Source organism: Malus sylvestris, chromosome 10, assembly GCF_916048215.2.
Source record: "Malus sylvestris chromosome 10, drMalSylv7.2, whole genome shotgun sequence".
In the NCBI taxonomy this organism is placed as follows: domain Eukaryota; kingdom Viridiplantae; phylum Streptophyta; class Magnoliopsida; order Rosales; family Rosaceae; genus Malus; species Malus sylvestris.
The window spans coordinates 525,526-578,895 of NC_062269.1; the positions used below are offsets into that span (position 1 = coordinate 525,526).

Below are 53,370 nucleotides of genomic sequence, written 5' to 3' on the forward strand. Positions count from 1 at the left end.
GTACATACATTTCGATACAAACATTTAGGTACATTAATTCAATATAATACATTTTGGTGCATACATTTCGGTACACACATTTATGTATATTAATTCAATATAATACACTTTGGTGCATACATTTTGGTATATACATTTCAGTACTAATATTTCGGTACATTAATTCAATATAATACATTTCGGAACTAACATTTAGGTATATTAATTTAGTATTTCAAGTTTGAAGAATGTTAAATAAAATTAATAAATTAATAAAATTGTGATTAAAAAATAAATTGACATGTATTAGTAAATTTAAATATTATAATGGGAGACATTAAATAAAACACACATTAATTAATTTGAATTAAGGACACATCAAGATACTATAATCAATATGTAATCTAACACCAGATTTTTATTAAATTTCTATCTTCTTCAAGAATTAAAGTTAGAAAACCTTTTTTTTAGGAATGTGCTATCAATACACCTTTTTCTTTTTTTTTATACAACTTTTAAATACCCTTTCCACTTTTCCAAGATGTAAATTTGCATGAATAGTTGAGCGAAGTAGGTATTCTTGTTAGGCATCAGATACCGTAAAGAAGGCAATAGGCATCAAAGGCATGCACACTCCACTTACTAGCGTCGATGAGGCTTTTTTTGTTTTTGTTTTTTTTTGAAATTTTTTTTTTTTTAAATGAGATAACTGGTGGCAAATCACGACTATCCACTTTTTTAAAGGCCGAAAAAACTCACAAAAACATTTTAGTTTCTCTCTACCTACTTGCTAGTGTCGAGCCTAGCTAGGCTCAAAATCGCCACCCTCTTGCTGAAAAATGATTCAATTAATTTTAATTGTAGGCAAAAGAAGAAATAAATCTATTGGTAAATTAAATTTTTTAGGTCCACATGTAATATTATTTTGTTATATCTTAGACGCCTGTAAAAAAGTTGAATTAACTGTAGCAGTTAGATAGTTTAACTTTCACAAAAGACTAGATTAATAGTAAACCTCCCAACATAAATTGTATATTATTTTATTATATGCCCCACATATAAACTTTATTCTCTAATGTCTATCACCTTGACTATCTTAAGAGAGCGCAAGAGAAAGAAAAAGAAAAAGAATGTGTATATATAAGGCCGATTGAAGGAAAGAAACAAAAGAAAATTAGAGGTTACTGAAAGAGTTGTATAGCATATGAAGATAGGAATTAGAAAAATTACATGAAAAGGATAAAGAGATGATGGAAGTGGAAAAATATGTGCATGAAACGATGAGCATAAAGGCCATATGGGATTATGGGGCTCAAAACCGATGGAAAGGAAAAACCCCTTTAGAACTTGGAATTTTTGGATATTACAAAGAATATACGATGTCCTTTCGACCCTATCATATTTCTTGCCATTCAATTCTTCCCTTGTTTTGTCTTTTGTTATCTTCCTTCCCATCCCATGACAACATCTAACCAACTTGCACTTATTGACATTACAGCTGCTTAATAATTAGGCTTCAGTTCTATGATTTGTGTGGATTATGTTCGGTGATATCTCGCCTTCTTTTTCTTTCTTTTTTTGTTAGTGGAGAAGAAAGAGATTTGATTTTAGAAACTTCGGTTGAGATCATTGTGACCGCTACTATCCAAGATTAGAGATTGCATAAGTATTTTGCTTAGCTATCAGCTCTGTTTAATTTAATCGGAGCAACAACTAGCAAAGAGAAAACAACATAATTAACTCAACTGGCATACCTCTCAATATCTCCCTAGTAACAACTTTTAAGCAACCAAGTTTAAGAAACTAAAGTTGAACAAAAGGGGACTTGCGCCATAACCATCCAGCAGTAAAGGTAAGTCTTTCATATAACTAAACTAATCTAAACTAAGGGGCTGGCCAAGATAACTTCTGCAATTCTTAACCTGCCTCTCATTGGCTGGTGTCCACCACGGAAATCGACCTGACATACTCCAATCAAACATATAAGACTTCATATCACTACATGATTGGGGTTTGGGCTTGGGGGTGCTTGGAGGGCTTGGGTGCGGGGCAATTAACCTGGAGATGGACACTTAGGGTGCGTTTATTGCATCGGATTATTTCAGACTATTAGTTTTAAAGACTAAACGGGATTAGCTTGGAATGGACTAAGGGCTGGTTTGGTATTGTTGTGCTTTGAAAAAAAACTGCTTCTGCTGTGCTGTGAGAATAAGCGGCTGTGAAATAAAACTGTAAAGTGTTTGGTAAACTTTTTTGTAAAAATGCTTTTGAAAAAAAAAAAAAGTAGTATTATAGTGTTTGGTAAACTTTTATGTAAAACAGATGTGAAAAAAAGCCAGTTTTTCAAAGCTGGGTTTTGCAGCTTCTTGTTTTTGGTTTTTTTCACCCAAAACTGTGAAAAAAAAGCTGAAGCTGAATGTTTACCAAACACAAAAAAGCTGAGCTTTTTTCAGAATCACCTCATTACCAAACCAAGCCTAAGTAGTATAAGAATAATGAAGCGTTTGATCCAGTGTCGGATTAAATTTCAAATTAAATTATTTCTAAAATTTAGATTTTTTTTTTCGTTTTTTTAGCTCTCTCCTATCTCTACCGTTCTCTCTCGTCGCACCAGAAAAAAATTCTCAAATTTTCTCGAATTCTCAGAAACTAGACTAAACCAATTGTTCATCTATCTTCGCACCAGACAAAACTTCTCAATTTTTCTCCAATTCTCAGAAACCAGACTAAACCATGCCCAACGAAAAAAATCAAGGGAATGAGTATTGCAAAGAAAAGAAGAATCGCAAGAGGGAATTGAGATTTCCTGTGGGCGCCGGTATTCGACAGCGACAGAGGATAAGTATTCGACAGAGGCACGATTTCTTCCCACTGGATGATCCGTTGCTGCTTGACTTTCTCTCTTATCTATCTTCCCACTCTGAATTTTGAGACTTAGGTGGTGGGGGCTGCGTATGGCCGTACAGGCATGAGTGGGGATCGGAGTTGCAAACAGCACGGTGTGGGGATCGAAGATGTAGATGGCGCGCAGTCGTGCATGACAAAGACGAGGACGTGGCGGAAAGACCGTATTAGCTACTCCCAAGGTATTTGGGGGGTCTCGCTAGGGCCGGCTAAGTAAGGTTTTAGTCAGAACGAGTGAATGTTAGTTTTACTAAAGTTAGCTCCTTGCAGGTAACAAATATGAGACTGGGCTAAACTTTAGTATGTTGGAGAATAATTCAAAAATAAACAAAAATAAAAGAAATTTTAATATTTTATTAACCAAAATATACTTGCTATACAAAACGAAAATTACACTATAAATATAGAAATTAATGTTACTAACTTGATTACATAAGGTAGAGGCTAGCGTAAAAGCTATGTCATTCGAACAATATTTTCATCCCACTCATGTGCTTGTGGTTCTATAACGTCTGCTCGACCAGGATTTAACTACCTAATTCTACAATCCGTATTGGATTCTAGAACTCTAGCGAATTTGCTTTTTGTGTGTTTACTCTCTAGAAAATTCGTACAGAAGGAAAGAGCAAGAAAAGATGATCCATTTGGAAACTGTGATTGCAGATATATAGGCCACCCTTTCAAATACACTGAAGGTACACAACTCTTTCTAAGAGCTGTGTCTTTGAATCAAAACATTTTTAATTAATAAATTAATTAAAAACTTAATCCGAAAATTAAAATTAATGAATCAGATTAATTAATATTAATTGTATTTAGGCTATATTAATTAAGCCTGATCCACACAACCATAAGGCCTAAGCCTTCAATCCATTTCCAAACGGCCCATGTTGTAATTACTAGACTAAAGCATTAAATCTATATAAAGGCTCTTGGGAATCTTGTTTTCCCCAATGTGGGACAAGAGTCTCAAAACTTCCAACATAGTCTAGTTTAGTCCAGTGATAGTTAGTGAGAAAAACAAATATTCTCTAAGGCCATCTCCAACCGAAGGGTTCAGAGGGCCAAATGACCGAAAATAGCCCGAAAACCTTCTCCAACCGAGGGCTTGGCCAGAGGGCTTTGGAATCTGAGAGGGCCCCACGGAATTAGAGAGGGCTAAAGGGCTTGAGGGCTGGCTGGCTGGCTATTATTTTTTTTAATGTTTTGTTATTTCTGTCGATTATAACCGACAGGATTTCTTAAGAAAAAATTCAAATGCAACGGCTAGTAGCCGTTGCATTTGTTTTTTTTTTTTACAGTTTTATTATTATTTTTTATTTACAAAATTTTTCATATAACTTCTATTTCACAAAATTTATTTCATTATTTTTTTAAATTCCATTTTTTTTCCTATAACTTCTATTTCACAAAATTTGTTTCATATTTTTTTTAAATTCCATTTTTTTCCTATAACTTCTATTTCACAAAATTTGTTTCATATTTTTTTTAAATTCTATTTGTTTTCCTATAAATTCCTAAGCCATTATACAACATTAAATTAAATTATGTTTGGCTCTTTGGCCCTCGGTTGGAGACGGTTTTTTGTGAAATGGCTAAAACGAACCATCTGGCCCTCTGGCCATCGGTTGGAGAATGAGGCAAATATGGCCCTGTATTGTTCATTAAAATATTAATATCTTGAAGAATCTTGGAGGGCCAGAGGGCTAAAACGAGCCATCTGGCCAGCCATCGGTTGGAGATGGCTTAAGATCCCAGCACCAGCAGGTCTTTATCTGGATCTTTGGATCTTAGGTTGTCAAAGACGAATTTGAATCACATTAAAAGAAACATAAAAGAAAATCCTAATTAACTAGAGAAATGGAAACATAATCCTTATGGGACAAGAAAATATAAAATTAGTCAATACTTATAAACCCGAATATTCCGATGGTTGTAGCGATGGGATTTGGATCCTCTCCGGAGCTAATGGAGAGGATCCTCCTAACCAATCATCGTGGGCCGTTGGATTTTTATCCAACAGCTATAATTATTATAACTTTAAAAGGATCCCCTATTTGTAACCGTTGGATTTTTATCCAACGGCCCACGATGATTGATCAAGAGATCCTCTCCATTAGCTCAGGAGAGGATCCAAATCCGTAGCGATGGTTGAACATGAATTTTCTTTCTTGCGTGGTCTCTTGCCAGCCGTCCATCGTTGTATTTTATGTAATTTTAGCCACTTTAATCGACCCCTATTTTGTCCTACATTAGCCTCTCCCAACAATAACAACAACAACAACAAAGCCTTTTCCCACTAAGTGGGGTCGGCTATATGAATCCTAGAACGCCATTGCGCTCGGTTTTGTGTCATGTCCTCCGTTAGATCCAAGTACTCTAAGTCTTTTCTTAGGGTCTCTTCCAAAGTTTTCCTAGGTCTTCCTCTACCTCTTTGGCCCCGAACCTCTGTCCCGTAGTCACATCTTCGAACCGGAGCGTCAGTAGGCCTTCTTTGCGCATGTCCAAACCACCGTAACCGATTTTCTCTCATTTTTCCTTCAACTTCGGCTACTCCTACTTTACCTCGAATATCCTCATTCCCAATCTTATCCTTTCTCGTGTGCCCACACATCCCACGAAGCATCCTTATCTCCGCTACACCCATTTTGTGTACGTGTTGATGCTTCACCACCCAACATTCTGTGCCATACAACATCGCTGGCCTTATTGCCGTCCTATAAAATTTTCTCTTGAGCTTCAGTGGCCTACGACGGTCACATAACACGCCGGATGCACTCTTACACTTCATCCATCCAGCTTGTATTCTATGGTTGAGATCTCCATCTAATTCTCCGTTCTCTTGCAAGATAGATCCTAGGTAGCGAAAACGATCGCTTTTTGTGATCTTCGCTAGATTGCTCCGGTCATTAGTGTGGATAAGTATATAAATGGATAGAGATAGGAAAGCAAACACCAGATGTACGTGGTTCACCCATATTGGCTACGTCCACGGAATAGAGGAGTTCTCATTAATTGTGAAGGGTTTACACAAGTACATAGGTTCAAGCTCCCCTTTAGTGAGTACAAGTGAATGATTTAGTACAAATGACATTAGGAAATATTGTGGGAGAATGATCTCATAATCACGAAACTTCTAAGTACCGGCGTGTGGTATCGTCTTGACTTGCCTTATCTGTCTCGTAGGTAGATGTGGCATCTTCTCTAGAAGTACTATTCCTCCATCCAGGGGTGGTATCTTTAACTAGTGGAGATGCACAAGGTAATGTATCAATTTCACTTGAAGCTTACTTGTAGTTTCAGGCTTTGTCAAGCGCGATACAAACCATGTAGTAGGAGTCCCCCAAGTCGTCGAGCTAGGGGATCTGCTGAAAGATGTGACAGACAAGGTAAGCAATCAAAGCTCCAAGCAATCAGTCCCATATCAGAACTTTGATTTCGAGTTCCGGTTGATTGTTCACATTCTCCCTATCTTGCAGGCAGCATGAAGGATAAAGAGAAGAAAAATGAGAAGAGATGATATGGGATACTTTTGTTTTTGAAGAAGTAACTTTCCACAGGCTTATTCTTGAACTGGGCTAGAGGGTTTTCTGGTTTCCTCCAGAGTATTAGGCCGACTGAAGAATTTGAGGGTCAAAACAAGTCCATCAAATCTATAGTACGTTCGACCCTGCTGATATGGGATACTTTTGCTTTTGACAGAGTAGTGGATGTATCGGCACGTGTGCTGTTACGCTTGTCTCCACATGCTTCCTTGTATCCTTCTCACTTGCCTTATCTGTTCCTCAGGCAGATGCGGTATCTTCCCTGGAAGCATAAGATGTTGAAGATGAGTACTCGAGAGCAATGCCAGGTAAGTAATCAAGTAAGGGGTTCCAGGCAGTCAGTTCCTGACTGGAAGCTTGATTCCAAGTGCTGACTGATTGCTCTCTTTCTCCTTGTCTTGCAGGTAAGAACAAGGCCAAAGAAAAAGGCAGGGAAAAAGCATGATATGGGATACTCTTGCTTTTAACCCTGATGATATGAGATATTCTTGCTCTAGTATAGCTTGTTTGCAGAGGTATTATCAGGGGGAAAGAAAGCTCAATATTTCGAAAGGCTTCTTTGGGAGTGCCCTCTCAAATATGAGGAATGGTTAAGCATTTTTGCAGGTCTGCCTGTCCGTTAGGGATGGAGGTCGACATATATATGAGTCTCCCTAACAACAAGTAGTAATGTTATTCCTTTACCCTGCTTGGTCATAGCATGGTAGTGGGAGCTGCCAGCTTCACATGTTTTAACTCTGTCAGAGCACTTTGAAAAAGTGATCTGTGGTATCTGGAAAGCTGATGTTGCATGTGAAGATTACAGACAAGCTTTATCCAAGGAGATCCGGCTCTTGAAGTTGGGAAAGTGGTGCCTCTTCGGTTTTCGAACAAGCAATCCTATCGGAGATCTGGCTCTCGAGATTTGGAGAACGATGCCTTTTCGATTTTTGAGAAAGCAATCCTGCTAGGGGTCTGGCTCTCGAGATTCGGAGAGCGGTGTCTCTTCGATTTTTGAGAAAGTAATCATGTTGGGAGTCTGGCTCTCGAGATTCGGAGGGCGGTGCCTCTTCGATTTTGGAGCAAGCAATCTTGTTGGGAGTGTTTTCTCGAATGTGAGAAAATGTTGGGCATGTTTGCTAGTCTACCTTGCCACGAAGCACAGAGGTTGACATACAGGGACTTTCCAATTATCCAGCAGTGGTACTGTTCCTTTACCCTTGTGGGTAATAATATGGTAGCTAGACCTTCAAAATTTATGTGTCTAAACTTTGTTAGTGCTGTTTCTTTGCTATTCTTTTACCCTTCTTGGTCAGAGCGATGTAGTAGGAGCTGCAAGCTTCACGTGTCTCAACTTTGTCAGAGAACTTTGGCAAAGTTATCTGTGGTACCCATGAGCTAATGTTGCGTGTGAGAAGTGGGTGATTGACCAGTAAGATTCATGTGCTTTCTACTTCACCAGAAATCTTCGACATAATGCCCATAATTTCCGCAAAGCTGAGTGTGCGTGTGATAGGTGCTGACAAGGCTGGAAAAGTAGGTGCCTCTAGGATTTCTGAGATCGGCCCTCGTGGTCTCTGAGCAGCCCAGCTTTTGAGAAAGCAAGCGCCTCTTCGATTTCTGATATCTGCCTTCGTGGTCTTTGAGCAGCCCAACTTTTGAGAAAGCAAACATCTCGTGGTCTCTGAGCAGCCCAGCTTTTGAGAAAGCAAACGCCTCTTCGATTTCTGAAGCTCCGTCGAGTGCAGATTTTTATAGAGGCTGGCATTAAGTTCCAAAGCACACTTGAATCTCCACCAGTAGAAGCTCCATTCTTGCACTTCTAAGATCTTAATTTGTCCGACATCTTCTCTCTTCAACACCTTTGAAAATGTCTGGCCCCTCCGATCGTCGTTTTGACTTGAACCTTGTTGAAGAGGCAGCCACGCTTTCTCCAGACAACATATGGCGCCCATCCTTCGTCTCCCCTACTGGTCCTCTTACCGTTGGGGATTCCGTGATGAAGAATGATATGATCGCTGCGGTAGTGGCCAGGAACCTTCTCACTCCCAAAGATAACAAACTACTTTCCAAACGGTCTGATGAGTTGGCTGTTAAGGATTCTCTGGCTCTCAGTGTTCAGTGTGCAGGTTCTGTGTCTAACATGACCCAACGCCTATTTGCTCGAACCCGCCAAGTTGAATCATTGGCGGCTGAAGTGATGAGTCTCAAACAGGAGATTAAAGGGCTTAAACATGAGAATAAACAGTTGCACCGGCTCGCACATGACTATGCTACAAACATGAAGAGGAAGCTTGACCAGATGAAGGAATCTGATGGTCAGGTTTTACTTGATCATCAGAGGTTTGTGGGTTTGTTCCAAAAACATTTATTGCCTTCGTCTTCTGGGGCTGTACCGCGTAATGAATCTCCAAATGATCAACCTCTGCTGCCTCCTCCTTCTAGGGTTCTGTCCAGTACTGAGGCTCCAAATGATCCCCCTCCAGTGTCTGCTCTTTCTGGGGCTCTACCTACTGCTGAAACTTCTCCTAAGCAACCTTTGTGAAGACTCCCTCTTGTTTATTTATTTTGACTTATGTATATGTACATATTTGTGACTTATCGGGGATATCAATAAATAGTTTTCCTTCATTTCAACGTATTGTGTTAAATACACCAAAGCCTTATTCGCTAAGTTCTTTGAATTTTCTTTTGTTGAAGCTTGTATGTTGAAGCTTTGTGAGTGGAGCATGTAGGTTGAGGTAGTATTCCCTTAATTTCCTGAGTGAGGAAAACTTCTCGGTTGGAAACTTGGAAAATCCAAGTCACTGAGTGGGATCGGCTATATGAATCTTTGAACGCCATTGTGCTCGGTCCTGTGTCATGTCCTCTGTTAGATCCAAGTACTCTAAGTCTTTTCTTAGAGTCTCTTCCAAAGTTTTCCTAGGTCTTCCTCTACCCCTTCGGCCCTGAACCTCTGTCCCATAGTCGCATCTTCTAATCGGAGCGTCAGTAGGCCTTCTTTGCACATGTCCAAACCACCGTAACCGATTTTCTCTCATCTTTCCTTCAATTTCGGCTACTCCCACTTGTAAAAAAGTTGTCAAACAAGATTGAAAGCACGAAAACTTTAACATGATCCCTTTGAGCACTGGCATCTTGATACACACCAAGCCACACAATCTCTGGAAAGCACGAAAACTTTAACATCATCCCTTTGAGCACTGGCATCTTGATACTCACACTTCAAAGTCGGCATAATTTTCTTCTTGCATTACAAGCTCGCATGAATGGTTAACCTTGAAACACACCAAGCTACACAATCTCTGGAACCCACCACAGATTGAAATAAAACTTAAAAAGTTTAATTGATATAATCTGAAATCTCAAAGTTACAGCAGAGAAGTAGACTTTATATATTCTAATAGATCTAATAAAGTACAAAAAACAACTTTTATTCCTCCACAACAATCAAAAACGCCAACACTTCCAATCTGAATCCCTTCTCTTCAGAATAGTACCTGAAACAAAATTTTCATATTTCACATCCAACAAGATTTTGAGTACAATACACCTACCTTCTTTTGAGAAAATAAAACTACAACAGCAATTTTGATTGTTGAATTAAATGCTCAATGAATCTTGGACAATAAATCACATCCGTGGTTTCAATAACAGTTTTCAACTTAGTTTTTCTGAGACACAAGCTATTAATGATAAACTTCAGAAAAGTGTAAATATGCACCGCAGTGGCTCGGTGTTGAACTTATCTGAATACCAAAAAAATGAAAATTTCAATCAAACAACTTATATTGAAGACAAAGTACCAACTGCAGCAGATCTATCAATAGAAATATCGCGTAAAAAACTACCAGAAAAATTTATCAAAGATATTATAGGTATTGAAACAACTGAATGCATGGTTGTCAATATAAATGCTGAAAGAGAAAAAAATTTAAAGGAAACATCAGGAGCATAACATCATTTATTTTTATTTTTATATCAATCTACTAACAGGAGTCCAGGACTACCATTTCTCATCATGAAAGTAGAAGTAGTTATGAGTCTCTCACAAAGGCAGCATGCTATGGCAACTAGTCCTTACCAACTGTTTTTGGTGTGTGGAATAACAAGGGACAATGGATATCAAAATTTAATGTGTACAAACAAACAAACATAATCATAAAACAGAAACACAAAAGACCAAATCACACATCACATATACAAGAAATTACTTATTAATCATGGGGAAAATATGAGAAATATGAAAGCAGACACAAAGGTGAGGACAAAAGGAAGAAGAATACATAAAATTAAGTTTAAAATCTACTATTCCCTTTTATTTTTTTACGTTAAAACTTTACTTTTTTGTATTTTATTCTTCTTCTCTCCTCTTTCTATTACCATCTCCATCTTCCATTTCCTCTATCTGCTAATTAGAACAAAAGCACAAGCATAACTAACAAACAGGCTCCTAGAGACTGAATCCACTCAATCAAGGCATTAATAAGAATGCTTTGCCCTACATCTCTTTACTACCATCAAGAAGAGTCAAGTATACTAACCTCTCTCATCTCCTGGTTTTATCAAGAACCTCTATGTATCTCTTTGGGATTCCATATTGTTCAATCATATGCTTTGCCAGATCATCAATCACGCCACCTTGAACCAGAACCTCATGCCCTTTCTTACCTGAAAAGAGAAACATGTGTTCATAAGAAAACCAAGGAAGGAATCCTTGAAACATCACAACAAAATACTATTTCCAGACAACCAAAACTGGCAACAGGATTTATTACCGTTGGAGAAAGGTTATAAGAACTTTAAACAGTAAGCAGCAGTATTCATTCATTAAGACTAACGTTGCCAGGCTACTAGAAAATTTTGAGGGAAGAAGAGAAAAGAATACACATCACTAATATCAATTCAATTAACACAACAAAAAGCTGCACCTGGTAGTTCAGCCACCGTTGTGCTGCAAGCAAACTTCTTCTGTAGCTCTGATGCCAAAGCTTCAGGATCCACCAAAAAGGATTCCAGACCTGATAATTTGGTCACTTTCTTGTTACCTTGCCGCCTTTCTGTCATTATCTGTATTGTTTTCAGACCACCTTTACGAACAACCGACTCACTTCCCCTCGTCACAACGTGATGGGCTTGCATCCTGTTTACAAATGCTGCTCCTAAATCTCTCTTATGAATTTCTGTTGGGTACATTGCACCTTTTTTTATGGCTCCCTTGAATAGTGCATCACATAATATTGGATCCAACACCACAATGGATTTATCTAAGGGCTTAACCAGGTTTTCTTTTTCAACATATGTAAACACAATATCTGTGGCATCTGAAGCACTGTAAAGCTTTCCTGTGTCGGCCCCAACAGAAGCTAGTATGGGATTGACATGTACACTTGATTTATAGATCTCAGCCACTTCAAGCATTTTGAGTGACCGCCCTTCACTGACAGTAGCAACACCAGTTTGAACAGTTTTCTCCACTTCTCGTTTCTCAGGCTTAAAAGATGAGTAATCTGAATGCTTGCGGTTAACCGATAACAATACAGACTCCTTTTTGTATTTATCTTCTTTCACTGAAATCTGCATGTTTTGGAGCCAACATAGTGCAAACAAAGAGAATACAGATTAATCTCAGAAAACTGAACTGCTAAAAAGCACAGAGTACAGGAACACCAAAACTTAATCACTTGCTTGTTTTAAATTTCCTACAAAAAGGTTACATCTCTTTCCGAATGCACTAGAGTTTCTGTTTTTATTTTAGAAGCAAAACTTTTTTTATTTTTTTTCACACACCAAGGGGCATATCGCCCACGTACGCACTGTATATAGCAATTGAAATAGAAACAGAACAAGACTAAGCGCAATCACCATACAATGCTGAAACCCAATAAAGAAAGACTATATAACCGATTTACTGAAATTCAAGTTTTCCTTTTATGCTAATTGTGTATTGATTTTGCCGAGAGCTCATAGAAACCTAGGATAAAAATATAAGTCTCTCTTCCACTTGATAATGGAAATTCCGATTAACAGAGCTGAAACAAATAATGCCAATGCTCAAAATCATTTTAACACATGTGAATAGATCTGAAAACATTTAAACTTACTGCTTCATCTATACCCTGAATACAATAATGCAACATCATTTATGCATCCTATTCAATACGATCACTCGGTCCACTTCATGGATCATACAGCACCTCTTAGAAGTTTAAAACTCGGTGGTTTGCATAACAAGCTCCCAAAAGTGACAAGGTTAAAACACATAAGGGTTCTCTTTCAAAAAGAAGAAAATGAAAGAATTACGCACCAAGCCTGTAGAAGATTTAGCTTGTAACCACTTTGATAATTTCTTGTATGATGATTTCTTGATGTCGAGTGTGATGCCTGAAGGCCTACAAGGTAGAACGTGGTTTGACCTGCAGAAAGCAGAAAGCAAATGAGGAAATTTCTATAAATAGGGCATTTGCCCCAGAGAGAGCATGGAGACCAAATATCATGTAACATATTATACCACAGTGTGCTGCCAGGCATAGGAAGGTCTTTATCCTTAATAGTTGTATGCAATGCTTGCAAAAGGCATTTTTCCAGAAGCATATCCACATCCTCAGTGGAAAGAGGATGTTGATCCTCCCCATTAGACTGATCAGCAGAATGATTATCTGTTACCTTCAGATCACCTACATGTGCAGTTATTTCTCTAGCAATCTCGTCCCCAACCTCGATCTGTGCCTCTGAAGTGGAACTAGGTTCAGAGTGCACGTCCACATCAACAGGTTGTCCAATTTCTTTTTCATTACTTCCATTCTCTTGGTCATTTGAACCTTCAGTTGTGCTAGCATAAGATTCAGAAATTTGCGATGATGACAAGGTAGGATCCTCAAACACAACATCTTCATAAAAGCCTGCATTTGGAACATAAGGGCCCTCAACTGATTCCCTGGAAAGAAAGAAAAAAATCTAAAAACATTACTTATAGAAAACTTTAATTATTGACCAATCATTTAGTCAGTAACCCCCAATACTTGCCAAAGTAAGTCACGATAATAGTGAGTAATCTTTAAAGCCTTTCCTCGCAACCCGGCTGTTAACGCTTCAGTGCTGCTCATAGTGGTAGTCCCCACCTGTAGTGGTTTTCAAAATAAGAAAGTCCCTATCTTTATTTGAATAAATAAATGAAGTGAAGGTTTGTCCGACAATCTATGAGGAAGCTTACAGCGATGGGAGCTGGGTTTCCTGGAACTTTTACTGCCCAGGTTTCTCCAGCTGTAAAAGAAGGTAGACCTTCAGCAGGTATGCTGATACCAGGGAACATCAAATCCGCCCCTCCAATGATATATCGGGAAACCTCACCCCCTTTCAGCATGAAAGAAGGCAAGAGCTCGGGGACCTTCCAGAGTGCATAAACTGAAACGGGAAACCATCAACCAAAAAATTGTGAATATCTTGCATAAAACCTGAGCATAGCGTATTTTTCATGATTGACCATTGTCTACCACAGACTCCTCCAATTTTTTATTAGTCCAATTACGAAGTTAAAAATCAAGGTCAGGGGTTTAAACTTTTGAGGTTCCTATATTCTTTAGAAGTCATTGCTAAACATACGGCAAATTTCTTTACTCCTATTATTCCAAACTGAATTAGGGGGCAAACTTCTCAGCTATTTACTTTTATTTCCTTTATTAGTGTGCAGGTGTGGTGCATTCCGAAAAATCTTTGAGATACAAACCCACATAAGATTGATTCCCAATCAAGCATCAACACTTTGTTAAAAGTTAAAACTACGCAAAGATTCAATTATTGGAAACTTTACAATCATGGAAGACTTTTGAACGCTACAACTTAACATCCAACCTCAAAAACCATGAAAACAAGCCATCCTATTTCTAAAGAGAAACAAAATATAGTTCTTTGAATAACAAAAATTACACTTTCGAACTTCAATACAATAGTTTATTTAAGAATGTCAGAAATAGGTTTCACTAATGGAAATAGGGAACTCCAGTAGTAAATGCGACTGCACAAAAAGCAGTGACATCAAATTCATTTGCAACAAGTTTACCCAAATAAATCCTAAACTAAGCACGATGTAATGTCGGACAATTAAACTTTCAAAACTTACAACAAGAAAGAATATATGTTACATTAATTGATTTGTTTGATTACATCATGTATTGAGAATGATTACAAAATCAAATTAGTGTGTCTGCTACCCATGCTTGTCTCAAGAAGGAAATTATCAATTATACTGTAGATACTTCATTAGTGTCAAACTAACATCATATTCATTCGAGAGAGCGCTACGTAGTCAGGTGCGGTACATACTAGAAAGAAATATGAAAACCCAGAAACCAAACTGCAGTTTAAAGAAGGAATAATTGAAAAAGATGATACCTGTGGGAAAAATGTCTGTGCCGCGCCCATCAATATCAAAAAATATAGGAAAGCCCCCCTCCACCCCATATACATGAACACGATTTTGAAACTTTGAAACTGATATCTCCACCTAGAGAAATTTAATAAAAAATATTCAGTTGTCAGTAGCTAATAAGATTTTATCGTGAGTTGAAGCACTCGCTGCAAATGGCAATAACTAGTAGTAAGAAAGTCAGATTTCAATTGAGAATGACAATAACCAGTCCAATACGAATGACAATAAAAACAATCCGAAAAGAAGTCTAGAGTCTGCAAAACACATAGAAGAGCTAATCTCGGAATAATCTAAATCCGAATGAGAATGATTTCGTTATCAATTAATAGAAACCATTGAAAGTATTGAAATTGGATCGAAATTAATCAATTGTACAGTCTACAACTCAAGGCAGCCGTAGCACACAAACACTAAACGGGTCATTTGTAAAATATAAATACCCAATTAATCGACAAACAAAATACAAAACCACCAATTTAAAGGGACCTTGGGAGGGAGTAAAGAATCGATATCGGAGTCGGAAGCTCGGGGAAATTTGTCTTTGAGATTCCTCTTGAGCTTCTTCCTGTCAGCCCCTGAGAGTCTTTGGTGTGACCTTGCTTCAACTGCCTTCTTGAACATCTTCCTTTCCTTCTCTCTGAATTCTTCAAAGAGTGGGCGGTTATTGTTTCTGTGTTTTCACAATCGACTTTAGCAAACAGTAGCCAGTCCCCCAAAAAGTAAGTTTGTTTATTGGGGAGTGGAAGGTACTGGAAATTTAGGGCGGTACATGTGGCTTGCTATTACATTATTAATCACCGCCCCAGCCCAATTCAGGGAAACCTATTTAACCTGTTTACGATTCTGTCAAAATGGTACGTGTGACGGACGGCACGTAACGCAGTGTGAGGGTGCGTTTGGTACGGGACGGAACGGACGGGAAGGGACGGGACAGGACGGGATGGAACGGGACGGGACGGGACGGAACGGAACGAAGGTGTAATTTTTGAAAAAGACATGGGGTATATTTGTCTTAAAATGGTAAAACATTGTGTTCCACAGACGTGGAACAAACCCGTTCCAGGGGGAAGTGGGACGCAAAAACACCCAAAATCTGTCCCGTGGAACAGCCCGTTCCACCCATTTTTGACGCACCAAACGCGGGACGGAACGCCTCGTCCCGTTCCGTCCCGTCCCGTCCCACGTACCAAACGCACCCTTGATGCACCAAAAATAATTCAACAAAACGAATTTGGAATAAATTTCAATTTCATCTCCGACTCGTTTCACCCCGTGAAACACAATATAAAATTTTAAAACAAAAACACCCCTTATCTTTTACAATATTTACATCATCCAAATAATAAAACAAACCCTAAATCATCTTCTTTCCATCTCTGCCGCTGCCTTTTCCCGTAGCCGGAACCTCATCCACCCTCATCATCCTCATCCTTCCTCCTCATCCTCATCCTCTCCCGTAGCCTTGCTCCTCATCTTCTTTCCATCCCTCCCGTCTGCACCCATCCAGCAGGCAGCAGCACGGAGCCACTTCATTGTGTGCGACTACGATTGACCCAGGTATCTATCTTTTCTTAATTCTTTATTTTTCTTCTTTCTAAGGTCAGAATCAGGCTTTAATGCCTTAATTTGAAGATTTTGGTATTGTAATTAGATTCAATTTGGAAAATTAAATTAGAAATTGGGGGTTTTAGTGTTAAATCGAATTTTAGGGTTAGGAATTAGGAGCATATATTTCAGCGTGATTCCTCTGTAAATACGAGCAGTCTCATCTTCTACTCACAGAGGTCTATATGCTATATTTTCTCCTCTGTAGAATACTATCTTGTTTGTTGGCAGACCTTCCTTTATTTGTTTTTCCATTGCCTTCGTTTTTGTTTTTTTATTCTTCTAGCTATTTGCTGCATCATGGTGTATGATTACCAGTACTTTCTCAAAACTTGTAGAAGAAAAATTCAAGCATACAAAGCGTTAAGTAAAAAAGGAAAACCATAATACGCATTTGCCATTTGACAATAGTCAAGAAACATGAATATCAAATTGATCATTCATTAATAATAGTCCAAGTCCAAAGTTTTCGTAAACTTACGATTAGCAAAGTCCAACTGTCCAATGTTCTTGCAATGCAAACCCTTATGTTCCAACTTTTTTTCACAAGAAAGAATCTTTTATTAACAACTAAAAGATTTATGAAAGTTGGATATGATATCTGCCAACTAAAAACAAACCTATAGTACCACACCAGACCTCTCAAAAATGACTCATTATTAAAACAAAACTTACAGCTGCTAGCACATCAATCATTAAGAAGAATGAGAATAATCCCTGAACTCATTCAAAACCCAGGGCTGCCCAGTATATAACTCTATCCAATAGTTTATCTATTCCCACTTTGTTATAATCCTCAAAATTCTTCTATTACGCTCCAACAAATGCTCAACTTTTAAATAATTGACTTATAATGCCCATATATAAGTTGGAGGCATTCACATTAAGCTAACTCCACAAGAATCTCCATAGGAACCTTAATAAATCTACAAAATCCCACAAGAACCTGTATGCTTCCAGTAGTAAATATTTTCTAATATAGTTAATACTCCATAAACCAACTAACGTATGCGATATTAAGCCAGCAGTCATAAAAAAATATACAAATAGTTATGAAAATGACTTAATGATTGATTAAAAAAAATGACTTAATGATTGATGTGTTGTAAGTTTTGTTTTATAAATGAGTCATTTTTGAGAGGTTTGGTGTAGTACTATAGGTTTGTTTTTATGGGTCGTCAAAAACACAAATAGATTTTCTTCTAATGAGGAAAGGGGATCGTATAACTTGTAAGGATTGCAAAGTTATACCAGGAGAGAGCGTGACTAATCAACATCGCTTGTTGGTGATGGATGTACATATCAAAAGAGTAAGACAAAAGAACAAGACTTGGAAGTGCCCAAGGACTAGATGGTGGAATCTAAAAGAAGAAAAACAAGCCATTTTCAAAGAGAAGGTAATCACCCAATGTGTGTGGGATAGAGAGGGGGAAGCTAGCCAAATGTGGGATTCCATGGCTAGTTGTATCCGAAAAGTAGCAAAAGAGGTATTAGGAGAGTCCAAGGGCTTTGCCCCACACCAAAAGGAATCTTGGTGGTGGAATGAGGAGGTACAAACAAAGGTGAAGGCTAAGAAGGAATGTTGTAAAGCCTTATACAAGGAGAGGACTGATGAAAATGGTGAAAGGTATAGAAAAGCGAAGCAAGAGGCGAAGAAAGCTGTCAGAGAAGCTAAGTTAGCGGCTTACGACGATATGTATAAACGACTAGATACCAAAGAAGGAGAGTTGGATATCTATAAACTATCTAGAGCAAGGGAAAAGAAGACAAGGGACCTAAACCAAGTGAGGTGCATCAAGGATGAGGATGGAAAGGTTCTTGCTACAGAGAACGCGGTTAAAGACAGATGGAGAGGTTATTTTCATAATCTTTTCAATGAAGGACATGAAATGAGTGCTTCTTTAGGGGAGTTGAGTAACTCAGAAGAGTGTAGAAACTACTCTTTTTATCGTCGAATCCGGAAGGAAGAAGTGGTTGTAGCTTTGAAGAAGATGAAGCATAAAAAAGCAATAGGCCCAGACGATATACCAATCGAAGTGTGGAAACTTTTGGGAGAGACAGGTATAACATGGCTCACTGACCTTTTCAATAGGATTTTGAAAACGAAGAAGATGCCAAATGAGTGGCGAATGAGCACTTTGGTGCCTATCTACAAGAATAAGGGCGACGTACAAAATTGCATGAACTATAGGGGTATTAAGCTAATGAGTCATACAATGAAGCTCTGGGAGAGAGTCATTGAGCATAGATTGAGGCAAGAGACAGGGGTTTCGGACAACCAATTCGGGTTCATGCCAGGGCGCTCAACCATGGAGGCAATCTATCTCTTACGAAGATTGATGGAAAGATATAGAGATGGGAAAAAGGATTTACACATGGTCTTTATAGATTTGGAAAAAGCGTATGATAGGGTCCCAAGAGACATTCTTTGGAGGATTTTAGAGAAGAAAGGAGTACGAGTAGCATATATCCAAGCTATAAAGGATATGTATGAAGGAGCAAAGACTGCCGTAAGAACTCATGAAGGACAAACCGAAAGCTTTCCCATAACTGTAGGATTACATCAAGGCTCATCCTTAAGTCCTTACCTTTTTGCGTTGGTAATGGATGAGTTAACACGACATATTCAAGATGATATTCCTTGGTGTATGCTTTTCGCAGACGATATAGTGTTGATAGATGAAACTCAGGAAGGGGTAAATGCAAAGCTTAACCTTTGGAGAGAAGTGTTGGAATCTAAAGGTCTTCGCCTAAGCCGATCAAAGACAGAATATATGGAGTGCAAGTTCAGTGCAAATGGAGGCCAAAACGAGTTAGGGGTGAGGATCGGAGATCAAGAAATACCAAAGAGCGACCGTTTTCGTTACCTAGGATCTATCTTGCAAAAGAACGGAGAATTAGATGGAGATCTCAACCATAGAATACAAGCTGGATGGATGAAGTGGAAGAGTGCATCCGGCGTGTTGTGTGACCGCCGTATGCCACTGAAGCTCAAGGGAAAATTTTATAGGACGGCAATAAGGCCGGCGATGCTGTATGGCACAGAATGTTGGGCGGTGAAACATCAACACGTACACAAAATGGGTGTAGCGGAGATGAGGATGCTTCGTTGGATGTGTGGGCACACGAGAAAGGATAAGATTAGGAATGAGGATATCCGGGGTAAAGTAGGAGTAGCCGAAATTGAAGGAAAGATGAGAGAAAATCGGTTACGGTGGTTTGGACATGTGCAAAGAAGGCCTACTGACGTTCCGATTAGAAGATGCGACTATGGGACAGAGGTTCAGGGCCGAAGGGGTAGAGGAAGACCTAGGAAAACTTTGGAAGAGACTCTAAGAAAAGACTTAGAGTACTTGGATCTAACGAAGGACATGACACAGGATCGAGTACAATGGCGTTCTAAGATTCATATAGCCGATCCCACTCAGTGACTTGGATTTTCCAAGTCTCTAACCGAGAAGTTTTCCTCACTCGGGAAATTAAGGGAACACTACCCCAACCTACACGCTCCACTCAGAAAGCTTCAACATACAAGCTTTAACAAAAGAAAATTCAAAGAACTTAGCGAAGAAGGCTTTGGTGTATTTAACACAATACGTTGAAATGAAGGAAAGCTTATTTATTGATATCCCCGATAAGCTACAAATATGTACATATACATGAGTCAAAATAAGCACACAAGAGGGAGCCTTCACAAAGGTTGCTTAGGAGAAGTCTCAGCAGTCGGTAGAGCCCCAGAAAGAGAAGGCACCGGAGGGGGATTATTTGGAGCCTCAGTACTGGACAGAACCCTAGAAGGAGGAGGCATCAGAGGTTGATCATTTGGAGCTTCATTACGCGGTACAGCCCCAGAAGACGAAGGCAATAAATGCCTTTGGAACAAACCCACAAATCTCTGATGATCAAGTAAAACCTGACCATCAGTTTCCTTCATCTGGTCAAGCTTCCTCTTCATGTTTGTAGCATAGTCATGTGCGAGCCGGTGCAACTGTTTATTCTCATGCTTGAGCCCTCTAATCTCCTGTTTGAGACTCATCACTTCAGCCGCCAATGATTCAACTTGGCGGGTTCGAGCAAATAGGCGTTGGGCCATATTAGACACAGAACCTGCACACTGAACACTGAGAGCCAGCGAATCCTTAACAGCTAACTCATCAGACCGTTTGGAAAGTAGTCTGTTATCTTTGGGAGTGAGAAGGTTCCTGGCCACCACCGCAGCGGTCATATCATTCTTCATCACGGAATCCCCAACGGTAAGAGGACCAGTAGGGGAGACGAAGGATGGGCGCCATATGTTGTCTGGAGAAGGCGGGGCTGCCTCTTCAACAAGGTTCAAGTCAAAACGACGGTCGGAGGGGCCAGACATTTTTAAAGGTGTTGAAGAGAGAAGAGGTCGGACAAATCAAGATCTTAGAAGTGCAAGAATGAAGCTTCTACTGGTGGAGATTCAAGTGTGCTTTGGAACTTAATGCCAGCCCCTATAAAAATCTGCACTCGACGAAGCTTCAGAAATCGAAGAGGCGCCTGCTCAGAAATCGAAGAGGCGTTTGCTTTCTCAAAAGCTGGGCTGCTTAGAGATCACGAGGGTTGATCTCAGAAATCGAAGAGGCGTTTGCTTTCTCAAAAGTTGGGCTGCTCAAAGACCACGAAGGCCGATCTCAAAAATCGAAGAGGCGCTCGCTTTCTCAAAAGCTGGGCTCCCCAGAGACCACGAGGGCCGATCTCAGAAATCGAAGAGGCACCTACTTTTCCAGCCTTTTCCAGCCTTGTCAGCACCTGTCACACGCACACTCAGTTTTGCGGAAATTATGGGCATTCTGTCAAAGACTTCTGGGGAAGTAGAAAACACATGAATCTTACTGTTCAATCACCCACTTCCCACACGCAACAATAGCTCATGGGTACCACAGATAACTTTGCCAAAGTTCTCTGCCAAAGTTGAGCACGTGAAGCTTGCAGCTCCCACTACATCGCTCTGACCAAGAAGGGTAAAAGAATAGCAAAGAAACAGCACTAACAAAGTTTAGACCCATAAATTTTGAAGGTCTAGCTACCATATTATTACCCACAAGGGTAAAGGAACAGTACCACTGCTGGATAATTGGAAAGTCCCTGTGTGTCAACCTCTGTGCTTCGTGGCAAGGTAGACTAGCAAACATGCCCAACCTTTACTCACATTCGAGAAAACACTCCCAATAAGATTGCTTGCTCCAAAATCGAAGAGGCACCGTCCTCCGAATCTCGAGAGCCAGACTCCCAACATGACTACTTTCTTAAAAATCGAAGAGAGGGTAAAGGAACAGTACCATTGCTGGATAATTGGAAAGTCCCTGTGTGTCAACCTCTGTGCTTCGTGGCAAGGTAGACTAGCAAACATGCCCAACCTTTACTCACATTCGAGAAAACACTCCCAACAAGATTGCTTGCTCCAAAATCGAAGAGGCACCGCCCTCCGAATCTCGAGAGCCAGACTCCCAACATGATTACTTTCTCAAAAATCGAAGAGACACTGCTCCCCGAATCTCGAGAGCCAGACCCCCAGCATGATTGCTTTCTCAAAAATCGATGAGGCATCGTTCTCCGAATCAATCGAAGAGGCGCTCGCTTTCTCAAAAGCTGGGCTGCTCAGAGACCACGAGGGCCGATCTCAGAAATCGAAGAGGCACCTACTTTTCTAGCCTTGTCAGCACCTGTCACACGCACACTCAGCTTTGCAGAAATTATGGGCATTCTGTCGAAGACTTCTGGTGAAGTAGAAAGCACATGAATCTTACTGTTCAATCACCCACTTCCCACACGCAACAATAGCTCATGGGTACCACAAATAACTTTGCCAAAGTTCTCTGCCAAAGTTGAGCACGTGAAGCTTGCAGCTCCCACTACATCGCTCTGACCAAGAAAGGTAAAAGAATAGTAAAGAAACAGCACTAACAAAAGTTTAGACACATAAATTTTGAAGGTCTAGCTACCATATTATTACCCACAACTGTAAAGGAACAGTACCACTGCTGGATAATTGGAAAGTCCCTGTGTGTCAACCTCTGTGCTTCGTGGCAAGGTAGACTAGCAAACATGCCCAACCTTTACTCACATTCGAGAAAACACTCCCAATAAGATTGCTTGCTCCAAAATCGAAGAGGCACCGTCCTCCGAATCTCGAGAGCCAGACTCCCAACATGACTACTTTCTCAAAATCGAAGAGAGGGTAAAGGAACAGTACCATTGCTGGATAATTGGAAAGTCCCTATGTGTCAACCTTTGTGCTTCGTGGCAAGGTAGACTAGCAAACATGCCCAACCTTTACTCACATTCGAGACAACACTCCCAACAAGATTGCTTGCTCCAAAATCGAAGAAGCACCGCCCTCCGAATCTCGAGAGCCAGACTCCCAACATGATTACTTCCTCAAAAATCGAAGAGACACTGCTCTCCGAATCTCGAGAGTCATACCCCCAGCATGATTGCTTTCTCAAAAATCGAAGAGGCATCGTTCTCCGAATCTCGAGAGCCAGATACCACAGACCACTTTTTCAAAGTGCTCTGACAGAGTTAAAACATGTGAAACTGGCAGCTCCCACTACCGTGCTATGACCAAGCAGGGTAAAGGAATAGCATTACTACTTGTTGTTAGGGAGACTCCTATATATGTCGACCTTCATCCGCAACGGACAGGCAGACCTGCAAAAATGCTCAACCCTTCATCATATCTGAGAGGGCACTCCCAACGAAGCCTTTCGAAATACTCAGCTTTCTTTCCCCCCGATAATACCTCTGCAAACAAGCTATACTAGAGCAAGAATATCTCATATCATCAGGGTTAAAAGCAAGAGTATCCCATATCATGCTTTTTCCCTGTCTTTTCTTTTGGCCTTGTTTTTACCTGCAAGACAAGGAGAAAGAGAGCAATCAGTCAGCACTTGGAATCAAGCTTCCAGCCAGGAACTGACTGCCTGGAACCCCTTACCTGGCATTGCTCTCGAGTACTCATCTTCAACATCTTATGTTTCCAGGGAAGATTCCGCATCTGCTTGAGGAACAGATAGGGCAAGTGCGAAGGATACAAGGAAGCATGTGGAGACAAGCGTAACAGCACACGTGCCGATACATTCATTACTCTGTCAAAAGCAAAAGTATCCCATATCAGCAGGGTGGAACGTACTCTAGATTTGATGGACTTGTTTTGACCCTCAAATTCTTCAGTCGGCCTTATACTCTGGAGGAAACCAGAAAACCCTCCAGCTCAGTTCAAGAATAAGCCTGTGGAAAGTTACTTCTTCAAAAGCAAAAATATCTCATATCATCTCTTCTCATTTTTCTTCTCTTTATCCTTCATGCTGTTGCAAGATGGGGAGAAGGTGAACAATCAGTCGGAGCTCTGATTGCTTACCTTGTCTGTCACCTCTTTCAGCAGACCCCCTAGCTCGGCGACTTGGGGGACTCCTACTACATGGTTTGTATCGCGCTTGACCAAGCCTGAAACTACAAGTAAGCTTCAAGTGAAATTGATACATTACCTTGTGCATCTCCACCAGTTAAAGATACCACCCCTGGATGGAGGAAGAGTACTTCTAGAGAAGATGCCACATCTACCTATGAGACAGATAAGGCAAGTCAAGACGACACCACACTCCGATACTTAGAAGTTTCGTGATTACGAGATCATTCTCCCACAATATTTCCTAATGTCATTTGTACTAAATCATTCACTTGTACTCACTAAATGAGAGCTTGAACCTATGTACTTGTGTAAACCCTTCACAATTAATGAGAACTCTTCTATTCCGTGGACGTAGCCAATCTGGGTGAACCACGTACATCTTGTGTTTGCTTTCCTATCTCTATCCATTTATATACTTATCCACACTAATGACCGGAGCAATCTAGCGAAGATCACAAAAAGCGATCGTTTTCGCTACCTAGGATCTATCTTGCAAGAGAACGGAGAATTAGATGGAGATCTCAACCATAGAATACGAGCTGGATGGAAAGAGTGCATCCGGCGTGTTGTGTGACCGTCGTAGGCCACTGAAGCTCAAGGGAAAATTTTATAGGACGGCAATAAGGCTAGCGATGTTGTATGGCACAGAATGTTGGGTGGTGAAGCATCAACACGTACACAAAATGGGTGTAGCGGAGATGAGGGTGCTTCGTGGGATGTGTGGGCACACGAGAAAGGATAAGATTGGGAATGAGGATATCCGAGGTAAAGTAGGAGTAGCCGAAATTGTAGGAAATATGAGAGAAAATCGGCTCCGGTGATTTTGAACATGTGCAAAGAAGACCGACTGACGCTCCGGTTCGAAGATGTGACTACGGGACAGAGGTTCAGGGCCGAAGGGGTAGAGGAAGACCTAGGACAACTTTGGAAGAGACTCTAAGAAAAGACTTAGAGTACTTGGATCTAACGGAGGACATGACACAAAACCGAGCGCAATGGCGTTCTAGGATTCATATAGCCGACCCCACTTAGTGGGAAAAGGCTTTGTTGTTGTTGTTGTTGTTGTTGTTGTTGAAGAAAAGTTGAGCATAAGGGTTTGCATTGTAAGAACATTGGACTTTGCTAATCGTAAGTTTACGAACACTTGGACTATTATTAATGAATGATGAATTTGATATTCCTGTTTTCGTTAATCAATAAGAGATTCTAAATGTTTAAGACTTAAAGGTTACAAGTGAAAAATGAATTTGAGATTCGCTTTAGTGTTTAGACTTGAATTTTTACAAGTTATGAATTTGAGATTCTTTTTAAGAGTCAAATGTCCCACCCATATTGTTTCTTCCATAAGTTCTAAATCTCTTACTGTAAGCTCCTAATACCCGTGTCTTGGTCGTCCCTTAGGGTACACCCATGTCTTGGTCGTCCCTTAGGGTACACCCGTGTCTTGGTCTTCCCTTAGGGTACTTTCTACCAAGTTGAGCTCCGTTCCTTCTTTAGACATTCCCAAGGGCTGAAGAAGCCAAGAATCACTGCTACTGAAAGTTTCCTAAAATCCCAAAAAAAGTATGGAAGGATTAGAACTATTGAAGGAACTGGCAGTACAATGGAAGAAACAGGCAGAGCAATGGTCGTCTCACGCCCTTCAATACTTTCATCAGGTTCCGCCCGAGCAGATTTATGCTGCTATAGCGGTTTTGCTATTCACCTCATTCTTACTCTTGTTGGGTATGTAATCTTGTAATTTGTTTATTTTTTTATTTTTTTATATAGCCGACCCCACTTAGTGAGAAAAGGCTTTGTTGTTGTTGTTGTTTTATTTTCAAAAGAGTGTAATATATATATTCTTTATCTCTGTGTTGTAGTAAGGTTGTTTAAACGCCCAAAAGCTAATACCATACTGCTGAGTGGGCTTAGTGGCAGTGGGAAGACTGTTCTTTTCTATCAAGTAAGCGCTGAGATTATTGGATTTTGTTCTTCTAAACATCATATGAATCACTGCTTTGTAGACTCAATAGTTGATCTAATTTTCTAAATCATTCATTAGAGTGACTAATGTCATACTTAGTCTTTAATATGTAATGCAAACGAAATTTATCTAGACCTTATGACTCTGGTTATTTTCTCTATGTCAATTAGAAACTTGATTGGGTTGGTCCTGTGCTGATGTTGTATCCCTATCTTTTTTCTGATATAATTTGGAAGTCTACGTCTGTTTGAGACAATTTGTTGTTTAATGCTTGGAAAATAATATATATATAGAAATTCTAAATGCCTTTTATTAAGTATGTCCATCTTTCCCTGTTTCAAGTTACTTTGGTGATCTATTTATGCCTTAGAAATGTTCATCTAACCTTTTATGCCATGATTTGATGCGCATGCCAGCTTCGGGATGGCTCTTCACATCAAGGTACTGTCACTTCCATGGAACCAAATGATGGGTATTTTGTGCTCCATTCGGAAAAATCAAAGGTATATTTCAGCCTCTTGTGCTCATATGCAAATAACTATGTTCAAACAGTATTGCTTGTCTTGTTAAATGAGGGCAGAGTTTAACTTCTCTGTTTGCTTTTGATATGTAGAAGACATTAGCCGCATCATTTTCTTCCCTTTCTTTTGTACTGTTGTTTTTGTTGATTGTCAACTTGATCATGCTCACCCGTCCATTGGTTTTTAATGACAGGGTGGAAAGGCAAATCCTGTTCATCTTATCGATGTTCCTGGCCATTCTCGCCTTAGAGCCCAACTAGAGGATTTTCTGCCTCAAGCAGCTGGGATAGTATTTGTGGTTGATGCTTTGGAGTTCTTACCTAATTGCCGTGCTGCTTCTGAGTGAGATTTCCTCTTTTCAGTATAAAAGCTACAATATGATATTGAAAATTGGCTACTCTGTTTCTATATGCTTACATCCATTCTAGAGTAATAAAAATGCTAGTAACAAATGGAGGACCCTGAATTTGGGATATGTGCATCTAGATGGATGATTTGCATGCAACCTAAGGTTTTCACCTGCAAAGGCTGACCCGTGGCACTTTATTTGCTAAAGGTACCTATATGATATTTTGACTAAGGCGACTGTGGTGAGGAAGAAAATTCCAGTTCTTATTCTCTGCAACAAGACAGACAAAGTAACAGCACATAGCAAGGAATTTATTCGGAAACAACTGGAGAAAGAAATGTAAGATTTAAACTCTTGTAAATTATAGGTTGCTTTACTCTGATTATAATGTTTTACTCAAAATTTTCAATTTCGTATGGGACTAAATTAACTGGTAGTTATATGCACTCATAAATCATTTCCTGCATCTTCATTCTTTTTATGAGAAATATCCACTGTCTTCATGGTTTCCGAGGAAGATAATTTCTTCTGATCAACATCTATGATTTCCATAAGTACATTGGTTGGACTTTAAACTGTTTTGCTGTGATTTTCTAACTTTCATCCATGATGCATTCAAAACAATTTTCCATACAATTCTCTGTTGGTTTTGTTTTGTAAAGTGTTCATTCGCAGACAGAGCTCTATGATATGGTGATTTGCATTCATTATTCTGTTTCTACTTCATAAATCTATTTCATTGTTCATTGTTCTGATACATTTGACATATAACATCCTACAGTGAGAAGTTACGGGCATCAAGAAGTGCAATATCAGCAGCTGATATTGCAAACGACTTTACCCTTGGAGTACCTGGCGAAGTATTTTCGTTCTCTCATTGCCAGAACAAAGTTACAGTTGCAGAAGCGTCTGGTCTAACGGGTGAATATTCTCAGGTGGAGCAGTTTGTGAGGGAGCATGTGAAATCTTAGGATGTGTCATCTCCCCCATTTGATGAATTTGTAATACTTTTTCTTTGAGGTTGGTTGAACATTGTCTCTTGATGATTGAAAAAACTGACTAGATGTGCAAAATGGGTTCAACTTTTTTTCCAAGGAAAGTGAAGGGAGGATGGAAGGAATTCAACAACAGAAAGGAAGAGAGAGCAAAGACCAAATAGATTCTTGAGACGTAATACCGACGACTGTTTATGGTTGATTTATTGTGCTTAAATTGATTGATTATGATGCACGGTTCAACTTGTGCTTAAATTGTTTCGTTGATTTTCATACTGTATTTGCACGTTGTCGAAATCAGCTCAGCTCGTCGGAAATACAGCATGGTTTTGCCTTTGCTGTTGTTTCCGACCACCATTTCACGGTTTCGGATTTCAAAAGAGCCATTGATATGTGTTATGCGTTCATTTTAAACCATACACGGGGGAGTTCGGCTAATCATACAATAGGCAACCTAATTTCGTATCGAATTTGTCATCTATGAGATTCGAACCGAAGACCTCTCACTTGCTAATGAAGAGAAATATCACCAGATCGTAGTACTTTTCAATATGCATTGCTTAAAGTACATTTCAGTATGTATTCAAGTCTCACTTGTCCCAATCTCTTTGTTTGTTCTCTAAATTAATAGATATATTGCTTAAAGTACTTTTCAGTATGTATTCAAGTCATTGCCACCTGTTTTGCTATTTTGAGAGTTTCGTTTGCATATGGATCTGGTTAACTTAATGGATATGTTTTCATTAAAAGCAATTTGGAACTAAACAAATGATTTAAGAGGCTCTGGACTCCCTCCATTTGAACATACAAGATCATGAACTAAAAGTCCTTGTTTACAAAGCAAGAAAAAGAACTTAATGTGGATTTAACCTATCCACAACAATCCTTTGATAACAAGAAATTTGAGTAACTTGGAGCACAAGTAATCGACTTAAAACACACTTGTTTTATATCTACTATACTAAGATAGTAGTGGCACGTTTAGCACTTTGTTAGTTTTGATTGTGAGCCTCAAGACCTACTCCTAAGGCCCTACAAATGCACATTTCAGTATTAACTTTGTCATCTTCTTGTAGCACATCAACAAGCAAGAGTCCGACTATCAATCATCAAAATGCCAATCCCTTGGGGACTGTGCTGAGGTCCAAAAGCCTTCTCCAAAAAAATCTTTGCCCGATCACTGTGGAAGCTACTCATTCTTCCACTCTTTCTGTCCAAACCCATAGCCATCTCCTCTCACCATTTGAGGTTTTTGAACCACCATTCCAACCCACGAACATGTTGTTCACAAAGATCCTCCACTTTTGGCAGCACTTCTCTCACACTTCTCTAATTTGAATTCTCATCTCTGAGCCCTCTAAATAGCTCTCAACCAACGGACTATTCTTGAATTTACTGCTCGTCTTGGACAAAAACTGCCCTCCACAATCTTAACGTCTTCAGAATCTCAGCCTCATCATTTCCCAGTGTACATTCTTCTATCTCCATCTGGGTTTTTGAAATTTGGGTCATTTTATTTTATTTTTCCCAATTTGGGTATTGCAGGTTATCAAGATTGCAGCAATACCTGATTATTTTGGTGCAATGTCTCCATCCGCTCCCATGACGTGGCTATTCAAACATGAACTAAACCTTTCTGATTTCAATCCAAGAATTCTATTTGTGATTTCATTGCTTCATAATTGGGAATGGGGTTTTGGTAATGAACCGCTAAACTGATCGATTAGTTATTAGGAAGCCAAACTGATCAATGAAATGACTATCTTACCTTTACACTAACGGATGAATAACGGAAGTTTCAATTTAGGGCATAGATCCTAACAGACTTCACCACAAGAGTTTAAATTCGAATTTTTTTAGCACATAGGCTATCTTCCGAATACCTTATAACCACGAAGACTATTTATCCGATTTGGCGTATATAGAAATATAATATACACTCTTTTAATTTTTTTAGAGAATTATCTCTGAAATTGTTTATGCAATTTGGCTGTATAAACCAAATAAATGAAAGGTTAATAATGACCATGCCACTTGTTAACTGTTATCAAAATCATCACTTTGTTCGACATATATAGAGGCCTAAATTATGTTCCCATGGTGAAACTACATTAATCTAAAGGCGAACCTAGAAATTCAACTAAAAGATAGCACTTTAAAATTTAAGCCCATTTTTTCTAAGACCATCTCCAACTCTTGTGTGTAAATTTAAAATTTTTAACCCAATAACAATTTTCTGCTCTAACTTTTTTGATTAACTTTTTAGCCCTAAATTTTAAAGAATGAATTTAGGATAATTTTTTTTCTTCTTAAAGTAACTATTTAAAAATAAAAAAATTATGTAGACTATCCTAATTTAATTTTATGAACATTTTAACCTAAAAATATTTAAATTCCAATAAATATGAAAAAATCACTAAACCGACACCATGAAACTCATGAAACACTATGAAAAAAATATGAAACACATGAAAAAAAAAATTGTTTTAATTACTTTAGCCGTTGGATTTAAATATGGACGGTTAAATTTTTTTCTTTTACCGTTGAATTTGATTATATTAAATCTTAGTCGTTGAATTCAATAAATTTATAAATATAAAACTTAAAAAAAATAGACTTATATGCTGGACCAGTCTACTAACCAAACCCAGGAGAATCTTGGCCTAAATTTGTCTCATAAATGAGTTTTTTCCCAAGGAACCTAAAATTTGAGTTTTAATAAAAAAAATTGCAGTAGGTCAAGCTAATTTTTATAAATGAAAATAATATTTAATTCAAATACCTAATTTTGTTAATCTATTTTCTAATTTTCTCTTTAATTGTTGTAATAAGAATTTGATACTCAATTGTAATAAACAAAATTTATGCAACTTAACAAGATTAAACATGAGAGCGAGTGACAAACAAGGAAGACAACTTAATCGATGTCGTTCCTTTGTGTTTGACTAGTGAGATTGGTCCGTCCGGTTTCAAATTCAGAAATTCCAATATCCAGCCCGGTTTGTTCAGTGGCATCTTAAAACAAATCTAGTCCGCTCCCTTTGAATTGGGGCCTGACCTGGACCGTGCCCATTGGCATGTTGACAACACGTACGGATGTATTAGCAATTTTGCTGCTCACCTTTGATTAAGAAAAGGACTTGCATTGTTTCAATTCCGTTTCAAACAGCAGCTGCTTTCAAAAATGCCATTGAACTGCTTACAAGTATAAGCAACTAGAAGCTTTTTTCTTTGGTCAAACTAGAGGCTTTTAAATTTTTAATTGGTCCTTTTTTGATTCTTCGGTTTGACTTTGACCGATGAATGCCATTTTATCAGTTGATACAATTTTTCCCTTCCCACCAATATTATATTTGTGACTTTTGATTTTGTTCAAACGCTCTAGTATGCAGAAACTCTCTATGTACATTTTTAAGAGTGAACAGTTAATATTTAATTAAATGTGCTTTAGTTAAATCTCAGACTTTCACTCGAGAAAAAAAATGTTCATGAGAATAAGGCTCTACTAACTTGTATTTTTATGCCAAAGGAGGCCGTTTTGATTAAGAATATACACTTTTACATTTTGAAATCATGTGTTGGAGTTTTTCTTCCTCCATTACCATTTCTCTTCGGTAAAAGTTGAGTGGTGGTGGAGCACCTTAAAAATTAAATGGTTGTGAGTTTGTGACTTATGAGTTACGAGGTTGGTTACTACATAATCATCTAAACTTGTCGCAGCCCATAATGTTGAATGGCTCATTTTCTAATTTTCTAATAGAGCAATGCATAACCAACCTTTTAGGTAGTATTAGTAATACGTTTTCTCATAAGTTTATCATAAGTGCCGATCCACTATATATTAAAAATCCCAAGGAAACTTTCATATTCAAGATTATAAGGTTTATAGTTGCTATTTTTTTTTTCATCAACAAACTGTTTCATTATAAAGTTATGCAATCAAATGGGTTTTATAAAAACAAAACATTTTGAAAGCAGTTATCTCGTGATATCATTTTTACAAGAGCTTTATAAAGCTACTTTCGTAACAAGCGAAGTTTGAAAGAAATCACTTCCTTTACCCATAAAAGAGTGAAAGAGAGAAAATAAGGAGGTCCTTAAATCATTTCTATTTGTTTCCATATACTAGAAAAAGATCAAAATAATATTAAAGAGACGAGTCAAGCTGCAGCTTGTCTAGTATAACGAGGAGACGAATCTAACAAAATACAATCCAAGACTAACTGATACCCACAATTAAGTAGGATTTTAGATATCCCTTCCACTAAAATCCTCTTGAAACTAACACATTTAGCATGAAAAGTGCCATAATAAGAGCGACAACTTTAGCCATGAAAGTATTCATACGGCACAACGACACTTGTAATGATAAGACAACTAACATGATTTTTGATGATGACTCCTGCTGCGGCCAAGTATCACGAACAGAGCCCATCAAAGTTAAACTTCAGAGTGTCTTTATAAGCATTTTTCAGTGAATGTAAAGGTTTGCACTCGGTCAAATAACCTTTGGCTGAACCAACTGAACCAAGGCCACTGGTAGAAGGTGAAAACTTTCAAAACTTGGCTGCAGTCTTGGATCACTTTCAATGGGTGAGGGATGATACTTTTATAGACAAGGTAATTTCTAGCCCCCAATCATGTCAACACAAAATAAAAATCTTACACAACATAATTTGACAATAGAAGGGGGGAGGAGGAGACCAAGAATAAAGCGTTAACAACGGGTAGAGGGGTAGGGACTAGGGAGTCAATCAATAAAATTACAATCTAAAAACAATAATATTTTTTTTATTTAAATTCTTAACCTATCTTAATTCTAATCCATTACTCTCACTGTTTAAGTTTAGGGTAAAAGACTGTTTACTACCCTCATGTTTCGTGGTTTGCAACATTTAGTACATCAATTTTTTTTCGTCCCAGACTTATACCTAAAGTGTAAATTTTGGGACAGTCTCATACATCCGTTAGTCAAACTGTTAACTCTGCCGTTAAATGATGACGTGGCGCCCACGCGGACAATGACTGGGCGCCACGTGTCATTAAAAAAATTTAAAAAAATTAATTAAATAAAAGTTATAAATAAATTTTTAAAAAAATTCTTCAGACTCTCTCTTCCCTACCCGATCCCCCTCCCTTTTCTCTCTGCACCTCTGCACATCCTTCCCCCTGTGGACCTTTGCTCATCCATCATTCCCCAAGTCCATTTGCACCTCCATCCTTCCCATAACCCCTTCGTCTTCCGCGACACACACACCCACAACCCTTCGTCTTCCTCCACGGCTCCACCCCTCCACCTCCTCCTCGTCTTCCTCCACGGCTCCTCCCCCTCCACAACCCCAGCGTGGGCTCGCCCTCCAGCCGCAGTGAGTAGACCATGCCCACGCCTGCCGGCGACAACAGTTTTCTTCGATTGAACCATCCCGACGTTCACGGCGATGACGCTAGCTCCCAAGGCGCCGTTGGGTCAGTCACTTCCTTCCCTCCCTTTTCTTTTTGCTTCGGTTTTTATTAGGGCGCAACAGACATATTTTCCTTTTCATTTTGGACACTTTCTCTGTGATTTTCTCGGAAGCCAAACGCTCTTAACGATGGCCGATCAGCTCACCGACGACCAGATCTCCGTGTTCTAGGAGGCGTTCAGCCTATTCGACAAGGACGGCGATGGTCTCGTTCTCATATCCCTCTCTCTCTCTTTCCCTTTTGTTCTTATTATGCCTAATTAATCTATGATATTTGGATCTAAAGCTGTTATTGCATCAAACCTTAATCTTTTTTTGCTAAAAATTTGTGATTGATTGAGTATTTTTCAGAGATTGAATTGATTTATCATCCTCCGAGTGTGTTTTGATCGTTGAGGATAAGATCTGTTAGATTTGAGGTTAAATGTGTGGAATTTAAATATATGGATAGATTATGATTCTCATATTTGTTTCCCCATTATTTGGATTATCCAATTTTTGGTAAAAGTGGGTTTTTAATTCAATTTCTCTACTATGGTCTACTCACTGCGACTGGAGGGTGAGCCCACGCTGGGGTTGTGGAGGGGGTGGAGCTGTGGAGGAAGACGAGGAGGAGGTGGAGGGGTGGAGCCGTGGAGCTGTGGAGGAAGATGAAGGGTTGTGGGTGTGTGTGTCGCGGAAGGCGAAGGCGTTCTGGGAAGGATGGAGGTGCAGAGGGACCTGGGGAAGGATGGATGAGCAGAGGTCCACAGGGGAAGGATGTGTAGAGGTGCAGAGGTGCAGAGGTGCAGAGGGAAAAGGGAGGGGGATCGGGGTGGGGAAGAGAGAATCTGGGGAATTTTTTTTAAAATTTATATATAACTTTTATTTAATTAATTATTTTAATAGTTTAATTTTTTTATATTTTTTTAATGACACGTGGCACCCAGTCATTGTCCGCGTGTGCGCCACGTCATCATTTAACGGCAGAGTTAACAGTTTGACTAACGGATGTATGAGACTGTCCCAAAATTTACACTTTAAGTATGAGTCTGGGACGAAAAAAAATTGATGTACTAAATGTTGAAAACCACGAAACATGAGGGTAGTAAACAATATTTTACCCTTAAGTTTAATACAAAAACTATCACTTAGTAATCTAGTGATATTCCTCTTTGTTTGTAAGTGAGATGTCGTATGTTCGAATCTCATCAAAAATGAATTTGAACAATTATTATGGCTAGTTCATTGTGAAGTTTAGTCCACTCCTCCATCAATTTAGTGTAGATATTATCGTTCGTTAAAAAGAAAAGTTTAATACAAAGACTAAAACACGTAATTTTAGGGAATTGTAGACAAATCTCATTTTGCACTCCAAACTTTCTATAATTAGAAAGAAAAATACACTTAAGAAAAGTGTGAAATGAGATTTTTGGAGTGTTAATAACAGTTTCATAATTTTATCATATTTTAAGTTTTTTAAAGAAACAAGTTATGTGATAATTGATGTGTAATCTATATATATAATTGTAATTAATGTCATAAGTACATCTGACGTGATAATGTGGTCACAAATAAGATTAAGATACCTATTACTCAAAATTCCTTTTAAAAAGGGAAATTGAAAAGAGAGGGCTTGAAATTTGAGGGGAAAAAAGAAACAACAGAGAGAAAATAGTGGAAGCAAAATCATATTAGAAAAAAAGTTTTTTTTTATTTTTTTAACAAATGATATTATCTTTAGTTTACTAAGGAGAGACTAAAGAGGGTGAACTTAGCCTTATAATGAGTTAGCAATAATATATTCAAACTCGTCTTCATCAAGAATCGAACCTAAAACCCCTAATTTATAAGAAAAAAAGTTTTAAAAATTGAAAAAATTAAAAGGGAACGGGTACCCAGCCCCACCCAGCTACAAACATTCAAAATAAAAGAAAGAGGAGAGAGAGAATGGCGAGAGGAGTCTGAGATTTCAAAACGCAAGAGAGAGAAAGTTGGAAGAAAGAAATAGATAGAGAGACAGAGTCTAGAGAGAGAAAGCGAGCTTCTCCCACATTTCCTCTTTCTTTGTCTTCCTTCGCTCGCAGTTTCTTTCTGAATCCCCCAATTTCAGTTTCCCTCAGGTGGAAACCAACGATAGAGAGAGCGAAGAGAGACACACCCACACCAGACGAGATCGATCGTTTTGGTTCCCGAATTCCCAATTCCTAGGGTTTGAATCAGATCCGTCGGTCTCCCCCTCAGATCTTTGATCCTCAATCCTCTGCTGCGATGGAGGCGATCGAGGAGTTGTTGCAGCTATCAGACTCGATGCGGCAAGGCGCCGCTATACTTGCCGACGAAGATGTTGACGAGAACACAACCTCCTCTCGCAGGGTTTCCAGTTTCCTTAACGTCGTCGCTCTCGGCAATGTTGTAAGTCAACCAATCCTCTTTCGATTCCATTCTTTCGCAGTTTGATCTCTTTGAATCGGCTTGCTCTGACGCAATCGGAGATCTTTGAATCTACGTAGGGTGTTTTGATCTTCTTAATTCGTATTTCTTATTTGATGTGGGTTAGCCTGAATACTCTGTTTGTTTGTCTCGCTAACTGATAACTGGAAACCATGTCTCCCAGAAGACAGGATATATTGAATCTGATATTGAAATGGTCAATGGAGTTTGATTTGAAGAATGACCACCAAACACGATAATGATATTAAATTTTCGGGCAGTTCTTGGCAATCTGCATCTACTTTGCGTCCATGACTCGCCTTACTTTGTTGCACTGCATTAACTGAAGAAAGTTACGTTCAGCAGTTTTCACTGCTGCTGCTATTGTAATTTGTTACAGTTTCCTTATGAATAGGGAATAAACTCTCTGTTATTTGACTTGTTCTCTTGCTGTGCTTATAGTGTGCATTGTCATGCGTGTGTGGATATGTGCATTCTGCATGTGTGTCTGCATACGATTTTATTTCCATGGCTTATAAGCTACGATAACAGCTTGAAGATGAATTTACATTTTGAAAAACAGTATGTTTGAATATCATTGTTCTTTATGTTTGGAATTAATCTTCTACTTGTCCATACGGAGCTCACTATCTGGAGATCCTGATATATTTTTCTTTTTCTCATGGTTGTTATTGTCAGGGTGCGGGTAAATCAGCAGTTTTGAACAGTTTGATTGGACATCCTGTTTTGGTAAGTAGGATATAATAGATAAGTTTTGCGTGGTATGTGACAAAATAAAAGCTCTATTTTATTCTAAAGTATGTTTCTCTTCTCCTTCCAGCCAACCGGTGAAAATGGTGCTACTCGAGCTCCCATTAGCATTGATTTGCAGAGGGATGGTTCTTTGAGCAGCAAATCTATTATACTGCAGATTGACAATAAATCTCAACAAGTTTCTGCAAGTCAGTAACTACATTTTTGTGTTCTTACATTAGTTCAAATTCATGTTTAACTGTTGCTTGTTTTTGGATATCTTTGGTCAACATTAGGAATCCCCTTTTGAATGGCCTCTTAACTCATGCAGGGCTTATACTCAGTTGAAGCCTATGTGATATTAGGAATACCTCATGATGTATTGGATGCATAATGTGTCATAACCATGATAATCTCATTCTTATTCTGTCAACTTTAAACTTTAATGTGCTTGTTGTTCTGCAGGTGCTTTACGGCATTCACTGCAAGGTAGGCTGGGTAACGCTACAGGAAAAACCCGAGATGAAATTAATTTGAAACTACGGACAAGTACAGGTTAGTTCAATTAATACCTAGCTTCCAGTCTCTTCACTCAGTAATTAATGATACGTGGTTGGTTGAAATTTAATGGTTACTAACATGATTTTTATTGCAGCCCCACCCCTCAAATTGATTGATTTACCTGGGCTTGATCAACGGATTATGGATGAGTCTATGGTATGTAATTGTTTGCAGTTTTAGACCGTTAGTTGCACTAGGACTTTTGTTTAGGATTACTTGATACTGAATTTAAACTTGGTACTGAAAATGAAATTGTTTAACTTTTGTAGATTGGTGAATATGCTGAGCACAATGATTCAATTTTGCTTGTTATAATACCTGCATCTCAAGCACCTGAAGTTGCTTCATCTCGAGCCCTCAGAGTTGTCAAGGAGTACGATGCAGATGGTAAAAACATTGCTATTTAGTTTGTAAGACCCTTTTTCCCTACTCTAGGGAGTGGGTTGCTGAAATGTTGCTTTTATTCTTTGATCTCTAAATGTTTTAATAATTATCAGGTCCTGTTGGTAATGCTGCATGTTAGAGTTCCTGTACATTAATTGAACCCCCTCCAATATCATTCCTTCAACCCCAACCACCCCCACCCCGAACAAATTATTTTATTATGTTCTGTTTTGTTGTTTGAAGTGATTGAACAGACGATCAAATGTGGATTACAGGTACCAGAACCGTTGGTGTTATTAGCAAGATAGACCAAGCTGCTTCAGATCAGAAAGCACTTGCTGCAGTCCAGGCACTTCTGTTAAATCAAGGGCCATCAAGGGCATCTGATATTCCTTGGGTTGCTTTGATAGGTCAATCGGTTTCAATAGCTTCTGCACAGTCTGGAGGTTCTGAAAGTTCCCTAGAAACTGCCTGGAGGGCTGAAAGTGAAAGTCTGAAGTCTATTTTGACCGGAGCTCCTCAAAGTAAGCTAGGCAGAATAGCCTTGGTGGATGCTCTGGCACAGCAGATTCGTAGCCGTATGAAAGTTAGACTTCCAAACCTCCTTTCTGGGTAATTTTTCTCGAATTCTGTTTATCTTGTTTTATAATATTCTTATACATATCTCATATTATTCAAAACACACAACTTTAGGATATGTTTGGTCCATTTCACAAAATGGTCTCTTCTGAACTGGCTGTTGTCGAAGTATCAGAGACTTGAACCTAGCTTCCACAAGAAGAAAAATCCCTGGCATCTTTAAAAATGAAGAAAAACTTAGCCCACCTACCAATTGCCACCCGTTCCCCTCTCTGTCCACTTCCAGGGAGATGGGCCCAGTCATTATCATATCATACCTCCTATTATTTCACTGTGTGTAGATTTTTTGCTGCTGTTTGGTCAGGGTTATTTTCTTCTTGTTACCTCGCTCTCTTTTTTGGGATATATCCGGAGTTGTGGATCCGTTTTTCTACTGATCGACTCCCTCCCAGATGCTTTGTGGGGATATTTTCTAGTACCTTTACTAATTATGAGATCTCACTTGGCCATTCCACTTGCATTGACCTAATAAAATTAGCTCAATCAACACTTTAATATATCTGTAAGTGTAGGACATGAAAACCTACTGATCAAACTACTACCTTGAATAATATCGTTCCCTGCTTCAACTGTGGTAATTTCTTTTCCTTCCATATTAATTCGTCAGTTTCAACTTAATAGTTCTTGTTACTCTTTTTCCAGGTTACAGGGGAAGTCTCAAATAGTTCAGGATGAATTAGTGAAGCTTGGTGCGTCTATGGTGCAGAGTGCTGAGGGCACCAGATCTCTAGCTTTGGAGCTTTGCCGTGAGTTTGAGGATAAGTTTCTCCAACACATTACATCTGGTGAGGTGAGTTCTTTTAGTTAAATGGTTGACTTGTGCATGCCAAGTATTTTTGTGATATATACCTTTTTATTTCCTTCAAATTATTGATTACAAAAAATTAAAAAAAGGAATTAAATAGTTCATAACCCCCTATAAGAAAGGTAGATGAATGGCAACAAGATAAAATTCCTCTGAAGCTAAAGCCCCACCTTAAAAGTGTGTATTTATTTTAAAATCTTGTCTGATCATTGTCGGACTTTGAGACCTTCTTGAAGGTAGGCTTCAAATCTCATAATTTACTCCTTTCTTTGGGTTTATAGATGCAGTCCCTATCAGTTGGTCATTCAATTTGTTTTTTTTTTTTTCCATTGAAATGGATCATAAATTCCATTAGGTTCAATTTTTTTTTTTCAGGTTAAACTGGTCTGTTTGTTAATACTTTAGGTGGTTTATCACATTTCATTACGAATTTGTGAGTAGTTGAATCTTTTAGGGTATATAGAACTTTTTAGTTTCCTATTATGAAATAGAATGTTTCTGGTTTATGAAATAGAATGTTTCTGGATTATTAGTTCATGTGGTTTTAAAACTTTTTATGCAGGGTTCTGGATGGAAAATTGTTGCAAGTTTTGAAGGAAATTTTCCAAACAGAATAAAACAACTCCCATTAGACCGACATTTTGATATCAATAATGTGAAGAGGGTATGTTTTGTCATGGTCTTGTTTTTCTGAGGTTTAAAGTTTCTTAACTTCACATGACCTTTTGCTATCATTCTATATCAGATTGTGTTGGAAGCAGATGGTTATCAACCATATCTCATATCCCCTGAAAAAGGGTTGAGATCTTTAATAAAGGGGGTCTTAGAGCTTGCAAAAGAACCATCACGTCTTTGTGTGGATGAGGTATCCTAGCTATGTCTCTGCTTCTGCACTCGTTTGAATTCCATGTACCTTTTCTGTTTTCAAGTGTACAGAAGGCTAATCTTTTCCTTCATTCTTTCCTTCGCTTCTTATTGAGTTAATTATAATTTGATTTTCTGTGGCAGGAGCCATTGAAATGATGAAATCTTTTATGTTGACCCCGTTCTTTGTCTTTAAGATTGTATTTACAGTATGCTTTCTGTTGTAGACATCATTCGCTCCAAACTTGGGTTTTTTCTGATATCAAATAATAATGATGACACCTGTCTTTTATAATTTGATATGAATGATTGGAGGGCCTACAACTAAAATCATCCTTCACTGCTGTTTGATCATATGGACAATTGTCTGCCATGTCTCCAGTAAATGATTGATGATGAGTTCTTTGTTGATTGATTAAACAGGTACACCGTGTCCTCGTAGATATAGTTTCTGCTGCTGCAAATGCTACACCAGGTCTTGGAAGATACCCTCCTTTCAAGAGGGAGGTATGCTACCTTAAATATTGTGCAGTCTTTTGGCGTATAGTTCTGTATTTTACACAATGATTAATACAGTGAATAAATTCTGTACTGCTTAATTTCTTTTCATCAATTTCTTTCAAGGTTGTGGCCATTGCAAGTACTGCATTGGATGCCTTTAAGAATGAATCAAAGAAAATGGTGGTTGCACTGGTAGATATGGAGCGTGCTTTTGTGCCTCCTCAACACTTCATCCGCTTGGTGCAAAGAAGGTAGTCTTTATTTTTTTGTTAGACTGTTGATACATAATACCATTTTCAGGCACAAACTGTTTTAAGCTTCTTGCATGTGCGGTCAATTCCTTTTAATTGCAGTGTTATGGCATGTTTAGTAGATTTTTGCATGTGCAGATGGATAATCAAAGTGGACACCCTAATGTCGTACAGTTTTTAAGAGTTCATAGAAAGTCTGGCCGCTCATGTTGGCACACACATCATGTCCCCATGGACTAGTTTATTAAAATTGTTTGTTTTTAGTCAGTATTGTGATGTCTATTTATGCAGCTTGTTATATAATATATTTATTCTTGGTCTATTACAGGATGGAGAGGCAGCGTAGAGAGGAAGAAGTGAAAAATCGATCTTCAAAGAAAGGACAAGACGCAGAGCAAGCAATAATGAATCGGGTATGGGACCGACTCTTTGTATTATGTAAACTGCCATTAATGAAATGAAAATATTAAGTAGACATGAATTTCGTTTACATATAGAGTGCTAATTTCTCAACCTTGAATTATCTAAGCTGCTTGTTCATACTCTCCATTATCCACTTTTTCAGGCAACTAGCCCTCAAACAGGAGGTGAACAAGCTGGTGGTAGCATGAAATCAATGAAGGATAAGGATAAATCTGGTAAGGACGGCAAAGATGTACAGGAGGCAACTGGTTTGAAGACTGCAGGTCCTGATGGCGAAATAACAGCAGGTTTGTATGCAAATGCTTGCACCTGTTGACTTCTTGGAACAGGGTTTGTGTGAAACATTTTTATTTATTAATATCTTTGGGAAACAGTTGGTCTGCTCCTGTCAATTTTTTTCTTGAGTTTTCCTAATTGAATGCCCTTTTAAGTGGTATTTAAAATTTTTCATTTAGCTAAACGCCAATACATACTATATGTAAACAGTTATTTTATTTTGTAACTTAGAATTACCCATGGTAACGTTTCATGGAGGTTTTCTTCTTCTATGCATGTTTTTAGTGCATTGTGCTGAACTTAGAATCCTTGATAAATATTTGGCAATTAGCAGGGCAATTACTTAATTTTTTGTCTAAAGTTTTGCAAAAATGCATGAACATATTATTTCGAGACATTTGAGGGTCACCCAGGAAATGTTGAAACATACATGGCAGGTCTTTTATGCTCAAATTCAATCGCCCGTTTCTTAATTCGTAATTGATGAAAATGATGATATTAACTGTGATAAATTTGAACTTTGAAAATCCCCTGTACTTCAAGATATTGTGTAATTAATCAAGGAAATGTACTGTGTGGTTCTGGTCATGTATTGGTTTTTGCCTTTTCTTTTCAGTAACTTTACATTAGTATGCTAGGTGAAAGAAATGACTAATTTTTACTTTGGACACCATCTTGGGTTGGTTTTAATTGACGGGGGTTTGCTTAACCATGTAGTTCTCTGAAGTTCTATAAATTGCATGTATTAATGCTGGAAGTTTCCAACATCTGCAGGTTTCTTGTATAAAAGAAGTGCCAAAACTAATGGGTGGAGCAAGCGATGGTTTGTTTTGAATGAAAAGACTGGAAAGGTTTGTAAAATTACAATCATATGCCTGATAAATCCAGGCTTATATAACAAAAATGGATTATGGTGTTCCGATGGATATGATGCATCAAATAGACGACATATGCCTTTGTATATTTTGATATGCATGAAGTTTAAGGCAGTGATCATTTTGAGTTTGTTTAAACTATTATTATTTTATTTTGTGGGGTTTGTACCATTTTGGTACATTGTAAATCTTCTGTTTACAATTTCTTGATAAGTTAATTGAGTTTGTTGTAAAAATGCTGAGGTATCATCTTTTAAAAAGCCCCACGCCGGTTTACATCTATTTCAAAGAAATAAAGAACAAAATAAAGTTAGGAGTTAGTTATGCCTCATATCAGTGAAGAAAATAAAAAGAGTTGTGCTTTGTTGGAGTCTTGATCTCCATCAGAAATTTTTATATGCCTTCAAAATTTCTTGTCTCTCTCAAGTCATCAGTACCAAAAGATCTTATTACAACCTTCCTTGTCATCCATTCAATGACCGATTGAATTTGGTGGCACCCAACCAACCTCTGGGGAGAGAAAAGTGAATAACATTCATTCGTGTTGTTTTTTTTTATTCAATTTTTTATTTAGTTTATGTATATATTTTTATTTTTAACATACTACAATTCTTGAAAAGCAACTCACCTCCTTACTGGGAACAGGGAAGGCGTAGTGGTCAAAATAACCATTTTCTTCATCCTACTTTTCTCGTAATGCATACGTTCATGTTTGCCTGATTCTCCTTAGTGATTGCACTTGTTCTGATATGTTCTCAATGCTTTTGTTTTTTATTTTTAAAGTCCAAATAAGGCAGTGTCTTCCTCTATGCTAGCTTGCAGATTATATACATGTCGCAAGATGTTGGAAATGGTGTTTGTTTGCTTCTTACATTATGTATCTTTATTGCACTTCTGAATTCTGGATTGTGAATGTGTGGATGTTATTGAAGCTGCTTTTACACTTGCAAATTGTTGTGTGGATATGTCTTGACCCTTCCTTTATTTCATAGCTTGGCTACACCAAAAAGCAAGAGGAGAGACACTTTCGTGGTGTCATCACTTTGGAGGTATTGGAATCCCTCAATGCCTTGGCTCTTCAAATTTCATATGATTTAGTTATCATACTGCTATCTGTTGTACTTGCATAGGAAGTCCCCTGGAAGGCATATATAGTGTAACCCAATGACTAGAAAGTGGTGTTTTGATGCCAAATTTTTTCTTTTGAATGTGTTTCCATGAGGTTCAATGCTACCATTTTAACTGGGCTTGAGATTAGCATATGCACATGGTTTGAGCTTTAGGAAACCAAGTTAATCCCTGAAAGTATAATAGAAATTCGGAATAGTGAAATCGTATATATAGACCTAAATGCTTGCCGGAGTTAACAATGTGACCAGCATTTATGGTAATGTAAATTTTATCGTCTCTGTAGTCTTCTTATCATATGAGCAATACTGATGCACTTCGCATATCAATTTTGTCATCTTGGTGCATGCACAAAAGCATTATATTGAACATGTCAAAACACCATGTATGTGCATGTTAACAGTAGCCAGCACACCATTCAGTATAACAGTATGGTGCTGCAGTCCAGTTGCGGCAATGACCAAGCGCATGATTGTTTTGCAGGAGTGTAATATTGAAGAGGCTTCAGATGAGGATGAACCACCTCCATCAAAGAGTTCAAAGGACAAAAAGTCAAATGGACCAGAAAAATCACCCAGCCTTGTGTTTAAGATAACTAGTAAAGTTCCATATAAAACTGTTCTGAAAGGTAGATCCCCGTTTTTGGTCGTTGTAGTCGTCTGCCAGTGGCTTCACCCATTCTCTTGCATGAGTTTGTTATCTTAATCCTAAAATCCATTTTTCTTGCAGCACACAGCGCCGTTGTGCTAAAGGCAGAGACTGTGGCAGACAAGCTAGAGTGGATAAATAAGATTGGAAAGGTTATTCAACCTTCTAAAGGACTACCCAGGGGTGCATCAACTGAAGGTGGTCCTACAATGCGACAAAGTCTTTCTGATGGTTCTCTTGTGAGTTGTTGACTTCAATAACTTTTATAATTGTGATATTATGAATGGATGCTTGTGTATGTGTGAATATCCGTTGTGAATTTTGTTATTCTGTTATTTATTCTTTTGGTATCTTCAGAGGCTTACCTATATCTTTGTAGTTGCGATTCCTTATGGCTACGTTTGGGTGGCGGATTTCCAAGTTCCAAGGGATTGGGCTCAAATAGCAAGAAATGGATTGCAAAAAATTAGATACTAGGGATTAGAAAAGCCCTCCATCAGCAATGCAAAGGCATGTAAGAGGGATTTGCAAATGACACCTTCCTGTAGGGGTTTTTTGCTATTCCCTCTCATCTACCTTGTAATGCTCATGGAGGGAGTTTCAAATCCCTCCTATCTAATTTTTTGTGATTCATTCCTTGCTAAATTGACCTCGATTCCTTGGGGCTTGGAAATTTCTCACGCAAACATAGCCTGTGTCAATTTTCCACTGTAATATTGTGCACATAGAAAAATACGGGAATGGGTATGGTATGTGTATTATTCGGCAACTTTGTTAAAAACGTACCTTTACAAAGTTGGCTTTTTTTATTTTTAATTTTCATATTTTAGTTTTTCAATAATATGTTAAAAATACGTAAATTTTATGTGTATTATTAAAAAATAAGCCTAATAACTTGTATTAAATATGAAAAGTACGTGTATCATACGGTGGAGTTCTTAAAAACATGAAACGTGCATTTTATGACCTGTAGCCTTAGCTTTGTATTTCTGAAGCGTCAAGTTGTCTTATCGACCTATTTTTAGGATACAATGACTCGAAGACCTGCTGATCCTGAGGAAGAACTCCGGTGGATGTCTCAAGAAGTTCGGGGTTACGTTGAAGCTGTTTTGAATAGTTTGGCTGCTAATGTCCCTAAGGTAAGCTTGGAAGGTCGGCTTTGTATTTGTCGTGCTTATGATTGGACATTTGGAAAATGCTTTAATGTTATCGGTTGAGCAGGCGGTTGTTCTTTGCCAAGTTGAAAAGGCGAAGGAAGACATGTTAAATCAGCTATATAGCTCTGTCAGGTTAACTTGATATTTTCTTTCCTTTTCATCTATCTATTTATTTTTAAACGTGGACTTGCTAAGCCTTGATAGGCTGCTTTTCTCATGTTATTTGTGTCAAATAGTAATTATGTTTGATAAATGTTTTCATTTTCTGTGGGTAGTGCTCAAAGCACAGCAAAGATTGAAGAGCTGCTTCAAGAGGATCAGAATGTGAAGGGTAGGAGGGAACGCTACCAGAAACAGTCACTACTCCTTTCCAAACTAACACGCCAACTCAGCATTCATGACAACCGAGCAGCTGCTGCATCCAGCTATTCTGGTGGTGGTGGTGCACAGGGTATGCAATAGCAAATGTTATTATTTTGTTTTTGTTTGATTATAAAATGCATAGTGTTATTCACACACCCATTTTTACCTCCCACACACCTTTGTTAATTTTTGGCCATTGATCTTCCATTCATTCGATCAAACGGCTGGAAATTGCGAGGGAGTGTGAGAAGTAAAAATGGGTGTGTGGATAGCTCTATCCTATAAAATTATATAATCTCGAGACTTGCTTATTCTTGAGTAGATGAATATATAAATGATAGAAACTGCTTATAATTGGTAAGGTATTTGGCCAACGTGACCTTTATAATTTTAGATTTCTTTTCTTTACTTCTCACCTGGAAAGAACGGAGAGTATTCGACTGCGAAATTCTTATGCAAATACTTGCCTTTTCTAAGTTTATAACAATGGGGGACCTTAATGTTGATCTAAAGTTTACCTTGGTACTTTGACTTTTATTTACATGGCAATTTATGGAAATTATATGTTAATTTTGCAGAGAGCATCTCAAGATCTTCATCCAGTGGTGCATCAGGTGATGACTGGAGATCCGCCTTTGATGCTGCTGCAAATGGTCCAGTTGACCGTAGTTCTTCATTATCTAGATCTTCGTCTAATGGTCACAGCCGACATTATAGTGATCCAGCACAAAATGGTGATGTGAACTCTGGTCCAAACTCTGGTAGCCGTCGTACTCCAAATCGGTTGCCACCTCCACCGCCAGGTTCTTCAAACAGCAGATACTTTTAGATGTGCGACCAGACTGATATTAATTGATGATTTATATATTCCCTTGCATTCTTGGTGGATGAGGCTGCTCCGCCCTACTTCATGATTTTTCTGGTAGAATATCCATGGGCGAAGAGAGAGGGTGTGTACATAGAAGATTACATTCCTATCAGGTTCTTGCGGCTTTCCCGGGTATCACAAGGATGGATTCAAGGCATACTTGAAAACACTTATCGTGTATTCCTCTATTCAATTTTTCTTTCTGCTCGTAGAATTTTCCTTTTCCTTTTTTTTTTTTTTTTTTTTGTCCATTCATTTTTGGATACTAAAGCTGTATTTGCCTGTCATGATTTTGATTTTTGATACGTATGTTCAAGCTTTGATGGGTTTGTAACATTTGGATCATGATTGTCCTCTAGTGTAGGATGGATCATGGATATGCTAAAGCTCAACGTTATATATTTGGTCTCAAGCGCTTCAGCCTTTCCAGTTTATGATCTTTCTTCCCATAATGTAAGATTGGTCCAATTTATGATATTTGTTGCCACTGTCTCAGACTCTTAAGCGCCTGAGCCGTATGATATTTCAATGCAACTTTTTTTAACCAAGTTTCCGAGTGAAAATCCACAAACTCCCTTGACCATCTCCCGGCTTGTTGAGGGAATCTCCCTCCTAGCAATAGCAATGTGGGATCTTTTATGACAAAGGGTGCCTGTTGGAGGTCTTTTATACTTTTTTGTTCTCTCCTCACTATTAATTTAATCCATCGACTGTCGATTTCTTTACCATTTTTATACTGTTACCCTTTGCCATTATTACTTTTTGTGGTCAATTTTTAGAAGTGTTGCCTATTTTACTAAAGGGACGCGGCACATAGAGAAAAAAAGAGATGAAAAATGGCTTCAAGAGTTCTCTATGTTATTCCATATTTCATGTCTTTATTTATATTAAACATTAAGGAGAGAGAAAATTACTCTCCAAGTTGTATAACTTGTATAAGGAAGGAGGTGGATTGTCTGCCCTCTCATTTCCATATTCTCCCCATCCTCTCCTGTTTGTGTGGTCACGGTTAAGCCACGTCAACATTTTATATTGATTTTTTTTGTAAAAATAATAAAACGAAAAGTAATAGGAATATAAAATATTGACGTGGCTTAACCGTGACCATACAAAACAGCAGAGGATGAGAAGAGTATGGAAATGGGAGGGCAAACAATCCATCTCCAAACAGATCTTCTAGGTCTCATAGAATTCTATACCAAGCCTACTACGGATTTACACAATAATATCACATAAAATATATTCACAACACTACCCTTTGAGTGGAAATACTCAAGTAGAAACATCAGTTCTTTAGGCAAACGCAGAAGCACTTGATGAAATCCTTTCATCTAGTCAACACAATGAGCGAAAGCCGAATGCGAGTCTAAAAAACAAACAGGAGAAAGCATATGTGGTAAAACCACAAAACCTGACTATGTTAAAACCTAAGGTGGGATAAAACTCATAGTGTAAGGGGAAAAGTGAGAAGTTGCACTAAGTTAAAACTAAACGCCTTCAAGATGCAAGTAAAACATGCACCCTTGCACACAAGGGTATGACTAGCTTAGGATAATGCCTCGCTAAAATCTAGTCAGGTAGCAAAAATCCAGTGGGAAAATTGCTTCTAATTTTAAGGAAAAAAGTACATTAAGGTCAAGTGAGTATATTTTTGGATACTCTCCCTGAGTTTGGCATAACTTCCAAGTGAGAACTACAAGCACTGCAAATGAGATAGTTACGCATACTAATTCATTGGATAAGCTTCTAGAAGGTAAACTTCGGCAGTGACTTCGTGAAGAGGTTGGCAAGGTTCTCATGGGATCGAATTGCTTGACTTCAATCTTGTGATGCTTTACTGATGTGATGAGAGTGCAATGTGCTTGGTGTTGACTTTGTTGATGTATCATGTATTGTTGTGGTTGATTCATGTGGCATTGTCTCCATATATTGTCGTTGGGACTCATTGATGGGCGAAAAAATCATATGTACTTCGAATATGCTCAACAAGAGCTTTGAACCATGTCTTTCACGTGTAGCTTTGTGAGGTGCGGTGAGTCTTGGAAAGATTCAAAGATTCACAACTAAGGTCTACACCTGGACCTCCAGAAAGTTGTAGTATCTCTAACGTTAAAGGCATAACCATTTCGGAGTTTGCCTTGTGTAGGTTTGATAAGTAACCAGTGTCAACACAACAAACAAGGCAAGATTCATTACGAGGATCATGGGGGTTCAATTTGCTCGAGATGCATACAAATAAGCCTAAATCCCTAGTACCTTCAAGGGAGCGGAAAAATGTCTTTAGTGCCAATTCAATGGCTAAGTGTAGGCGCAATACTGTAGCTTTACCAGCAGATCAACAACGAAGAAGATGTCTTGTTTAATGCAATGAGTTGTATACATCAAAGCGAAAGTTGAACTTAGATATGGAACTTCGAGTTCCACAAACTCTTCAAGGTCTTATTTGCGTCCAACGCATGGATGATCATGGGTGTACTCAAAAGTAACACTTTTTGGATATGGTTCGACTAATGGACTAAGACACAAACGACTTTTCCCAAGATCATTCATCTCAAATTCCTTTTTCAGGTTCGAGGTAGTTTTCTCAAACTCTTCTAGAGTCTATGCGAGATTCATGTTATTGACATAAGTTGTAACTTTAGCAATTCGGAGTATGACGTTTTAATTTAACACGCCACCATAGTTTATTCATATCCTTGACTGATTAAATAATCACTTAGACATGTATACCACATCCGTCCGAATTGTTTCAATCCGTAAAGTGAACTCCTCAAACGAGTTGAAAGGTGTTCCGTGGTCTAAACAAGTTGAATCAGTTCATGTAACTTTTTGAGAACTTACATGTAAATCTCCATATCAATATTCTCATGGAGAAATGCTATAACCAATTCATATGCTGCAATCAATCACATGACGTTTAAGAGAAACCTTGCGCCATAAGGCGTGTGTTCCATTGCACTATTTCATTTATCTCATTACACTTCATTTCCCACTTATAATACAACATGATTACATTGGGCAACGTAGGAACGACATATCCAAACAAACTTTGATAAGGAACCTAATTCAACCTGGATTGTAATTTTAGTTGGGTCCAAACACACTTTGATAAGGAATCTAATTTCAACCTGTATTATAATTTTAGTTGGTCAATCAGTTCTACGTCATCATTAATCAACGAAATGTAGTTTGATATCGTCGTTTTTCATTTATATTGGTAGCAACCATATAATTGAAACATCATCAATGATAATCTCACTCTAATTTCATATATCGCCCCCAAACTAGTATATTGGACCAAGAATTTCAATTCTCGAGAGTAATCCAGATTAATTTCATGAGATGAAAATAATTGATACAACGATCGAATATGGATTCATTTTGTACCTTATTCTTCCTTTTATAAGGAATTGATCATACAAATCAAGTGATATGTTGCGCGTTAGACCATTGATAGGTTGATTGGTTATCCGTCGGTGTACCAGGCCATCCAATAAGGATGACCAATTGTCCTTTAGGGGTAGCACACCCCTTCGAGATGTTAACTCGATGTCTGTTAAGTATGTCTATTCTTGCAGGCATGTTTGCACTGATATATGATCTCGTCTCTTTAGCTAGTTTAGAGAAATGCTAATGGGGCAACATTCTCAAAGTTAAAATACATCGCACTTGCTAGAACACAAGATCAAGCACTTGAGTACATCCAACAATCCAAGTAAAAAGACAGGTTGACGTCAACTAGCTGTTAGATCGTTTGTTCTATTTTATTTAAAAAAACGTAAAAATAGGTATTAAAAATAGGAGTCTTAATGAAACACTCCTGATATTGTTCACTTTTAATGTTAAAGACACTTTTACTCTAAAAAGTCACTCTTGGTACTATTCACTTACAACACATTTTTGTCATTTTGATTAAAACTCAAAGTTTTCAAGTTATTTTCATTAGTTTTCCTATTAAAAATACGGCTAATTGGTTCCACCTCAACACAAATCTCGCTAATTGGTTTACAACCTTACACGTGTCATATCCGAAATATTTGTTGATATACATCTTAATAAAATTGTCCCATAAAATAATTAGATAAGTGTAATAATAGTTTAATTAATAGAGTAAAACCTCAAGAAAGTAAGTTGGGACCAAACCAATTTTATAACTTTAGGGAGGTAACGCTTGATAGAGATGTAGTTAAAAAAATATTATTTGTTGACGTATATATTTATATCCTTAATGAGTGTTCTATTTTCTGAAAAGGATTCTTGAAATGACAGTATGGAAATACCAAAAGTTTCATGATAAGGAGCTATAAACATGTTGGAGAAGTAAGAAACATTTTGGCTTCAACAAGATGGTGTCAATATTGACGAAATATTACGTACATGCAAACTCAAAAGCACATCAATTCTAAAAACTAAAGCGTTGTTCCAAACAACTTTAAAGAAATATTTTAGTCCATCTTAAACTTTTATTTGTCATATTCCATATCGTTATACCCATTCACAACTATTACTATGCGAATGTGTGTTTCCTTAAGACATGATTATAAAAATTATTTATTACGATGTGAAGTGTGAAGTTTATTCTTATACATAATTGGTACCAAGTTGGGATATGAATTTTTTTATGAATTTAAGGAGGTTATTATTTTATAAAGTATTACTGTATAAATAATACATAATAGTTGATGTGTGAGTTTTGTACCATAATATGCCTCAATATGCTGAAAAGTAATTAAATGTTGAGAGGAACAAAATAGTCTCTGCACCATTGGAGATGACAAATTATAATCCGACACATTCTTTTCAATACTATATTTTTAGTGTGCTATATTTAAGGATGAGGGTTAAATATAGGAAATACCATTGGAGATGACCTGAGTAACTTTACCCACTAACACGGGAAGCTATTGTACTAATTTTGTAATTATATTGGTATGTCTTCGTATGTATTCAATTTGAGGGACATGACACTATATCTCTCTAAATAAGTGTATATATCTTGTCATTAACGAAAAATTTTCGTTTGTCGAATTTTATCCATAATAGTTTTACTTGGATGTTGTCATTATCACTCTAAAAATTCGTAGTGCACTCCTCACAATTGTATTTTTGTTACAAAGTTGAGGAAATTTGAAGTTCATACTAACTTTTTGAAATGTCAAGCAACCTTCGCATTTCCTGCTGAGATCCCAAGTCTCCAAGTTATTTATGTCCAAACATATTTGTGTACACATATTTAGTTGCATATGTGAAAAACAATATTAAGAAGCGTTTTGACTTGTTGTGTAGCTTACAGTTACAACCCACCCAATAGAAAATTCCAAATTCCGTCCCTGGTTGCACCTCTATTTATACGTTAGTAAGCAAAGTGATAATTAAAAATCTGATGTTTGCAAGAATAAAGTAAGAAACTAATCGTCTTACATCATCTCCAACCTTTGGGGATAAAGCTTAAAAATTAAAGCTATAACCCATAAATTGTTTTTCTTCTCCAACTCTTTTTGGCTTAAAATTTTAGCTCAAGATTATTAAATAATATTTTTAGCCTAAATTTTTTTCGGTAACTTTTTTGAAAATAAAATTTAAGTAGATTATCCTAATTTATTTTTATGAACATTATAATCTAAAAATATTTAAATTCCGATAAGTAATAAAAAATCACACAAATAAATAGGTACTTACAAAGTTTAGACGTTAGAATTAATTTTGGGCCGCCAAATATTTTTTTACCACTAGATTTGATCTCATTTGATCATAGCCGTTAGATTATAGTAAAAAATAAAAGGTTTGAAATAAATCAATTTTGTGGGTCCAGAATAATTTAAATCAAACTTATATCCTGAGGAGAATAACCTAAAGATATATTTTCTCCTCAGGGCTTATTTTAGCCCAATAGTTGGAGATGGTTTGGAGTGGTTCTAAAGCTTATATTTTAAGTTTTATCCCATGTGTTGTAAATGGTCTTAGAGATGTAACTTTATGAATCGGAGGAGGATTCTCTCCCCTCCTAATCTCTCTCCCTTTCCCTCCCCTCCTATTTGAATGGTTACGGTTTAGCCACGTTAACATCTTATATTGATTTTTTTTATAGAGACAATAAGACAAAGCAATATATGAGAGGAAGGAAGGGAATGAGATGGAAATAGAAGGGGAGAGAATCCTACTTCTTATATATATTTATTACATATATATTTATTATTTTTATTCTACTTTGCCCCAATTGGAAAAGCGAAAAATTGTTATGGTCCCATGCCATGCATGTAATATATAGGACTGAAGTAAAAAGATTCTACTCAACTCGTTCATCCTCAATGCGGATATTCAACCTCCTGAGCCAAATGGAGTGAACAATCATATGGAAAACATCGAATCTCTTGGAAGGTCCATTCACCACAAAATGCCTCTGCACCTGCTTCACTCTCCTCTGCATTCTCAAGTACTGACTTTGTGATATTCCCATCAGTATCCTTTTGATGTTTGGTATGTCCTTCACTTGCACTTGCACAGAAAACGACTTCCACTCCAGAACATCGCTGAACGGTGGGACATAGCTGTCCGAAATCAACACCGGAACACACTCTGCGTATATGGCTTCCACCACTCTCGGACTTGCCACTTCGTAACCGCTAGGGCACAAGCAGAACCTGCTCTTCTTCAACATTGATTCATAGGATACACCGTTGGGGAGTTGGTCGTAAACTTGCACGTCTTGATCTTTTTCTTTCCATTCGTTTAGAAGCAGGTACCTTATGTGGCCATGAAGCCGGCCTGCGAAGAAGGCAAGAATCGACCTTCGGGATGGGGAGAGACCACCGAGAAGTCCCTTGGTTTCCCCCGTTCGGAGATGGATTTCTGGAAATGAGACATCTTTTGAAGGGTTGAATCCTTCGGATGTGTTTGCGTTGCATAGCACTCTTATGGAGTTTTGGTATAAATGAGGAACATATGCAGAAGTGCTCGGCCCCTGTATGTGTACATAGACAAAATCAATTCATAACTAACTAGTTTGGTACCATTATTTTACACTGTAAGCTAGGGAACGAGACCAACAACATATATCAAGCGAACATCAACCCTCATGTGCAATCTCATCCGTAGATAAAGAGTTAGACACATGTTGGCATAAAAAAAGGGTTAGACATGAAAAAAAAAGGGATAATTAACGGATTGGATGTTCCAAAATTTAGTTTAACCTAAACTAAATATCATGTTGTACAACTATTATACACAAAAGTTTAAGTTGTCACCAAAAGTGCAAATAATTATCACTAAATTAATCAAGTGATCACTAATA

The 53,370-nt window shown here is 38.0% G+C and overlaps 4 protein-coding genes across 5 annotated transcripts in view; 2 read left to right on the plus strand and 2 right to left on the minus strand.

Annotated features, from left to right (window-relative positions):
• Positions 1-9,729: 9,729 nt before the first annotated feature.
• LOC126586627 (uncharacterized) lies at positions 9,730-15,609 on the minus strand. The gene is made up of 9 exons (XM_050251534.1): positions 15,322-15,609; positions 14,799-14,910; positions 13,621-13,811; positions 13,434-13,528; positions 12,919-13,344; positions 12,715-12,823; positions 11,339-11,984; positions 10,952-11,078; positions 9,730-9,907 (listed from the first exon to the last, which is right to left on the minus strand). The coding sequence occupies exons 1-8, from the start codon at positions 15,454-15,456 to the stop codon at positions 10,957-10,959; spliced, it is 1,836 nt and encodes a 611-aa protein (XP_050107491.1). The 5' UTR covers positions 15,457-15,609; the 3' UTR covers positions 9,730-9,907; positions 10,952-10,956.
• Positions 15,610-16,013: 404 nt separating this feature from the next.
• LOC126586628 (uncharacterized) lies at positions 16,014-27,982 on the plus strand. Of its 2 annotated transcripts, none has more exons than XM_050251535.1 (7): positions 16,014-16,392; positions 25,280-25,603; positions 25,741-25,823; positions 26,261-26,347; positions 26,559-26,707; positions 26,922-27,053; positions 27,496-27,982. In XM_050251535.1, exons 2-7 carry the CDS (start codon positions 25,444-25,446, stop codon positions 27,683-27,685), a joined length of 801 nt encoding a protein of 266 aa, XP_050107492.1. In that variant the 5' UTR covers positions 16,014-16,392; positions 25,280-25,443; the 3' UTR covers positions 27,686-27,982. The 2 variants fall into 2 exon arrangements, with proteins under 2 accessions (XP_050107492.1, XP_050107493.1); XM_050251536.1 differs by having other exon boundaries at positions 25,309-25,603.
• A 7,109-nt stretch (positions 27,983-35,091) lies between these two features.
• LOC126586626 (dynamin-2A-like) lies at positions 35,092-46,491 on the plus strand. Its single transcript, XM_050251533.1, has 22 exons — positions 35,092-35,565; positions 36,283-36,333; positions 36,425-36,545; positions 36,802-36,891; positions 36,992-37,053; positions 37,167-37,284; positions 37,557-37,893; positions 38,563-38,710; positions 39,288-39,389; positions 39,471-39,590; positions 40,013-40,096; positions 40,214-40,341; positions 40,670-40,754; positions 40,907-41,051; positions 41,815-41,891; positions 42,908-42,964; positions 43,527-43,671; positions 43,773-43,930; positions 44,717-44,830; positions 44,913-44,980; positions 45,124-45,299; positions 45,790-46,491. Exons 1-22 carry the CDS (start codon positions 35,422-35,424, stop codon positions 46,038-46,040), a joined length of 2,781 nt encoding a protein of 926 aa, XP_050107490.1. The 5' UTR covers positions 35,092-35,421; the 3' UTR covers positions 46,041-46,491.
• Positions 46,492-52,221: 5,730 nt separating this feature from the next.
• The window catches only part of LOC126585101 (probable glycosyltransferase At5g03795), a 3,303-nt gene continuing 2,154 nt past the window's right edge, over positions 52,222-53,370 (minus strand). The window contains exon 4 of the mRNA XM_050249492.1: positions 52,222-53,040. Coding sequence (XP_050105449.1) covers positions 52,366-53,040 — 675 coding nt within the window. The 3' untranslated portion in view covers positions 52,222-52,365. The remainder of the gene's footprint in view (positions 53,041-53,370) is intronic.

What these genes read in the sequence shown, in the direction of transcription:
- LOC126586627 (XM_050251534.1), bottom strand. Translation starts at nt 15,456, where the DNA reads ATGTTCAAGAAGGCAGTTGAAGCAAGGTCACACCAAAGACTCTCAGGG. An exon ending in CACAGACATTTTTCCCACAG is followed by an intron (nt 13,812 to 14,798) that starts GTATCATCTTTT and finishes TTCCCGTTTCAG; the next exon opens with TTTATGCACTCTGGAAGGTC. An exon ending in CTAAATCTTCTACAGGCTTG is followed by an intron (nt 11,985 to 12,714) that starts GTGCGTAATTCT and finishes CAAAACATGCAG; the next exon opens with ATTTCAGTGAAAGAAGATAA.
- LOC126586626 (XM_050251533.1), top strand. Translation starts at nt 35,422, where the DNA reads ATGGAGGCGATCGAGGAGTTGTTGCAGCTATCAGACTCGATGCGGCAA. An exon ending in ATCTCAACAAGTTTCTGCAA is followed by an intron (nt 36,546 to 36,801) that starts GTCAGTAACTAC and finishes GTTGTTCTGCAG; the next exon opens with GTGCTTTACGGCATTCACTG. An exon ending in TGATGGCGAAATAACAGCAG is followed by an intron (nt 41,052 to 41,814) that starts GTTTGTATGCAA and finishes CAACATCTGCAG; the next exon opens with GTTTCTTGTATAAAAGAAGT.
- LOC126586628 (XM_050251535.1), top strand. Translation starts at nt 25,444, where the DNA reads ATGGAAGGATTAGAACTATTGAAGGAACTGGCAGTACAATGGAAGAAA. An exon ending in AGACTGTTCTTTTCTATCAA is followed by an intron (nt 25,824 to 26,260) that starts GTAAGCGCTGAG and finishes TGCGCATGCCAG; the next exon opens with CTTCGGGATGGCTCTTCACA. An exon ending in AAACAACTGGAGAAAGAAAT is followed by an intron (nt 27,054 to 27,495) that starts GTAAGATTTAAA and finishes AACATCCTACAG; the next exon opens with TGAGAAGTTACGGGCATCAA.